Source organism: Pituophis catenifer, unplaced genomic scaffold, assembly GCF_029215685.1.
Source record: "Pituophis catenifer annectens isolate HBS135680 unplaced genomic scaffold, rPitCat1.0.hap2 SCAF_11, whole genome shotgun sequence".
NCBI classification, from domain to species: Eukaryota; Metazoa; Chordata; class Lepidosauria; order Squamata; family Colubridae; genus Pituophis; species Pituophis catenifer.
In genome coordinates this window covers 15318582-15388992 of record NW_027256891.1, presented here as the reverse complement: position 1 = coordinate 15388992, position 70411 = coordinate 15318582, and the positions used below count along the sequence as shown (strand labels likewise).

The 70411-nt window shown below is 43.2% G+C and overlaps 2 protein-coding genes across 2 annotated transcripts; one reads left to right on the top strand and one right to left on the bottom strand.

Moving 5' to 3' along the window:
- The first annotated feature begins 1408 nt into the window (after positions 1-1408).
- Positions 1409-6206, top strand: LOC139322818 (probable G-protein coupled receptor 34). The gene is made up of 2 exons (XM_070952064.1): positions 1409-1422; positions 5204-6206. The coding sequence occupies exons 1-2, from the start codon at positions 1409-1411 to the stop codon at positions 6204-6206; spliced, it is 1017 nt and encodes a 338-aa protein (XP_070808165.1).
- Positions 6207-13503: 7297 nt separating this feature from the next.
- TMLHE (trimethyllysine hydroxylase, epsilon) lies at positions 13504-57157 on the bottom strand. The gene is made up of 8 exons (XM_070951931.1): positions 57102-57157; positions 35456-35604; positions 32703-32879; positions 29619-29898; positions 24217-24336; positions 21537-21773; positions 18587-18725; positions 13504-17420 (listed from the first exon to the last, which is right to left on the bottom strand). Exons 2-8 carry the CDS (start codon positions 35601-35603, stop codon positions 17289-17291), a joined length of 1233 nt encoding a protein of 410 aa, XP_070808032.1. The 5' UTR covers position 35604; positions 57102-57157; the 3' UTR covers positions 13504-17288.
- Between the last annotated feature and the right edge of the window lie 13254 nt (positions 57158-70411).

Sequence of the window (70411 nt, the reverse complement as noted above, 5' to 3'; positions counted from 1 at the left end):
TTGCCCAACCTATGGTCAGTAGCCACTGTTATCCCTATCTTCAAAAAGGGTGAACCCAGCCTAGTTGAAAATTACAGACCAATCTCTTTATGTTGCGTCACCTGTAAAGTCATGGAATCAATCACAAACCAATCCATTACCCTCCACTTAGAGACAAATAACCTACTCTCTAACAAACAATTTGGTTTTGGGAAAAATTTGTCCTGTAATCTGCAACTCTTACACTGCAAAAACATATGGACTACACAACTTGACCAGGGCAAAGCAATAGATGCAATTTACATAGACTTCTGTAAAGCCTTTGATTCAGTGGTACATAACAAACTACTCCTAAAACTAAAATCTTATGGCATTTCTGGATCCCTGCATAAGTGGATAGCTGTGTTCCTATCAAACAGGCAACAAGTAGTCAAAATAGGGAGCACCCTATCAAACCCTGCACCTGTTAACAGTGGTGTCCCCCAAGGCAGCGTTTTAGGACCCACACTCTTTATACTTTACATAAATGACCTTTGCGATTATATTATAAGCAACTGCGTTCTCTTTGCAGATAATGTAAAACTATTCAACACCACCGACAGTGCTGCTACCCTACAAAGAGACCTTGACTATGTGTCAGAATGGTCAAACAATTGGCAACTCCAAATCTCAACCAACAAATGCTCTGTTTTACACATTGGCAAAAAAAATTAGAACACAAAATACAAGCTGATTGTATTTTGTATATACAAGATACAAACTTAAGGTAAACCGCTCCAAACTCGATTGCAGAAAATGCAACTTCAGCAACATAGTGGTCAATGCCTGGAATGCACTACCTGACTCTAGTTTCATCCCCAAATCCCCAAAACTTTAACCTTAGACTGTCTACTGTTGAGCTCACCCCATTCCTAAGAGGTCTTTAAGGGGCGTGCATAAGCGCCCCAACGTGCCTACTGTCCCTGTCCTACTGTCCCCATTTATCCGTATCCATTTCTTGTATTCATAATCGTGTTTATACTTACATCTGTCATCCTATAGATGTTTGACAAAATAAATAAAATAAATAAATAAGCATTTGATGGTGCTATTTTGACTTTGTGTCCTTGTCTAAGTACAAGGAAGGTAAGACTTAAGAATTCAAAGCCCTCCCACTACGAAACCAAAAACCTTAATTCCCCTCCACATCGCTTTTTATTCTTCCTATTTCTCTAAAAAGAAAGCAATCTCTTTCCCCTATGTTCTTTCTCAGCTGCTTCATCTAGTGGTAAAAAACTGAACAGATTTTCTGTTAAGCAGCCAACCACATCCATCTCTCTATCTCCGCTGACAAGAGTTTTAAAGCTCAGCTGGTTGAACATACATTTTAGGAAGTTCTCAGAAGAGAATCCGCGTGAAAGCTTCCATCCTCATCAGGGTGAATGTCTGAATGGAGATGTCAAGGTAGGTGATGACATGACCCCTTTAATTTTTTGGGTGCGTGGGTGTGTGTGATGATGATGGAGGATTGGAGCGAGTTCAAATGTGATTTTTGGGTCTGTGGGTTTTTAGTGATTAGCTTAGTGCTATTGTTTCAAACTCTACATAATGGAAAGCTAAGAAACCAGCAATCACATATGAAGAACGGTTGCAGGAACTGGCTATGTCTAGTTTAATGAAAAGAAAGATCAGGGGAGACATGATAGCAGTGTTCCAATATCTCAGGGGCTGCCACAAAGAAGAGGGAGTCAAGCTATTCTCCAAAGCACCTGAGGGCAGGACAAGATGTAATGGGTGGAAACTAATCAAGGAGAGAAGCAACTTAGAACTAAGGAGAAATTTCCTGACAGAACAATTAATCAGTGGAACAACTTGCCTGAAGAAATTGTGAATGCTCCAACACTGGAAGTTTTAAAGAAGATGTTGGACAACCATTTGTCTGAAGTAGTGTAGAGTTTCCTGCCTAAGCGGGGAGTTGGACTAGAAGACCTCCAAAATCTCTTCTAACTCTGTTGTTCTGTTCTGTTCTGTTCTGTTCTGTTCTGTTCTGTTCTGTTCTGTTCTGTTCTGTTCTGTTCTGTTCTACACACACTGCTCACTGACAGTTATCAGCATTTAAAGATCAAAAATAACACTTCCAAGAATGGGCAGTTTTAGGAACTACATTTAAAAAAAAATATTATTATTTTTCAGGCAAATAGGAACGTGTACAATGATGTGAGAGCCCATAAGTAGACAGGTTTTCTATTTTTTTTAATTTTTATTTTGTGCTCTTGATCTTTATCTGATGAAATAAGTATATGGCTTTGCTCGTGGGATTTACTAAATACAGTCCTCAACTTACAATGGTTCATCTAGTAACCATTCAAAGTTACAACGGCACTGAAAATAGTGACTTATGACCATTATTCACACTTATGACCATTGCAGCATCCCCGTGGTCTGTGATTTATATTCAGATGCTTGACAACTGACTCATATTTATGACGGTTGCAGTGTTCAGGAGTCATTTTGCGACCTTCTGACAAGTAAAGTCAATGGGGAAACTGGATCACTCAACAAGCCGTGTTACTAATTTAACCACTGCAGTGATTCACTTAACAAAGGGGGCAAGGCAAGTTGTTAAAATGGGACAAATTCATGTCACACGTTTTTTACTGAACAACATAAATTTTGGGCTCAATTGTGGTCGTAAATTGAGGATTATCTGTAGCTGTAATTGCTTCTGATATTGTCTGTTCCCAGTAGAATTTGCCCAGCCAATACATGCAAGCAGGCAGGAAGCATTGTGGAAAAAATTAAGAATCTCTTCTTGCTTTAGAAGAGTTCACTCCAGCAATCAACCTGGGATTTTTAAATATATATATTATCTCCATCTAGAGAGCACAAAAACAGCATTCTTCTTCAGAGTTTGCAAAGAGGAGAAGCTAATATATGACCGGCAGTAATATTTAAGACTGGCTTTAATGTTGGTCATGATTTATGCTGATTTTAGACTACAGTATTTTATTGGCTATCCTTGCAAGATGCTTAGAATCAATAGACGAGGTGGCCCACATATAGAATAGAATAACAGAGTAGGAAGGGACCTTGGAGGTCTTCTAGTCCAACCCTCTGCCTAGGCAGAAAACCCTACACCACTTCAGACAAATGGTTATCCAACCTCGTCTTAAAAACTTCCAGTGTTGGAGCATTCACAACTTCTGTAGGCAAATTGTTCCACTGATTAATTGTTCCAACTGTCAGGAAATTTCTCCTTAGTTCTAAGTTGCTTCTTTCCTTGATTAGTTTCCCCCCATTGCTTCTTGTCCTACCCTCAAGTGCTTTGGAGAATATCTTGACTCCCTCGTCTTTGTGGCAACCCCTGAGATATTGAAACACTGCTATCATGTCTCCCCTAGTCCTTCTTTTCATTAAACTAGACATACCCAGTTCCTGCCACCGTTCTTCATATGTTTTAGCCTCCAGTCCCCTAATCATCTTGGTTGCTATATAAATAATTTTTTGTTGTTGTAACCATTCAGTTGTGTCTGACTCTTAACAACTTTATAGGGCAAGTGCGACCTTGTGAAGCACAGCTTCTTTCAGTTGTTGGATGTTCATTTTTGTATCAGATTTGATATTATCAACCCAGTGAGTTCTTTGCTTGCCCCTTCTTTTTGTTCCACTAACCATTCCTGGCATCATTGCCTTCTCCAAAGAATTTGCACTCATGACCCGCCCAAAGTAAATCAGAGATCGCCTCGTGATTTTGGCTTCTAGTGATGTGTCTGTTTTTATACGATTCAGCACCTCTCTGATCTAAATAAACAGCAACATTATGTTTAACATATGTTTGCAGACAACAACATGCCTCCGTATATGGGGAACTTGCAAACTGAATGTGTGTTGGTATGCTACACTTTCATTATGTCTCTGTCACACCTCCGTCTCACAAAATTAGCTGGCAGTGAATTCTCCCATTTCTCAGTCAGGTTTAGGTTTTTCAAAGCAGTTCTCAACAATGCATCCTATTTGCACCTGCTGAAAAACAGATTCAATTGAACTCAATAAAAATCAAGGAAAACACAATAGCTTTTCTTCGACTTCTAAAGACAACTAAAGAACATTTGTATGATCCCTACCTCTACAGCAAACAAATGTTACTTTTGTTCTTTTTTGTTTTTTGGTTAAAATTATCTTTGAATATTTTTAAATGTTTTTTAAAAACCACCGAATTCAGCGCATGCAAATGTAGAAAGCACTATCAAGCTTATTTAAATCTATTGACAGTTCTTAGCAACGTACGTACCCTATCTAGATATTTGTCAAATGCATATGGCTACCCATCTACCACGGGGACAATAACAAAATAAAAACATAGCATAGAAATCAAAGAATGATATCAAGGACCAGATACAAATATGCTGTCAATCATGCTGGGCTTCATTTACATCCTACCCCAGTGCCTGCAAAGCTAATTATTCATGGCTATTTTTAAAAACATTGCTTTCAAGTCAGTTTTTGACTCTTGGTGATTGCCTGCACAAGACTCTGTGGTTTTCTTGGCAAGGTTTTTCAGGAGTGATTTCCTTTCCCTTCTTCCCAGGGCTGACAGAGAAGGACTAGCCTACAGTCACCCAACTGGTTTTGTGCCTAAGTTGGAACTAAAACTCATGGATCCCCAGTTTATAGCCTGGTGCCTTAATGACCACATCAGAGTGGTCTTCGTGGCCTTAAGTATAACTTCACAAAGCCAAGTGCCCTGTGAGAGCGGTAGCAATGGTTTACAGAGTAGAAACAAGTCTAGAGTTTCATTCTTGTTAAGTTAATTCGGGACGCGGTGGCTTGGTGGCTAAGACGCTGAGCTTGTCAATCGAAAGGTCGACAGTTCAGCAGTTCAAATCCCTAGTGCCACGTAATGGGGGAGCGCCTGTTACTTGTCCCAGCTTCTGCCAACCTAGCAGTTCGAAAGCACATAAAAAATTCAAGAAGAAAAATAGGGACCACTTTTGTTGGGAAGGTAACAGTGTTCCGTATGCCTTTGGCGTTGAGTCATGCTGGCCACATGATCACAGAGACGTCTTCGGACAGCACTGGCTCTTTGGCTTTGAAACGGAGATGAGCACCGCCCCCTAGAGTCGAGAACGACTAGTACATATGTGCGAGGGGGAACCTTTACCTTTACCTAAGTTAATTAGGAAATGATGAGCTACCAAGAAATTTATGGAATCGTCTAATGATTTCTGCCATTTTCCTTCCATAGCAGTATGGACAACCATTCCTCTCTCGGCGAGAACCTCCGTAATGGATCATCTAACCTATCTTATGAATCCACGTGTAGAATCCAGGATGGCTTTCTGATGGAGACCCTGCCTGTCATGTACTCCGTCATCTCCATCATCGGTTTCGTCAGCAACCTCCTGGCGCTTTGGGTGTTCACTTTTGGCAGTCTGAAAACCAACTCCATCACAGTATACTTGAAGCACCTTGCCATTGCCGATCTCTTGCTCTCCCTCTGTTTGCCCTTCCGGGTGGCTTACCAAAAACACAGCGGCCCGCCGGCTCTCTGCAAGATGGTAGGCATGATCTTCTACATCACCATGTACGTCAGCATTCTGCTTCTCAGCTTGATCAGCCTGGACCGCTACTTCAAAATCATCAAGCCCCTGAAACAGTTCCGAATCCACACGACGTCATTCAGCCTCGTCATGTCCATTGTGGTGTGGGTCTTTTGCTTCATCACAATGCTTTGCTTCCTTTTGGACACTAATAAAAGTGGGCCCTGTGACCACAAGTGCTTCCATTTCAAGTACAGGACCACCAGCGGGGGCATACTCAATATGTTGGTGGTGACTTTCTTCTTCCTTTTGCTCTTCTTTTTCCTTTATTCCTACGGTAAAATCTCGCTCAGGCTCCACGCAGTCTCTCTGAAGAAAACCCAGCAGCGCAGCAAAAGGATGAGCACCAGAATCGTAATAAAGACTTTTGTGGTTTTGGTAGTCTTCATCGTATGCTTTGTCCCCTACCATGTGGTCCGGATACCCTACATCCTTGCCCAAATGAGGATCATTTCTGAACAGAACTCTCAGGTCCTCCATCTTGCCAACGAACTGGTCCTTTGCATTTCAACCCTCAACTGTTGTTTTGACCCTGTGATTTTTTTCTTTCTGTCCAGCAGTTTCAAGAGATCCTTGCTGGACGCCACTCTCCGAAAGCTGAAGTGGGTTTCTCAAAAAAATAACCAGAGAGTATTGTACGTCAAATAATCCATCACAGACTTCAGGGTAGAGAAGGACTAAAAGTTGCATAACTAGGATAAACTTCTGGATACGAGTTCTTCTTCCTAGATCAGCCTTCTTCAAGATGGTGAAGGCCAGAAGTTGCAATGAATAAAAGCCCTAGTTAAGGATTTTTTTTTAATCCAACAAGTCCAGAAGACACTAGGACCCAGAAACCGTGACTTAGACATCACTTGGTGAAAATATCGATATATGTTAAGAGGAGACACAAGCTATGAATGGGATTTTTAGTCCCTACTGAGGATGTGCTATATTTGAATTTTTTTTTCTGAGAAAACCAAGAACAAAGCAAAAAAGAAGATGAATGTTAAAAATAATTCTTGAGTGCTGACAAATTTGGTATATCTAAGCAGAAAACTGAGCGTATTGCTTTTAAAAATTTGTCAAGCTGTTCTTACGGTCTTAAAGTTTTTGTTTATGCTTGGGCAATATCTTCTCTCATGATTCTACTTCTAAGGAAACAGGAAATACGCTGACCATTATCTTCTGCATAATTTTTCTAGCACCTTTTAGCAAAACAAGGAACCAAAGGTTTAGGAAGGCCCTGAGCTATTGAGATGCATAATTATTTTTGGCTTTTTTGTAAAATTCAATTTTCTACGTATTTATTTCTAGATTAAGGAATTGTTGCTTGAAAATGATTTCTTGCAAGTCCTTATTTGCTTACAGTAACCCTTTAAATGGGAACAATAATTCTTGGAAGACATTTCTCTTTACCTCTAGGAAGGAAACAAAATCTTCCAAGAATTATTGTGAGTTTGAATAGAATGGGGTATTTCTATATGTCAGATTTGGAGATTACTAAAAAAGGGGAAAAACTGCTGCTGCTGAATGTTAGATGTCCATCTAACATTGAGATGGTGAGATGAACGTTATCATTTCTAAAAAAAACCCCAATATTAAAATTGGTTAAAAATGATGTTTCATTTAAAGAATTTGGAGAAATTGATAATTTTTACTGGAGAGCAATTACATTGGATGCTTTGGCTTTTTCAAAACAAAGATCCGAATAGACTTGCAGTGATTCTTAAAAATTAAAAGAGCTAAAATCGAAGTATTAACATGCTTTGCGCTGAAGTAGCAAGTTCAAGAAATATGTGTGGTGACTCGTGAGGTCTATCAGATTGCAAAATCTCACTTATGCAACATACAATTATAACTGCAAAAAGCGGTCCTTTTTTTGCTCTGCACTCACGGGTGTTCAGAAAAAATATTTAACAAGAAAATTCTTGCCATGGTTTCGTGCAAGATTTTCTGCTTGTTATTTCTTTCATGTAGTTTAATCCAGTTTAGGTTACTTTTACTCTATTTTCATTTGGATTATGGGGTGGAATAGAATCCGGATTCCCAGAAAGGAGGGGCTGCACTCCAGAGGACCAAAAGACAACAAAGTTTAGATAGTTTGGGTGGGAGAAACAAAGTTAAAACAGCTCCTCCTTAGAAGTTCTCCAAGTGTACTTTTAATAATGCAAGTAGTTTGCTTTCAGTTTGGCCAGCCGTGTGCAGCAGCTGCCAAAAAAGCCCACACAGTTCTAGGCTGCGTAAACAGAGGGATAGAATCAAGATCACGTGAAGCGTGAATACCACTTTATAATGCCTTGGTAAAGCCACACTTGGAATACTGCATTCAGTTTTGGTCACCACGAGGTAAAAAAGATGTGGAGACTCAGTGCAGAGAAAGGCAACAAAAATGATTAGGGGACTGGAGGCTAAAACATATGATGAACGGTTGCAGGAACTGGGTATGTCTAGTTGAATGAAAAGAAGGACTAGGGGAGACATGATAGGAGTCTTCCAATATCTCAGGGGTTGCCACAAAGAAGAGGGAGTCAAACTATTTGTCAGGATTCGGTGTCGTCTCAAATAAACTGCATTTCAAACAAATAGTCTTTGATCAAAATCTTTCATTTATTAGGCACAACAATCGAAACTCCGACTCAGTTGCAGCCAACAATGACTTCCTGATCCAAACCCTCCCTTTCCTTTCCCCACTGCTCTGCTTCTCATTGGCCATCTTCCAAGTCACTCTGCTGTTATCTACTACTTTAGCTCAAAGGAATTTTCCCCCTCCCAACCCATCTCCTAGGGGATAGTATCTCCAGGGAAATTAAGTAGGTGAAAAGTCAAGCGTCCTCTTGCCAGATGTCCCCACCTTCTCCTTCTTATGTCAGCACTGGAGTGAATGCAGCTTGGGAGTGCTGACTCTATTCTCCAAAGCACCTGAGGGCAGGACAAGAAGCAATGGGTGGAAACTAATCAAGGAGAGAAGCAACTTAGAACTAAGAAGAAATTTCCTGACAGTTAGAACAATTGATCAGTGGAACAACTTGCCTCCAGGAGTTGTGAATGCTCCAACACTGGAAGTTTTTAAGAAGAGGTTGGATAACTATTTGTCTGAAGTGGTGTAGGGTTTCCTGCCTAAGCAGGGGGTTGGACTAGAAGACCTCCAAAGTCCCTTCCAACTCTGTTATTCTATTCTATTCTGAAAGCGACTGCCGGAGAATCTAGATAAGAGTTATATCAAACAAGCTATAGACACCAAGCTTGAAATGGGGGGGGGGAGGATTTAAGTCCAGATACAATCCAGAGGGCTTTTAGCGAACGAAGAAAATTGGCAGAGAGAGACTTGGTTGAAAAGAATGTACGTCCTTTAATACTCAAATGTATCAACAGCACACCCAGGTGCAAACCAGTTTCTCTTCTTCACCTGGGTGGTCATAGCTTCATTAGAAAAAGAAATAAAATATGCTTCTCAGGCTTATAGTTGGAAGTTCCTCCAACCCTGTCAGATGATGCTGATGCCCTTCGAAACTGTTTGGTCTGGCACCTGCAAGACATTCACACCAAGAATCAAAGTACAAGGAAATTTCTTGCTGCGTTGGAGGGTTTTGTGGTTTTTGGTGATTTGTTAAGAGCAAGCTGCTTGAAGTTGCTTCACTCTTCTTCTTCTTCTTCTTCTTTTTTTTGCAAAGAGTGGCCATATGATCAGGTCTAAATTGGCACACTTTTTTTTTCTTCTTTTTCCTTTCCACCTCAGCACCGCTTAAGAGGAATTAAGAGGAACTTACTCCATTCTTATTTTTAAAAAAATGCTGAATGAACGTTATTGCAAACAACTGCGGTTAAAGCTGGCCTCAAGCTAACCTTTGTCTTGGGGATTCATGGGTATTTCCAGCTTGGAACCATCTTTTCTTGGCAGGAATCCTGGGTACAGTTAGTCCTTGATTTAGGACCATTTGTTTAGTGACCGAAGTTAAAATGGCACTGAAAAAAGTGAGCTTTGGCTATTTTTCACACATACGACTGTTGTAGCACCTCCATTATCATGTGATCAAAATTTGGACACGTGGCAACTGGTTCATATTTATGACGGTTGCAAGAGTCCCCTCATGGTTGTGATCCCTTTTTGTGACCTTCTGACAAGCGAAGTCAATGGGGAAGCCAGATTCACTTAATAACCGTGTTACTAACTTAACCACTATAGCAGTTCACTTAACAACTGTGTCAAGAAAGATTATAAAATGGGGAAAAACTCACCTAACAACCATCTTGCTTAGTGTTCTGCCCCAGCTACGGACCCCAAAGAACGCAGCAGACACAAAGTCTGTTCAAACCTTAGTTTGCTAAATAAACCAGTCTTTTACAACAACGGCTGTTAATTAACTGCATTAACAGCCGCCAAGAATTCAAAGAATAATAACTGAAAGCTTACTATGGTTGGCAGAATGCCCAGAAGCAATTTGCAGGAAGCTGATAAGATAAGCAAGACAAGACACGAAGGTATGTGCACAAAGTTGTTCCCTGCAAATTGCTTCAATCGGCGTTCCTCCTTAAATAGGCTAAGGGAGTGGCCAATTAGCCCCAAGCCTTACTCTTGAGGAGACCTCCTCCTGAGGAGGAGCCACTCCTGCCTTTTTCCAGCTCTGCACGCCCATGCATTGAGAAGAGTCTCCTCCTCTTCGTCCTCTTCACTTAAGGGAGCTTCTGGAGGTTCTGAAGGCCCTGGCTGAATCCCTGCCTCTGGCACCACATCTTCTCCAGCCTTGTCCGACTCGAGTGCCAGCTGCACAGGCTGCTGGCGCAGCACCACATCAGCCTCCTCGCTGTCTGAATCAGCTACTAGCTGCACAGGCCACGTAAGGGCCACAACACTTAGCAACAGAACTTTTGGGCTCAATTGTGGTCGTAAGTCAATGACCTCCTGTATTGATAGAAGCCATCATTTTAAATAATTAGAGATTGCAGAGAAGAGCAAACAGGATGATTAGGGGACTGGAGACTAAAACATATGAAGAATGGTTACAGAAACTGGGCATGGCTAGTCTAATGAAGAAAAGGACCAGGGGAGACATGTTCCAATATTTGAGGGGCTGCCACAGAGAGGAGGGGGGTCAAGTTATTTTCCAAGGCACCTGAAGACCAGACAAGGAATAATGGATGGAAACTGATCAAGGAGAGATCAGAAATAAGGAGAAATTTTCTGACAGTGAGAAAAACCAACCAATGGAACAGAAGCTGCCTTTGGAAGTTTCATCACTGGAGGCTTTCAAGAAGAGACTGGCCTGCCATCTGTCAGAAATGGTGTAGGGTCTCCTGTTTGGGCAGTGGGTTGGATTAGATGACCTACAAGGTCCCTTCCAACTCTGTTAATTTGTTAGTTTATTAATCCAAAATATCTCTGCTGCAGTGCTGCATTAGGACATTGTGGAGAATTTAATTTGTTTTTAAATTATTGGGTGTTTTAAATTTGTCTTGGCCAAATTGTTTAATTCGGTTTTATTCTGTTTTTAAATTTTGTATTTATGTGTTTTATTCTGTGGCTGTTCACCGCCCTGAGTCCTTTGGGAATGAAATGAAATGAAATTGTGGAAAATTTAAAAGGAACGTATGATGTCAGTCTAAATATATTTTCCGAGATCATAAAAAGAAAGAAAAAAAAAACACCCCAAAACCCAGGAACACTAACATTGGGAAGAAGTAACTAAATGATAAACTGAGAATGATCCATGTCAGTTTAGGATCGGACTGAGGTGCGTGAAATAGTTAACTTTAATACGCTGTGGTTGTCTTGTGGGAATAATTCAAATAATTTTATTCATATACACACAGAAAAACTCTCCAAAGTTGAAGGTCTATTCAGATTTGCATTCTGTTTTCATGTTAACGAACTCGATGGCAACGGGGCCATCCAACTATCCATTCCAACCATCCATTCCTGGAGGCAGATTAACTATGCTAACTCCAAGAGCCAAGAGTTCGTCAATTCTTTTTTCCAAATTACCCACTTTAGGCACCACTTGTCCCAAATCCTGTCATTTTATCATTAAATTTGTAGAGAACTTAGTTTTGTTTTGTTTTTTAATCTGTTCAAGACCTCTCAGGTCCTAAAATCCACCAGTTGTGGAACTTTGCCAAAAGCCAATCCCTCTTCCTAGAGTCTTTAGCTAGGAATTTGCTACCAGTTCTAAAAAGGTAAAGGTAAAGGTTCCCCTCGCACATATGTGCTAGTCGTTTCCCAACGGTGCTCATCTCCGTTTCAAAGCCGAAGAGCCAGCGCTGTCTGAAGACGTCTCAATGATCATGAGGCCGGCATGACTAAACGCCAAAGGCGCACGGAATGCTGTTCCCTTCCCACCAAAGGTGGTCCCTATTTTTCTACTTGCATCTTTTACGTGCTTTTGAACTGCTAGGTTGGCAGAAGTTGGGAGTAAGTAACGGGAGTAAGTAACGGGAGTAAGTAACGGGAGCTCACCCCGTTACGTGGCGCTAGGGATTCGAACCGCTGAACTGCCGACCTTTTGATTTGCAAGCTCAGCATCTTAGCCACTGTGCCACCGCATCCACTAGTGGTCTCTTAAGGTAGCAGGTTTGTGTTGACTGATGTTCAATTCCCTTGGCTTTGATTTAAAGCAGGGGTATCCAACCTTAACAACTTTAAGATTTGTGGAGTTTTAACTTCCAGAATTCCCCAGCCAGCATGGGAAGTTAGTTCTGGGAGTTCAAGTCCAGAAGTCTTAAAATTGAATGAGTTTAGGGCCCTGGCAGGTTTCAAAATAAACAAGACAACGATATAGACTAAGAATATGTCCTTTCAGGACAGTGATATATTGAATCAGGAGAGGAGAGGAGAGAGGGTGAGGGGAGGAAAGGAGAGAGGGTGAGGAGAGGAGAGAGGGTGAGGAGAGAAGAGGGTAAAGGGAGGAGAGAGAGTGAGAAGAGAGAAAAGAGGAGAGAGGGTGAGGAGAGGAGAGAGAGTGAGGAGAGAAAGGAGAGAGGGTGAGGAGAGAAGAGAGGGTGAGGAGAGGAGAGAGGGTAAGGGGAGACGAGGGTAAAGGGAGGAGAGAGAGTGAGAAGAGAGAAAAGAGGAGAGAGGGTGAGGAGAGGAGAGAGAGTGAGGAGAGGAGAGGGTGAGGAAAGAGAGGAGAGAGGGTGAGGAGAGGAGAGGAGAGAGGGTGAGGAGAACAAAAAATAAAACTAATAACTAAATGTCACACAAACCTTTGTGGAATGTCAGCGAAGGAACCAGATCAGGTAAAAGGCATGAGAAAACGGAGCCCCATCTTTTCTGGTTAGATGAGGTTAACCACGAGGCTTCAACTCAAAGCATTTCAAAGAAAATATAAGAACAAATAAGAACATATAACTTTTCCAGATTTCCGTTGTCCCACTTTTTTCTTGACATGGTCCTAGGGTTCTAAAACTCACAAATTCTTCTAAACATAAGCCTCCCAGAGTCACCCATGGATGCGTTGAAAGGCTGCTACATAAATTGGTTTAATACATTTATGAATGTCAGTACAACAAAGGTGTATAAAATGATGGATATAATATGGAAAAATTTGTAAATAAACTAACGTAAGTAGAAACTTAGTTGAAGTTTTCTTTTATAATAAAATAAAATAAAATAAATAAAATAAACAAACAAAAAAAAAAACGGTCGTTAAGTGTGAAAAAAAGGCCGTAAATCGCTTTTTGAAATCCCGTTGTAACTTCAAACGGTCACTAAAAGAACGGTTGTAAGTCCAGGACTACCTGTAAACCTCAGGGACAAGAAGCAGAGTTTGATGCTGAAGTCATAATATTTGTACGGATGTACAAATTTGAAACCCACAATTTCTTTTTGAAGCCTAATCCAACCCCCTTACGCACAAACAACTCTTCTGGGCTTCCAATTTACAGTATGATTCAGTGTTTTTAATTTGTTGGCCGCACTTTACAAAATCCGTTTAGTTGAAACAAAGCTTTCTATTCCTCTCAGAAAAACTTATCGTTGCACTTTTTTTCCCGTTTTATTAAAAGCAGAGTAACAGGAAACAATTACAATTACAGTGACCATAACAATCTTGTTCTTAGAGTAACACATAAGTGGCCATGAAGAGATCTCAGCTACTTATAACAAAGCCACATCAGTACTTTTTTTTTGCAAAGACATTCTTAGAAATTAGTAAATATATTCCTGAAACTTAGTAGCTAATAAATACCAGACAGCTGTAGAAGTTGTCTTGATCCAAGGATCATATTTGCACCACCTCTACATCCGATGCATTCTACGGGGTCATGAAACTCATACAGTGTTAAGAAAATCAACTTAGAAATGGCCTCGAGTACCAAATGCCTTCCGCTACTAAAAATTGAATGTTGTTTAAAAGGAGTCCTTAAGGAGTGTTAAGAGCAAAAAAGTGCTACCGCATCAATCAAGTTAAGACGACATCCAAAACTACAGGTAAGAAAAGAGAGAAGCAGATACAGATCGTGCAAAGAACCATCAACTCAACGAGGTGTAGCCCAGTGGTGGGTTGCCCCTGGTTCAGACCGGTTCGCAAGAACCGGTAGTAAAACCGGCGGGAGGCCCCGCCCACCGCCCCGGATGTTGTCATTGGCAATTTGCACATGCGCAGAAGCAAGGTGCGAGCGAAGCGAGCGCGCGCGCGTGCGATCCCGTTCAAACCAGTAGTAAGGGTAAGTAGAACCTACCCCTGATGTAGCCAAACTATAGCTGGGCAAAATGGCTTCAGACAGCAGCTTGGAGCTCATGAGATACTGTAAATACTGCTTTCACTGAACAAGCAAACCTGAAATACATTCCTTAAAGAACACGAGCCATCTCAGGGAGAAAATTCAACTAAACCTAAATTGCTGGTGTTCGTGTCGGATTCGAGTCAGGGATGGGCTTCAAAAATGTTAGCAAGGGGTTCTCTGCCTGGTTGCTGGGTGGGCATGGCCATGGCGGGCGTGGCCTAGTCGGCCTCCTGCGCCACGGTGGGAGGGCATTTTTGCCCTCCCCGGCCTCCGGAGGCTTTCCTCGAGCCTCCAGGAGGGTGAAAATGGCCTCCCCAGGCTCTGGAAGCCCTCCGGAGGCTCTCTGGAGGCCAGAAACGGGCCCATTTCCTGAACTTCTGGTAGTTCCGGTAGTGCCCTCCTCGAGCCTCCGTGCATGCCTTGCACTAACCTGCATCCAAAACGGGCTGCATTGGGACTCGTGGGCAGGGCAGGGCCAACCAGGAGTGGGATTTGGGGGTTCTCCGAACTGCACAGAATCTTAGCTAGAGGTTCTCCTGAACCCCTGCGAACCCCCAGCAGCCCGTCCCTGATTCTAGTTCCTTGGAAAAACATTCTCTCTCCTGCTCCCCTATTTAAGTCGGGAAATGTTGCAGTTCAAAATATGACTTCTGCGTCTTAGCGAGAGTCAAAACTGCATCATTCTAGACTTCGAGGAATCTTGCCAGTTTCCCCGCTACTTTAATTCGAAAGCTGCAAAGAGCAGAACACCGTCCAAGGAAAACGGTAGCTGCTTCCTGATATCTATAAGAACTTGCAAAAATTCCTTTTCTGGAGTTTTTTCCTTAGCAGGTTTGCATGTTCAGTATAATTCTAGGAGGACAACAAAAATCATGTTTACCTGAAAGGGATCAGCTGTAAACATACTGGAGGAAAGAGGGTTGATTTTCCTTAATTAGCAGAAATTTTCCAACGAGAGCCAACGGGTTCAACCAAGGTTGGCCGAGCTTGGCAAGAACAACCATGAACAAAGATTTATTCTGTTGTTCATGAAGTCTACTTGGACCCTCTTGTAGGTAGAAACCCCCCCTTCTGCTCCTAAACTCATGCACAGATTAGTTTCGAAGTTTTGGCCCAGGAAGACCAAACTCAACCACAGAATTTGCATCTCAAATTGTGGTAAAGCGTTTCATCCTTCGTTATGAATCATGAAAATGTCGCTTCAAGTCCAAAGAAGGCAAGATATTTCTTATTTGGTTTGAAGGCAAAAAACTGGCTTTGGCTACTTCTCGTAGGTGCTGTTTCTTCCACGGAGTGGCAAATCTTGGCTTCCTATAGAAGTTCTGGGCATCCCTGTTGGATCTTGCTCAAAGAGATGCAGTAGGAACTGGAGTCTCTCTGGTGATGGCAGGGGGGCAAGCAATGATCATCATCCATCTCTAGAAGGAAGGATGATCTAGAACTTCTCGTTCCTAGACAAGGAGCTCAATCCTAAGGGTCTGGTGCAGGGGTGAAATGCTACTGGTTCGCACCGGTTCGGGAGAACCGGTAGTGATAAAAACTACCGGTTCGGGCAAACCGGTAGTAAAAAAAAAGCTACCGGTTTGTTTGAACCAGTATTTCCGACAATCAGCTGTGCCGTGCCGTTTATATTAGTTAGAAAGCAGGAAATCCTAAGGAATCTAAAGCACGCGGCACAGCTGTTATCCTCCCTCGCTGTTCTACTTACCTTGTTAAGCCTTCTTTTTCCACACGCGTTTAGTTTGCACTGTGCATGCACGCATGTGCAGCATGCTTTTGGTGTGCACTGTGCATGCATGCACACAGCGAGCGTTTGGCGCGTACCGCACATGCGTGGGCAGCAAAACGGTGGCCATCCGCGGAGGATTTCACCACTGGTCTGGTGATAAGAGCAGATAGCAGAAGCAATGCCTCCACTCAGATCTTTGATCCAATCATTTCAGTTTCGGCTAAAGGCCGCTCTTGCTTTTTTCTTGAAGAGCCTGAAAGAACCCAATGCTACCGAGAAGGCCAGTCAAAGCGAAAGGTGCAATTATTTTCACTTAACTAGCTAAGAGAAATAACCAAGTGTCTTCTTTCTTTCTATCTCTCTCTCTCTCTTCCGGATTGTTGGAGCTTTAGTTCAGAACAAGGGTTGGCGGCTTCCAGCTTCTGAGAGGTATCATGGCCTCTTGTTGTCCCTAAAGATAAAGTCCTTCAAAGGAAAGGAACAAAGGAAAGAAACAAAGCAAGGAAATTATGGGATTGTGCTTCCTCCCAACATAAGAATGGACAGCAAAGAAATGCTGGAGAAAGTTGAAGCAATGACCAAGATGAAGAATGGACAACAGAGTTAAGCTGGAAAGAAACACAGTGCTATAGTTATATTGTTATATTTTTTTTACAGTGCTGGGAAATCAGGACTTAATATTGTCTTCCCTCCCCAGATCTGTATGTTTTCTTCCTTCCTCCTGTTCTAAGGCTTTCTGAAGCCACTGTCCCATCATATGGCAAGCTTAACATCACCAGCAGGCAGGAAAGAGAAGAGACATGGAGAAGCAGAACCTTCAAACATTGGGTAGCCGTCTACTTTGGAGGTCTCAAAAGGCTGGCACGCCAACAAACACGTCTTGCCAATGAACTAGCTCAACTTTCCTTGAGACTCTACCAGTTTTCAACAACGGACGTCCAGTAAAAAACCTTGATGGTTTTGTACACAGGAGGTCTCCTCAAAAGGACAGGGCTGCTTTCAATAGCAAAAGGCACAAGAGGTAGCACCTTGGAGGTCAGAACTGGTATCTTACATGGTTGCCAAGTCCATCTGTCCTGAGTTGAGCCAATGGGCTGGCTTTGGAAACCAAGGAGAACCAATCAGGGAGCTTAGAATGGGGAGAATGAAGAAAAGGCAATAGACAATATTTGATGGACCTCAAGTAATGGTGAGAGGACCTCTCCTCTCTCTTGGGACAGGAGGCCAGGTCTGTGAGGTATACACTTTTTTCTCTCCATTCCTGAATCAGCAGCTCCCGACCATCAGAGGTCCAAGCCACCCTAGGCTTGAAGTCCAAGGAAACGGGCCGTGTTTAGCACATCATCTCTCGTGAGGTAGCAACCGCAGAGCTGGCGATATCCCGTGAAAGATTCTCGGCCATGCAGCACTCGCCAATTGTCCACGAAGAGGGCCTACAGAAGGAATGAAAAGAAGCAAAGTGAAGAAAGCTACGTAGAGAGTCCTTGGCTTACCACCGTTCATTTAGTGACGATTTGAAGTTACAACGGCCCTGAAAAAAGTGACTTATGGCCATTTTTCACATGGATGACCGTCGCTGCAGCATTCCAGTCCGCTCCCACAGAGAGGGTCTCCTCAGGGCGCCATCGGCCAAGTCATGTCGGCTGGCGACATCCGGGGGGGGCTTCTCTGTGGGAGCCCCACCCCTGTGGAATGAATTGCCCCCGGAAATTCATAAGATTTCTGACCTCCGGGTATTTCGCTGCGCACTCAAGACCCTGTTGTTCCGCCAGGCTGGGTTAGCAACATAATTTTAAATTGGATGTTTTAAATTTTTGGGGTTTTAAATTAAGCCAAATTTATTTAATATTTTTAAATTATTTTAAATTGATGTTGATTCTGTTTTTAAATAGGCTGTACACCGCCTTGGGTCCTTCGGGAGAAGGGCGGTATAGAAATAAAATTATTATTATTATTATTATTATTATTATTATTATTATTATTATTATTATTATTATTATTATTATTATTCCCCCAGGGTCATGTGATGTACATTCGGATGCTTGACAAGGTTTTTAGTGTTTTTTAATCTTTTAAATGTTTTATAATGTTTTTTTTTTTTTAAATGTATTGTGAGCTGCCCTGAATCTCCGGAGAGGGGCGGCATATAAATTTAATAAATAAATAATAAATAAATAAATTCACATTTATGACGGTTGCATTGTCCCAAAGTCACGTGATCCCCTTTCGCGATCTTCTGACAAAGTCAATATGGGGAAACCAGATTCCCTTCACAACTGTGTGACTAATTGAAGAATGGCAGTGATTCACTTAACAACTGTGGTGAGAAAGGTCATAAAATGGGGCAAAACTCACTTAGCAAATGTCTCACTGACGTAAATTGTGGGCTCAATTGTGCTCGTAAGTAACTTGCAGTAATTGCAGGCAGCTGGTGCTACTTAACAGCACTTTAGTTTGCTGCGCCACCAAGGCTCTTGGCACTCCAAAAGTAAGCAGGGGAGCAACTTTGGTGTTTTGAGGGAGGGAAGGGTATCAGGAGTTTTAAGGGCTCAAAGGGGCCTTGAGTCAGGTTCTCCCATCAAGCCACCTTCTAACTTACTTTGCCTGGTTTCAGTTTGACCCAGAGCTCGTTCTCGGGCCTCCGCAACTCAGTGGTGAGTGTGCGGTGTGCAATATACCAACGGTGCACAGTGTCATGGGGCACTGTGTTAATGACAGCTCGGTCGTAATTATTGTACCTAAAGAAGAAACAGAAGGTTAGTCAAATGCATTTGGCTGGAAGGGCCCTTAGTAGTGAGAACTACATGTTGCTGAACCCCCTTACACAGAAGTAGCTTTAATCACCATTGGCCAACCATGATCAAGCTGGTTTCATACACTATAGTCAGTCCCCTGGGGCTCTGGGATGGCTTAAGCCACTGTGAAGCAGGTTCATAGGTAGCAAGCCATAAGCCATGATTAACCATCTACAAGAGGTTGTTCTGCTGACCCAGCTCCCCAAACACGACAAACCCTCTGAAGTTAACTCAAAGATTCCTTTATTGGGAGCGTCAGCAGCCCTGGCAAAAAGTTTCTCTCGCAGGCTAACAAGTCTGTCCGTCCAGAAGATGAATAGCTGTCTTTGCCACATCTATTCCTCTCCGCCCCTTGTTTTTTATCCCCAGAGCTAGGGTAGGGCTTCGCTAGCAGCGGTGGCTCTTCCGTCCCAAGGACCGGCCCATAGATTTCCACTGCTCTCCTTTCCTCTGCTATCTGCACAGCCGTGTATCAGGCACTGGACCCAGCTGTTCCTCCTCCTCATCATCATCAGCCACCTTCAGACCTGTGGGCTGTTGACTCTCCATCTGGGGGCTGACGGACGGCCCAGGTTCTGCCTCTGTCTGTCTCTCTCTCTCTCTCTCTCTCTGCCCGCTCCATTCCCTCTTTTTTTTTTTTTTTTTTTTTAATTTGATTTATATGCCGCCCTTCTCCGGAGACTCAGGGCGGCTTACAATGCTTTAAGCAATAGCCTTCATTCTTTTGTATATTTTATACAAAGTCAGCTTATTGCCCCCACAAACTGGGTCCTCATTTCACCTACCTTAGAAAGGATGGAAGGCTGAGTCAACCTTGAGCCTTGGAGGGATTCGAACCAGCAGAAATTGCAGGCAGCTGTGTTAATAACAGGGTGCACTAAACCCTTGTACTATCAACGCTCTTTCCCCTCGGAGCTCCCAGGTTGCCTTGGTGCTGACCCTGACTCCCATATCTCCTCCTCCTCCTCCTCTGATTTGGCTGCTGGAGTAGCCAGCGGCTGACAGGCCACAACAGAGATAGAAGTCAGGTTTCGAGGTCGTCTCAAATAAATTGCATTTCAAACAAAGTCTTTGAAGTAAAACTCCCATTTATTAAGCACGACATTCTGAATCCGACTCCAATTGCGGCCAACACTGACTTCCAGACCCAAAACCCTCCCTTTCCGTTCCCACTCCCCTGCACTCATTGGCCATCTTCCAAGTCACTCTATCCCTAATCTACCGCCCCAGCTCAAGGAATTTCCCCCCTCCCATCCCATCTCCTAGGGGATATTATCTCCAGGGAAAATAAGTAGGTGAAAAGTCAAACGTCCCTTTCCAGATGCCTCTGCTTCTCCTTCTTATGTCAGCACTAGAGTAAATGCAGCTTGAAGCGCTGACAATAGATTCACATCATAGGCTGAGCCAGGAACAAGCAGATTCTTCTATGGCATAAAGCAGGGGCCCCCAACCCCCAACCCGTGGCCCGGTACTGGGTCATGGCCCATTCAGAACCAGGCCGCACAAGTGGCAGGCGTGTCAAGTATGAAACTTTGGCAGCTACTTGCCTCTTGGTTTCAACTTGCCATTAGAGTACGGAGGGGGAGTTGTTGCTTTAGAATGGGTTAAATGGAGAAACGAAACCTCCACGATTCCGCTGAAGACGATGAGAGCCTGAATCCTTTTCAAGGACATTATAGCAAGGTGTGGAGTTGAAGTAGATGGTTCCCAAAACAAAGTGAACTTGTTTACATGGACTATGTGAGAGGTTGGGGGTTTGGCTGGGGGAAATTATTGTTTAATTCTACGAACTGGTGTTTGGGAACCTCAGAGTTAGTTTTGCTTTGACACTGTTGTGGCCCACCAGTGGCCAGCAGAGCTGGCAGCAGAGTTGGACAATGAGGAGGTTGGGGAGGAACGTGGGCCAGTCCTGGAGTCTGGGGAAGGCTCGGACGAGGGCCCTGAGTCAGAGGCAGAGAGGGGGCCAGGGCCATCTGGTAGTTCTTTACTGCCTCTGGAGTCTCTGGAGTCTGATATCAGTGAGGCAGAAGAACAGCGAGAGCCTGTTCCCAGTGTGCGCATGCGCAGAGCTGCCAGAAGACAGGAACAATTAAGAAAACAGGGTCGACTTGGGAGTAAGGCTTGGAGATGATTGGCCCCTCCCATAAGACATAAAAGAGAAGCGAACGGGACGTGAGCTTTTGCAGGAAGCATTTAGTTCATCTGGTCAGTAAAAGCTGTGGAAAAGTTCTGTTTGACTCTGTGCTAAGTTTGGCCTTGCCCTGCGTTTGACAATTAGTTCTCTGGCAGCATTCCGAGGGAGATAAGGTGGGTGTTTATAAACATTCCCCTGAAAGACTGTTTGGGAAGCCTTTCAGACTGGGAATGACTATAATTCACAGCTGTATGAATAAAAAAGGTTTGCTGGGACTAAGATTGTGCTGTACACTTTCTAAGGAAGCCTAGGTCAGAACAGACATTACCATGCGGTGTATTCAATAAACAGTAAGTTTTTTGGAACAGAATGAGTTTGGATTCTCGAGCTGGATGTTGACAAGGTGAGCATGTGCACGCAGCTCCATTTGCAGTAGTGGCGGGCACTCTCGCGTTCACATGAAGCTTCATGCATGCATGCACCTGCTGCTCACACAGAACCATTTCCTCTCCCTCCCTCCCCCCAAGCAGATCCGCAAAGCCAGAAAGGTTGGGGACCATTGGCTTAAAGGGCGATGTCCCTATGAAGGCAAGTCTCAGCAGCAGGCCATTCCCCTTCACCTGATCAGGTAGAGCTCCTTGTTCCAGGGGTAGATATTCAAGACAGGCCCAACCCCAATCATGTGGTTGCGGCAGCTTCCCATGTTCTCGATGTATTCGTGCTTCAGTGGCACCTTCGTGAGAAGGTCGAAGTCCTCCGGGGCTTGCTGTAGCACTTGTTCTGCGGCATAGAAACCGTCCACCAGAAGCGTCCGTCCCCCCGTCCCTTCATGCCGGAGGCAATGGAATAACTGGATGCTGAGAAGAAACACTCAATTAGTTGCAGAAATGGAAGCCTGGAAGGGACAGAAACCAGAAATGGACTAAATTGCTCCAAAGAGCCTTTTTAAAAAATTATTCTAGCAATCTTGAAACACTAGGCTGATGATCTCTCTACTCTGGTATGTTATTCCACATTGGTATTAGAAGTTAGAGGGCTTAGCTTCCTTTGATGTATTGAACCTACCTGCCTGCCTATCATCCATCCATCCATCCATCCATCCATCCATCCATCCATCCATCCATCCATCCATCTACCTACCTACCTATCTATCATCCATTTATCTAATCCATCCATCCATCCATGCATCCATCCATCCATCCATCCATTATCTATCTATCTATCTATCTATCTATCTATCTATCTATCTATCTATCTATCCATCCATCCATCCATTTATCTAATCCATCCATCCATCTATCACCCATCCATCATCTATCTATCTATCTATCTATCTATCTATCTATCTATCTATCTATCATCTATCTATCTATCTATCTATCTATCTATCTATCTATCTATCATCTATCTATCTATCTATCTATCTATCTATCTATCTATCATCCATCCATCCATCCATCCATCCATTTATCTAATCCATCCATCCATCTATCACCCATCCATCATCTATCTATCTATCTATCTATCTATCTATCTATCTATCTATCTATCTATCATCTATCTATCTATCTATCTATCTATCTATCTATCTATCATCTATCTATCTATCTATCTATCTATCTATCTATCTATCTATCTATCTATCTATCTATCATCCATCCATCCATCCATCCATTCATTTATCTAATCCATCCTTCCGTCCATCCATCCGTCCGTCTGTCTGTCTATCTAATATTGACTATAACATCTATCCTATTGCGATTCTATGGTGCCATATTACGGCAAATTTTGTTTTTACTCTAATATGTCTGAAATTTGTCTGATTTCTAATTTGTCTGAAATGGGATAGGGTTTCCTGCCTGAGCAGTGGGTTGGACTAGAAGACCTCCAAGGTCCCTTCGAACTACCCTATCCTATCCTATCCTATCCTACCCTACCCTACCCTACCCTACCCTACCCTACCCTACCCTACCCTACCCTACCCTATCCTACCCTACCCTATCCTATTCTATCCTATCCTCGTCCATTGTATTGTCCACATGTACATGTACTTTAGGTACATGTATTTGCCTAAAATACATGTACATGTACATGTACATGTACATGTACATGTACATTTAAATTTATATTTGTGTTTGTACATCTAATGTGCTTTATTAGTGCTGTATATCAAGTGATTGCATGACCTCTGTAGATGCCATATGGGTAATCCTGGGCTCACAACCACAACTGAATCCAACATTTCTGTTGCTAAGGCGCTGTTGGTGGAAATGTCCTTGGTGGTTCCTTGATGAAGCTGTTGTTTACTATTTGATTGTTTGTCTGACTTGGTCTAGTTACTCTTGGTGTTAATCACCTGGGTCATTGAGCATGATCCACTCAGAGTCATTGACTTTAGTTCAGCATTCAACACCATCATTCCAGTAAAAAAATATTTACAGACCCCTCACATCCTGGACATAAACTGTTTCAACTCCTACCCTCAAAACGACGCTATAGAGCACTGCACACCAGAACAACTAGACACAAGAACAGCTTTTTCCAAAACGCCATCACAAATAATTCCCTCAACACTGTCGAACTAATTACTAAGTCTGCACTACTGTTAATCTTCTCATTGTTCCCACCACCCATCTCCTTCCACTTATGACTATATGACTGTAACCTTGTTGCTGGTATCCTTAAGATTTATATTGACTGTTTCCCTATGACTATCATTAAGTTTTGTGCCTTATGACTCTTGACGAATGTATCTTGTCTTTTATGTACACTGAGAGCGTATGCACCAAAGACAAGTTCCTTGTGCGTCCAATCACACTTGGCCAATAAAGAATTCTATTCTATTCTATTGACAGAGATGGGTGGCCGTAGAAATTGAATAAATAAAGAAATAACTAATCCCTGCTTATCTGGATGTTGATTAATACTAGATCAACAATACCAGACCAACAATCAGGCAGTAGACAAGACCCCCATCAAGGAACTACCAATGTCAGATCAAGCCACTTGTATGTGAACTGAAAGCAAACCTCACTCCGTTCTAGCACTGATGAGGTTATCTAGCTGGATAATGAAACATCTGCAAGGAAACCACCTAAGCTCAGAGGGCATCGAGGGCTCCACAAGATAAAGAGTATCCATATGATTCAGTCTGAGGTGTGCAAAACATTCTGAGGCTCCAGCGCCAAACCATGAGCGGTTTTCCTCAAGGTGGGAGAAGCTGCGTCAGAATGGCCCATACCGCCAGCTACAGTCATCTCATTCGTGGTGTTTCTGCCTCTTTGGCAAATTGGCTCATACCCACAAGGTTCCTGAAAGTAAGTGGTATCTGTATGACGGTCCAAAGCCAGTTTGGTGTAAGCGGTGTCTCCGCGGGAGAAGTCAGAGGTGAAATACCACATCCTGCCGTAGATAGTTTCTCTAGAGGAGGAGAGAAAAGAAAATGAGACAAGGAGGCAGAGAAACAGAGAGAAAACCAACACTGAGTTTAACAGATTACAGATGAACAGAGTTGGAAGGGACCTTGTAGGTCCGTGATGGTGAACCTATGCACAGGTGGCACACGCAGCCATATCTGTGGGCACGTGAGCGTTGCCCTAGCTCAGCTCCAGCACGCATGTGCGCGCCAGCCAGCTAATTTCCGGTCCCACCGGAAGTCGGGAAACAGGCCGTTTCTGGCCTCCGGAGGGCCTCCAGAGGGGTGGGGAAGGCTGTTTTCGCCCTCCCCAGGCTCCAAGAAAGCCTCTGGAGCCTGGGGAAGGCAAAAAATGGGCCTACCAAGCCCATCGTGCTATCACATGCCCAAAGCAGGGTGGGGTCATGAGTACATGCATGGGGGGGGAGGCGGGGCACATTGAATTATGGGTGTGGGCATGCACACCTGTGACCCCCACTTTTGGCACGCGATGGCAAAAAGGTTAGCCATCACTGTTCTAGGTCATCTAGTCCAACCTCCTGCCCAAGCAGGAGACCCAACATCATTTCTGACAGATGGCAGTCCAGTCTCTTCTTGAAAGCCTCCAGTGATGAAACTCCCACAACTTCTGAAGGCAACTTTTGTTCCATTGTTTGATTGTTCTCACTGTCAGAAAATTTCTCTTATTTCCAGGTTGAATCTCTCCTTGATCAGTTTCCATCCATTATTCCTTGTCTGGCCTTCAGATGCTTTGGAAAATAGGTTGACCCTCCTCCTCTCTGGGACAGCCCCTCAAATATTGGAATCCTGCTATCATGTCTCCCCTGGTCCTTCTCTTCACTAGACTAGCCATGCCCAGTTCCTGCAACCGTTTGTCATATGTTTTAGCCTCCAGTCCCCTAATTATCCTGGTTGCTCTTCTCTGCACTTTTTCTAGAATCTCAACATCTTTTTTATAGTGTGGATGCAGGATTCTAGGTGTGGTCTTACTAAGGCTTTATAGAGTGGTGTTAGTACCTCCCTTGAGCTTGATTGTATCCATCTGTTAATGCAATTTAGGATTGCACTGGCTTTTTTGGCTGCCGCTGCACACTATTAGCTCATATTTAACTGGTTGCCCACTAAGACTCCAAGATCCTTCTCACAGTTCCTGCTATTAAGCCTGGTTTCACCCAGACTATATACTGTATATACTTTTGGTTTTTCTTGCCTAAATGTAAGACTTTACTTTTCTCTACACTCAATTTCATTTTGTTGGATAGGGCCCAGTGTTCAAGTCCGTCAAGATCCATCTGGACATCAACTGTTCCTACAAAATGTGGATCTTCTGGGTAAAATCAAAAACATAATTGTCCATGACACTATTACAGTTTACAATTCCCAGTAACATCTGGAAAGGTGGAACTTTTGCTTGTTGGTCCAGGAATGATTCCAGCTGTTTCAATCCTTCAGGGTGGGGTAATTCATTACAGGTGGTCCTTGACTTACACTTAGTGACCGTTCAAAGTTACAACTGGAAAAAGTGACCATTTTTCACACTTATGACTGTTGCAGCATCCCCATGGTCATGTGTTCAAAATTCAGATGCTCGGCAACTGACTCTTATTTATGACGGTTACAGTGTCCCGGGGTCATGTGATCACCTTTGCGACTTTCTTATAAACAAAGTCAATGGGGAAACCAGATACACTTAACAGCTGCAGCAAGAAAGATTGTAAAATGAGGCAAATTCACTTAACAAACGTCTCGCTTAGCAACAGAAGTGCTAGACTCAATTATGGTCCTAAGTCGAGGACTGCCTGTACTGACCGAATTAAAAGATAAGTCCGATGAATATTTTTAATTGTGTTTATCAATGATCAGAGGTTCTTGCCACTGTTCTGAATGGCAAGTTACACACCCACAATGCAACGCCAGACCTTAAAACTGATTCTTGACCAATAGAATTGGGACAATAGATTGAGATACCTTGTTGTTATTATCCTTATTATGCAGAGATTTACCGTATTTTTCAGACTATAAGACACACCGGAGTATAAGGCGCACCTTAATTTTGGGGGAGGAAAATAAGAAAAAAGCTGATTGGCAGGTGGATCGGCCTCCCGGAATACCTCCAACCAGCTGTTCCCAGAGGTGAATTTTAGCAACAGGTTCGTTGGTTGTGAGCTCTGCGCCTTGCTTTTTTTTCAGCCTCTGAAACCTTTCTTTCAGAGGCTTTTTTTCCTGAAGCTCTGTTTCGGAGGCTTTTTTTTCTGACGCTTCGTTTCAGAGGCTTTTTTTCTGAAGCTTTGTTTCAGAGGCTTTTTTCTGAAGCTCCTTTTGTTTCAGAGACTTTTTTTTCTGAAGCTTCGTTTCAGAGACTTTTTTTTTCTGTAGCTTCGTTTCTGATGCTTTTTTCAGCCTCTGAAATCTCCGTTTGAGAGGCTGGGCGGGGCTACATTCAGAGTATAAGACACACCCTCTTTTTTGGAGGGAAAAAGGTGCGTCTTATACTGAAAAATATGGTAATTCATTGCTCTTTAAATGCTTTTTCCTTTTAAACTAATCCTCTTACATGTAAGTTGTTTGCAAATTAGAGTCATTGTTCATTTAAATGCAAGGGGCAATTTTTTTAAAAAAAAATCAGGTGTAAGCTCTACATCTCACAGAACTACTGAAATCTGCTGGAATCTGCTGGAGTCGATTTAAGATCTTTGACAAGAAAACGGTCACAAACTTGGAGAAGCGAAACATTTGCATTCAATGCCAGCGCAATGCATTTTGGAAATTCCCAGTTGTTGTTTTTTTTTAAAAAGCCTCTTTCCAAATAATTTAGGCTAAGGGTTAGCAATCTGGGCAGAGAAGGAGAAGGAAGGAAGGAAGGAAGGAAGGAAGGAGCAAGGAACCATTGCAAAATTCCTTTTTCTTCAGACGCCTGGTCAGTTCAAGGTCAACCTGGCAATTTAATTTTAATTAGATGTGTGAGATGTGTTGCTTTGCCCTTTCCTCCCGAGCAGAGAAAACTGTTTTGATCTTCAGATCTCCCAGGACTGAGGTTGCCCTTTTGGTCTGCTCTGTCAAAACAGGAAATCAGGGCTTGCCCCAACCACTAAAACATTCCCACCCTGCTACAAAATCTTGCTTCTTTTCTCTTTAGCTCAAGATCTTTCACTGCCTTTCAGAAAAACAAGATTCTTGCTAGAATCGGGCATTGCTAGCCTGCAAACAGTAGACCTTAATATCTTAGCAAAAAACCAAACAAACCTGCCAGGATATTTAAGCAGAGAAAGAAATAACATGGCTATAATTCAAGAAGAGACTCTAGAAGCAATTGATGGTACTATTGTACAAGGGACGTGGTGGCTCAGCGGCTATGACGCTGAGCTTGTCGATCAGAAAGGTTGGCGGTTCGGTGCTTCGAATCCCTAGCGCCGCGTAACAGGGTGAGCTCCCATTACTTGTCCCAGCTTCTGACAACCTAGCAGTTCGAAAGCAGGTAAAAAAGGCAAGTAGAAAAATAGGGACCACCTTTGGTGGGAAGATAACAGTGTTCCATGCACCTGTGGTGTTGAGTCATGCCAGCCACATGACCATGGAGATGTCTTTGGACAGCGCTGGCTCTTTGGTTTTGAAACGGAGATGAGCACCACCCTCTAGAGTCGGAAGCGACTAGCACATATGTGCGAGGGGAACCTTTACCTTTACCTTTATAATTCAAGAAGCGACTCTGGAGGCAATTGATGGTACAGATATATTACAGGAGGCGATCTGCATAGGTGAAAATTCAGAAAGGGAAAAGTATTTGCTTTCTAAAGAGAACCTTTTCAAGATAGGACAACCAGGAAAAAAGGGTGCAGTAAAATTATCTTGGGGAGGAATGCTCATATTTCTGCTCAGCAAGTTCAAGCAGAGAATTAAAAAAGTTCAGAGAAAAGCAACTAAAATGATCAAAGGCCTGGAGATTAAAGCATAGGAAGAACGGCTGCAGGTTTTGGGTCTGGCTAGTCTAAAGAAAAGAAGAATTAGGGGGTAACATGATAGCAGTATTCCAGTATTTGAGGGGCTGCCACAAAGAAGTGGGGGTCAAATTATTTTCCAAAGCATCAGAGGGCAGGATGAGGAACAATGGTTGGAAACTAATCAAAGAGAGAAGCAACCTGGAATTAAGGAGAAACTTCCTGACAGTAAGGATAGGGGAACAGTTTGCCTTCAGAAATCATAGGTGCTCCATCACCGGATGTTTTTAAGAAAAGATTGGACAGTCACTTGTGTGAAATGGTATAGGATCTCCTGCTTGAACGGGGCTGGACCAGAAGACCTCCAAGATCCCTTCCAGCTCTGTTCTAATTGAATTATGTTAGTAAATCAAGGACTACCCTTATTAGGGGACTAACTCACAACCCAATGTGCTTGACCTGCATGTGAACCCAAGTATTAAATATATCAACATTTAATACTTTAATCCCATTTTAATCCAAGGGGAAATGTCTCAAAAAGAAAAGAAAAGGGACAAAACGAAAGGAAAGGTGTTAGGAAATGATAATTACCTAACTTGTTGGGTTGGCAATATATAAAACCTCAATATATAAACGGGCTTGGTGGCTCAGCAGACTAATAGCATTGTGATTAACACCAGTTGCCTGCAATTACTGTAAGTTCGAATCCTACCAGGCTCAAGGTTGACTCAGCCTTCCATCCTTTCTAAGGTAGGAAAATTGAGGACCCAGTTTGTGGGGGCAATAAGCTGACTTTGTATAAATATACAAAAGTATGAAGGCTATTGCTTAGTGCACTGTAAGCCACCCTGAGTCTCCGGAGAAGGGCGGCATATAAATCAAATTAATATATATATATATATCTTTAAGACTGTATTGCTGTATTGCATCATACTGTGTCCTGATTGGTTAGCTCTGTAGCCAATGTCCTTAAGAGGGAGCTTGAAACAAGTTTGTTTCTCTCTGCTGATCTTTGCTGAACGTTACTGCTCGTTACTGCTTTTTGCTGTGTTCGCTACTGTTTGCAACTGTTTATTGTGTATGACTACAACGACTGGTAAGAAGACTTTGTTATTGGAATATCTCTGGACTATTGTTTTACTATCTACTGCTTTATCTGTGTATGACCTGGACTGAATATTGGACTGTGCCTTATTACTATTTCCTAAAAGTAAACACAACTCAGTGTATCTCTGTGTTGGCTGTGATTATTCGCAATTGCTCTCAGTCGTTTTCATGTGCACACCCTTGCTACTCAAGGGTTGCTCTGTGAATTCCTCAACAAAAGGCTTTCTCTGAGGTTCCGTAATTACCTGATCAAACTAATCCTCTCTGCTATGACCTCCGTGTCTTCTTTGGTTGGGGGAACGTTTTCCACGAATGCAATGCCGTACAGCAGGAAATTCTGCAGGAATTCTCTCAGTCCTTCATTGGTTTCCAAGAAACTATGGTAGTTGACCGAAGGCACTTGAGCTTCCTGGTAAATTTCGGCATTCCACAGGATCCGGGGTTGCATGACCTGATGCTTCTGTCCCTCGTAGCTGTTCATCAGCAGCCATTCCAGACCATACTTGGTCACGTGGCCATCTGGCCCTGGTGGCGAAGGGAGACAGACAAGTTTGAAAGCAAAAATTTTGCAGTCTACATTTACCGTATTTTTCAGAGTATAAGACGCACCTTAGTTTTTGGGGAGGAAAATAAAAAAGCTGATTGGTGGGTGGATCGGCCTCCTGGAATACCCCCAATCAGCTGTTCCCAGAGGTGAATCTTAGCAACAGGTTCCTTGGTTGTGAGCTCTCTGCTTTGCCTTTTTTTTCTGCTTTTTTTCCTGCCTCTGAAAGCCTCTGAAACAGAGCTTCAGAAAAAAAGCCTCTGAGGCTCTGTTTGGAGGCTATTTTTCTGAAGCTCTGTTCGGGAGCTTCTTTTCGGAAGCTTCATTTCTGATGCTTTTTTCAGCCTCTGAAACCTCTGTTTGAGAAGCTGGGCCGGGCTACATTCGGAGTATAAGACGCACCCAGATTTTCACCCTCTTCTTTGGGGGAAAAAGGTGCATCTTATACTCCGAAAAATACGGTAATAAAGATATTGGTCTATAATTTTTTATTTGTCAGATCAATCAATCAGTTTATGACAGTCTTTATTACAGCGCAAAAATGGAGCTCGGGGGGGGGGAGGCGCATGCAAGCTCTGTTTTGGATGGCAGAGGGAGGCAGGAGGCCATTGTGGCCAAAAACGGAGGACGGGAGGGCTGCATGCGGCTCCCCACCCCCGGGTCCGTTTTCGCTGGCAGAGAGCTGCAGGAGGCCCTCCCGGCTGAAAATGGAGCCCAGGAGGGCCGCACGTGCCCCCCACCTCCCCCGAGCCCTGTGTTCAGTGGCAGGGTTCTAGCAAAACAAACTACTAGCAAACTATTGGCCACCCTGGCCAGGCCCACCCAAGCCCCCGAGGTCGAAGACAACCCTGATGCAGCCCTCAATGAAATTGAGTTTGACACCCCTGCACTAAGCTCTCAAGTGGCTTGGTTTTGCTTCTTGTAAACTAGGTTAGCACACTTTAAAGGTAAAGGTTCCCCTGGCACATATGTGCTAGTCATTCCTGACTCTAGGGGGCGGTGCTCATCTCCGTTTCAAAGCCGGAAAGCCAGCGCTGTCCGAAGACGTCTCTGTGGTCATGTGGCCAGCATGAGTCAACGCCAAAGGCGTATGGAAAGCTATTACCGTTCCACCAAAGGTGGTCCCTATTTTTCTACTTGCATTTTTTTATGTGCTTTCGAATTGCTAGGAGTTGGGACAAGTAATGGGAGCTAACCCCATTACTTGGCACTACGGATTGAACCGCTGAACTGCCAACCTTTTGATCGAGAAGCTCAGCATCTTTAGCCACTGAGCCACTGCGTCCCTAGCGCACTTTGGGATTGTTAAAAAACCCCCACTACAGTTAAAACAAGCTATGGATTAGCACACAGCGTAAACCCAGCCAAAAATTCTGTGGGTCCTTTCTTCCAAGGGTAAGTATTTGTTAGCGATAGACAGGTAGTCCTCGAGTTATGACCACCACCGAGCCCAACATTGCTAAGTGAAACATTTGTTAATGGAGCTTCGCTCCCTTTGTTGACTTTCTGTGCCACCATTGTTAAGCAAATCACTGCATTTGTTACGTTGGTAACACGGTTGTTAAGTGAATCTGGATTCCCCATCGACGCTGCTTGTCAGGTCGCAAAAACAGATTACATGACCCCAGGACTTGAACAGAGTATCTGGCAAATATATTAAATTGGTAGACAACCTCTGGCTCTTCTGTTAACCATGACCTACAATACCCAGCATCTTTTAACATTGGACAGGATTCCTATCCTAAGGATGCTGGGAATTGTAGTTCAACCACATTTGAAATGTCACAAATATTTATGTTTGCTATACAAGAAAAAAAAAATTCAGTAAAGTACTGTTGAACTAAGAATAGGTAATTCCTGCAGTAAGCTTTGTTGTGCATGGCCTTCAAAAATGTGCAGGATGAGGTCTCAGCTCTTTACCTGGGAGATGGGGGTTAGTGGGTGCAATATGTCCCTGGCCTGAACTTCTCCAAAATCCTCCAAAACAACTACAATGCTTAGCCCTGTCCAATCAGGAGCTCTGAGATTGCAGAAGATCTGTTTTGTGGGTTCCGTGTGACCCTAAACAAACTACTGAGTTCAGGGTCAATTGAATGACCAAAGAAGGGAGGAAAGAACCCATGGGAACAGAAGAATTCCTTCTCTAAATTATTCACCAACTAGAATATTATTTTCCCTCCACTTTCATCTTGAACAAAATCTCCAAGCACATTTGAATGTTCCAACAGCTTTACTTTTACTATAAACACACAGTCAGCCACAGAGAGAGAGAGGAGAGAGAGAGAAGAGGGAGATGAGAAAGAGAGAGAAGAGAGAGGGAGAGAGAGAGGAGGGGAGAGAGGGAGAAAAGAGAGAGGGGGGAGAGGGAGGGAGAGGGAGAGAAAGAGAGGAGAGAGAGGGAAGAGGGTGTGAGAGAGAGGAAAGGAGAGAAGAGAGGAGAGAGAGAAAAGAGGAAGGAGAGGGAGAGGGAGAGAGAGAAGAGAGGAGAGAGAGAAAAGAGGGAGGAGAGGGAGAGGCAGGGAGGAAGAGGGAAAGAGAGGAGACGGAGGGAGAGAGTGTGAGAGAGGAGGAGAGAGAGAAGAGAGGAGAGGGAGAGAGAGAAGAGAGGAGAGGGAGACGAGAAAGAGAGGAGAGAGAGAGAGAGGAGAAACAGAGTAAAGAGAGAGGAGAGAGAGAGGAGAGGGAGACAGATAGACAGACATTTCCATCCCCATTTCAGAAAGAAGCAATCTCCAGAACCATCTCCCACTCTGCCTTTGGAGAACACAAAACTCCAGAAACTCACAGGTGAGAAAGAGAGTGGTCTCATCGACTCGTACCGCCTGGGGCTTGATCGTGAGATCCACACTGGCCGTATCCAGACTGCGTTGGTTGGTCTTGGTGTTGTAGCAAGATGGCGAGCGGCAGTGGTCACGCAGCCAAAAGTAATCGAAGCGCATCAGAGTGTCCCTGTATTTCAGCTCTAGGAAAAGAAGATAAAACAAGACCCTTCCCTTGGTTAAAACAAATGACTTTCTGTTGAACTATGAGCAACTTGCAGAATACACATAGAAAAAAAAAAAAGAGATATACAAATATGATCACCATAAAAAAAGTGAGATATACAAAAATTAACCCCATGTCAGTTAATACTTAGTTGGGTAACTTTGGAATGAATTACGGCCTTATAACGTCTTCCCATGGAGCGAACCAAGTCTTTTAGTTCTGCAGCTGTTCTAATGTGAAACCAAGATTGAATGATGGCTTCTATTAACTGGGTTTTATTGCTGGATCGCTTCTGACTAACAAGTTTCTTTAGTCAGCTCCATAGATTTTCAATTGGGTTAAGGTCTGGGCTATTCCCAGGCCATTCCAGAAGTGGAATAGGATTATCTTGAAACTCCCCCCAAAAGTGGTGTTATTAGTCAGCAAACCTCAAAAATACACTTTTCCCAAGAGGTTTCCACAATTTTGGCCACTACCGTATAAGCACTGTTAGACAGCCAATTTGAAGTAGCTATCAAAGGTCTTGGATTAGAAGCCAAAAGACCAAGATTGATGGCCCTGCCTTAGGGACAAAGTCCAGTTGCGTGACTCTGGTCCGGTCCCTCCCTCTCAGCCCTGCAAAGGAGAAGGCAAGGGCGAACCAACTTCTGAATTCCTTGCCAAGAAAACTGCAGGGATGCTATCCAAGCAGTGCCAGGAGTCCAGGCAAATTTGAAGGCATTAAAAAAACAACAACACCCTGTTAAAACCAGAATTAAAACACTATGAAAACATGCTAGAATTGGTCAAATAATTACTTAAGTCAATGAAAACCTGCTTGGGCAGCAATTGCGTGATTAAATAAAAAATGTTTTTGCCTGCTCTGAAAGGCTAACAGGCAGGAGAGCTGGTCTAATCCTGTCCTTGATGGGAAGATCCTTCAGAAACCCTGAAAAAAACAGTGGAGCTGCTCTGTGTGTATAACTTGTGACCCAGCCTAATGTCTTGTGTTAATTTCTTTCGTAAGCTTCCCCATTGTACTGAACAAGTTGCTTAAGCATCTAGCTCAGGGGTCAGCAACCTGCGGCTCTGGAGCCGCATGTGGCTCTTTCACCCCTCTGCTGCCGCTCCCTGTCACTCATAATATGCATCACAACCACCAATGTGTGACACCCGCTGGCACACAATTTATTGAGCTTTTCAACCCCCAGTAGGCCAACCATGGATAAATCCAAGAAAAGTTTCAGAAGAAAAGAGAATGTTTAATTCAACTACATATGCTAATTTTGTGGCCACTCAAGGAATAGTCAGGCACGGGAAGGGTTTTGAGGCTCCCGGTGTTTTTTTTTTTCTGTGGGAAACGGATCCAAATGGCTCTTTGAGTGTTTAAGGTTGCAGAGCCCTGATTTAGCTGTAACATAAGTGTGGGTATTTATGAAGCCAAGATAGTATCATTTGCATGAAAGGAATGTAATGAGAAAATTTGGAGAGAAGGTTTGCAGGGCCTTCCTTCCTTCCTTCCTTCCTTCCTTCCTTCCTTCCTTCCTTCCTTCCTTCCTTCCTTCCTTCCTCCCTCCCTCCCTCCCTCCCTCCCTCCCTCCCAATAGCACTTAGATTTATATACCACTTCATAGTCCTGTATATCCAGGGGTGGGTTTCAAAAATTTTAGCAAGGGGTTCTCTGCCCGGTTGCTGGGTGGGTGTGGCCATGGTGGGCGTGGCCTAGTCAGCCTCCTGCACCACAGCAGAAGGGGGTTTTTTTTGCCCTCCCCGGGCTCCAGAGGCTTTCCTTGAGCCGCCGGGAGGGCAAAAACGGCCTCCCCAGCTCCAGAGGCTCTCTGGAGGCCAGAAACGGTCCCCTTTCTGGCCTTCCCGAACTTCCGGTAGACCTGTTTTTCACCCTCCTCGAACCTATGCATGTGCCCTGCACTTACCTGCATCCAAAACAGGGAACTCCTGGGAGAGGAGGGGAGGGTGGGAGGGGCCTGTCAGGAGTGGGATTTGGGGGTTCTCTGAACTGCACAGAATCTTAGCTAGAGGTTCTCCCGAACCCCTGCGAACCCCCAGCATCCCACCCCTGTTTACAGCCCTCTCTAAGCGGTTTACAGAGTCAGCCTCTTGCCCCCAACAATCTGGGTCCTCATTTTACCGACCTCGGAAGGATGGAAGGCTGAGTCAACCGTGAGCCTGGTGAGATTCGATCTGCCAAACTGTTGGCAGCCAGCAGTCAGCAGAAGTCACCTGCAGTACTGCACTTTAACCACTGTGCCATCGCATCTTCCTTCCTTCCTTCCTTCCTTCCTTCCTTCCTTCCTTCCTTCCTTCCTTCCTTCCTTCTCCCCTCCCCTGATAATGCTGGAATGCACCAGAGGATGGACTGTGAGCATGGAATAATGTTCAAGAGTAGGACAAAGAATACTAGAAAGGAGAAGAACGTAGGCCTTTAGAAACGAGCATCACCAAGCAACTGGCATCTAGAGCAGGAACTTCTCCCCTCCCCCAGTGATGCCTAGAGGTGCTCCTACCTACCCCCATCTCTTTTGAACTCCCTTCCCTTCAATATCCAGTTCTTACCTAGGTGGCCATCTTTTAACTGCCAGGCACAGTCGGATGGGGTGGGGACCGTGTGATGCCAATGGGTCGAAGCTGGAAGGATCCTGAAACCTTTCTTCAGCTGGTGGTGGAAGCTGCAGAGCACCTGCCTCAGCTGACAGCCCCACATCCTGGAGAAGGAGGCCCCAAAGAGAAAACAGTCACTGACGTCTAGAATCAACTGAAAATGCAAAGCAACTGTTCAGTGTTCCAAATAACGCATCCAAAGAAATCAGAACTCCGAGGTAGGCAGGTCCCTCAATGAACATATTTATTGGCTACTACATCATATCAGCACAGCTAGTGAAAACCGACTCTGAAGTTTCCAGCGCGAATAGCATAATTAAAAGAGTAACTGTTTCCCTCCCCAATTGTCCCAAGTCACATTGTCCAATTAAAACAGTCGGCGGGCTCCTCGGTCACTCCTCTCCTCCTTCAACTGCCGCCTATTGGGACGACCTTGGTTCTCATGGGAAAGCTCATTGTTGTGTCTGCCTAACCTAACCCTAACCCTAACCCTATCCCCCCCATCCACCTCCCCCTTAGAGTATGTGGCAACTATGAAGCAACTATGAAGCAGCAAAAGATGGCTTCAGCCGGACTCGATTCAGAGTTGACAGCAACTCTGCAATCTGAGTTTAGCCCTGGAGGGTCAATGGAAGAGCAGAATGCGGGTTTTTATAACCAATGTTTCAGGGTTCCAACAGATGCCCTAATTAAAACATGAGTCGCGAGCTAAGCTTCAAAAGAAATTCAGTTATTTATTAGGAGCTTCATGTCGGCATGTTCCCAAGTGAAGCCAACTCTGACCTTACGTAGTTAAACACTCCAATTATTACTCTGTTTCCCCCCTCCCTGAGGGTATGTCATCAATCACATTTGCCAACGGAGCTGTAGAGGTCACTCCCCTTGGCTGCTGTAGGTAACCCTGGCATACAGCCTTGAGAGAGATAAGCGTGGAACGTGCATCTGTCTTTGGCTGCTGTGCCATTTTGCAGGTTTCACTTCCCTCTTGGCCTATGGCAACTCGAGAACAGACCAGTTTGCGAGTTGACACAAAGATTGCTACCCAATTTTGTAGCAGTAGCAAGCTAATGAGATGGGGACTCTGAAAAAAACCAAACTTGAATTAAAGCGAGAGCATCTTTGAAGCATCCAACCCACCCCTAAAGCACCAAAGAATAACAGGGAGCACATCTGCCTTCTTCCACATGTAGACAAACCTGCAAGAGACGGTCTCAAACAGAAGAGCATGTCAGGTTTCTAAGTAATACGGAGTCAATAAGAATTCCGAGGCAGGCAAATTCCTCAAAGAACATTTTACTGGGACATATCAAATTGGCACATTCCTTGTGAAAAACCAGAAAAATTGCCGGTTTTACACCCAATTAAAAGTAAAACTTTGTCACTTCCCCTCCCCACAGAGTCTCCAAGTCCCACAGTCCAATCAGCATACAGTCCAGTTGCTAGGTAACCTCAGTCCCCACCTTTTGAGCACCTGCACCAATGTCCTTGATTCCCAGGGAAAAGAATTTTATTTAGGCTACAACACCGCAGCTGTCTCTACACTCCCACCTCCCTGGCCCCTTCGCTCCAGGCTGTGTCGGTCCTGAAGCCGTGAAGAAGAAAAAAATCTCCCTAGAGAAAAACTACCAAAAAGAAAATGGCCACCGTTCGGCTAGGTTCAGAGTTGATTCATCTCACAGAGGGTGCTGTTGTGGGGTAAAATAGGAGGAGGAAGGAGTATTAGGTACGTTTGCTACCTTAAAGTATGAATGACTGAATGAATGACTAATGAATGAATGAATGAATGAATGAATGAATGAATGAATGAATGAATGAATGAATAAGTTTTTTTTTAACCTTACAGCTCATCAAGAAAGCTGGGAAACTTTAAATGAATGGATGGATGGATGGATGGATGGATGGATGAATGAATGAATGAATAAGTTTTTTTTTAACCCTACAGCTCATCAAGAAAGCTGGGAAACTTTAAATGAATGAATGGATGGATGGATGGATGGATGGATGAATAAATAAATAGGCTTTTTTTTTAGTGCTACAGCTCATCAGGAAAGCTGGGAAACTTTAAATAGATGGATGAATGGATGGATGAATAAATAAATAAATAAATAAATAAATAGGTTTTTTTTTAGCGCTCATCAGGAAAGCTGGGAAACTTTAAATGAATGAATGAATAAATAGGCTTTTTTTTTTTTTTAACCCTACAGCTCATCAGGAAAGCTGGGAAACTTTGAATGAATGAATGAATGAATGAATGAATGAATGAATGAATGAATGAATGAATGAATAAGCTTTTTTTTTTAACCCTACAGCTCATCAGGAAAGCTGGGAAACTTTAAATGAATGAATGAATGGATGGATGGATGAATAAATAAATAAATAGGCTTTTTTTTTAACCCTACAGCTCATCAGGAAAGCTGGGAAACTTTAAATGAATGAATGAATTCATGGATGGATGGATGGATGAATAAATAAATAAATAGGCTTTTTTTTTTAGCGCTACAGCTCATCAGGAAAGCTGAATGAATGAATGAATGAATGAATAGGCTTTTTTTTTAACCCTATAGCTCATCAGGAAAGCTGGGAAACTTTAAATAAATGAATGGATGGATGGATGGATGGATGAATAAATAAATAAATAAATAGGCTTTTTTTTTTTTTTTTTTAGCCCTACAGCTCATCAGGAAAGCTGGGAAACTTTATAGGAAACTCACTTGTAGGGAAGATGGGTGGCATAAAAAATAATAATAATAAAAAATGTGTTAAAATAAATAAACTGTCACCAATGCCAGCTCTGTTGATCCTAAGAGTATAGTTACAGTAATGGCCAAAATTGTGGAAACCTTTTGGGAAAAATGTATTTTCTAAAACTAGCTAATAACTAGCTTTTATTTGGAGTAGTAGTATCGTAAAATGATATATCAATGGAAAGTTCATTTAATCAAGAATGTAATGCAATAACTTTTATGAACGGCTTTCTATTAGAATAGCAGTTACAGTACAAAGAAGAAAAGTGAAACACATACAAAAAAACGAGATATACAAAAATGATCACCATGTCAGTTAATACTTAGTTGGGTAACCTTTAGCATGAATTATGGCCTTACAATGTCTTCCCATGGAGTGAACCAAGCCTTTTAGTTCTGCAGCTGTTATAATGTTATAATAACAAGATTGAAGGATTACTTCTATTAACTGGGTTTTATTGCTGGGTCGCTTCTGACTAACAAGTTTCTTTAGTCGGCTCCATAGATTTTCAATTGGGTTAAGGGCTGGGCTATTCCCAGGCCATTCCAGCAGTGGAATAGGATTATCTTGAAACTCCAAAAAAAAAAAAAAAAAAGAAAAGAAAAGTGGTGTTATTAGCCATCAAACCTCAAAAATACACTTTTCCCGAAAGGTTTCCACAATTTTGGCCACTACTGTAGCTCAGGGAGTCCCTGGTGCTCTCTGAGCTTGGCTGTTTGCTTGCAAGATGTTTCATTACCCAACCAGATAACATCTTCAGTGTTCAATCAGTGCTTATCAAACATCATGGTTTCATATAGATTTGAACACAGCGCTTCTCAGCATGCTTACCCACTATATCCGCTGCATTTTTCCAGATGTTTGACCTGTAGAAACCCTTATTATCTGCCCTATAATTCTTCAAATTGGAGATGAAATAAGGAAAATGTAGCAGTGTCTGCATAAAAACACCTATGTTGTACCTCTGACGCCTCTTTATAGATTAAATCACAAACCGAAAGTCAGAGAAGTGGGTTTATACATGCATGTGTCGTAATTAAGCATCAAATGAAGTATTTGAAGTTTATTTGATGTTGAAACTCTAGAAAGAATGCAGAGAAGAGCAACAAAGATGATTAGTGGATGGGAGGCAAAAATAAATGAAGAACAGTTGCAGGAATTGGGCAAAAGGTAAAGGTAAAGATTCCTCTTGCACATATGTGCTAGTCGTTCCAGACTTTAGGGGGCGTTGCTCATCTCCGTTTCAAAGTCGAAGAGCCAGCGCTGTCCGAAGACGTCTCCGTGGTCATGTGGCCGGCATGAGTCAATGCCAAAGGCGCACGGAACGCTGTTACCTTCCCACTAAAGGTGGTCCCTATTTTTCTACTTGCATTTTTTACGTGCTTTCGAACTGCTAGGTTGGCAGAAGCTGGGACAAGTAACGGGAGCTCACCCCATTACGCGGCGCTAGGGATTCGAAGCGCTGAACTACCGACCTTTCGATTGACAAGCTCAGCGTCTTAGCCCCTGAGCCACCGCGTCCCTTAGGAATTGGGTATGTCTAGCTTAATGAAAAGAAGGACTAGAGTTGATATGGTAGCTGTCTTCCAATATTTGAAGAGGGGATCAACCTATTCTCCAAAGCACCTGAAGGCAGGTCAAGAAGCAATATGGAAAAGAACCAACACAGGAAAAAAAGAGAAATTTCCAGACAGTGAGATCAGTTAATCAGAGGAACGCTTTCGGAAATCGAGGGTGCTCCAACACTGGAGGTTTTTAAGAAGAGATTAAACAACCATTTGTCTGAAATGGTAAGGGGTTAGATTAGAAGACCTCCAAGGTCCCTCCCAACTCTGTTATTCTGTTATCTGGGTAGGTGGCTCAGTGGCTAAGACACTGAGCTTGTCAATCATAAAGGTCAGTAGTCGGCGGTTTGAATCCCTAGTATAGGTTTCCTATTTGGAGGTAATTAACTCACATTTCAATACAGATTTACAATAAAGCCAACCCTTGGAAACTTTAAATGAGCTTTCAGAATAATACTTCCAGGCAAGAATTGCCAGATATATATCGCAATTGAGCATTTTAAAACCTAAAACATACTTCTTGATTTTTACAGGACACGCCTTCAAAAATAATCCGTATCGGATGACCATCTACTCCTACCTCATGGATATTATTACAGATGAGCAGTTTCCCCAATTAAGGAGCAGAGTTGCACCCCAAACCTACATCTTCTAGATGGAAGTGCAAGATAACCTAGATATGGTTCTGTTTCTTTGATAGTTGGAAATGATGACATTTGGACTCCAGAAACTTTATCTGGAGATCTATGGTTTGAAGCCTTCTTATATAGAGAAGCAAAACCACAAAAACAATCTAAGGTTAGAGGAAGGAAGAATGCCATTATGAAAAGGAATGAAATAGCATTTTTCTAGCTGTCCTATTTTTAAACTTTTAAGATATCTGCACATGCAATTTCTCTCAATTGCAGGCCTTTTGCTGCACGCTCTTGAGAAACAAACTGCATTGCAAAGTTCTGGAAAAACAGGCACTCCAGAAAGTCATTCCAGTTCATATACTTAAGATAAATGTAGAAAAACTCAGATCTGAATATATTTCTCCAACATCCCTGCATTTGAAATTTATTTTTGAATGGAATGGAACGGAACAGAACAGAATATTAGTGGAGTGGAGAGGAGTGGAGTGGAGTGGAGTGGAGTGGAGTGGAGTGGAGTGGAGTGGAGTGGAGTGGAGTAGAGTAGAGTAGAGTAGAGTAGAGTAGAGTAGAATAGAATAGAATAGAATAGAATAGAATAGAATAGAATAGAATAGAATAGAATATTGGGAGTAGAGTAGAGTAGAGTAGAGTAGAGTAGAGTAGAGTAGAATAGAATAGAATAGAATAGAATAGAATAGAATAGAATAGAATAGAATAGAATAGAATAGAATAGAATAGAATATTGGGAGTAGAGTAGAGTAGAGTAGAGTAGAGTAGAGTAGAGTAGAGTAGAGTAGAGTAGAGTTGAATAGAATAGAATTCTTTATTGGCCAAGTGTGATTGGACACACAAGGAATTTGTCTAAGCTCTCAGTGTACATACAAACAACAAGGTGATAGGTCATAGATCATAAATCATAGTTACAATAATTAATCGTCAGATGCAAACAACAAATCATAGATGATAAGATACCAAGAGGAGAAGGTAGTGGGAAAAATGAGAAGAAGAAAAGATGACAAGAGAGAGATGAGCAGATGAGAAGGATAACAGCAATACTCACCTTGAATATCCTTAGGCCTAAAACTGTGCTGTGAGAATTAAGTGTTCAGCAAAGTGATGGCACAGGGGGAAAAAAACTCTCTTTGTGTCTAGTTGTTTTGGTGTGCAATGCCCTATAGCAGCATCCTGAGGGAAGTAGAAATATGCCCCAGATTCAGTGCTGCAAGAACCCTCTGTTCATTTGCCCAGAAATTCAATTATAAAACAGTGGGGATTTCTTAATCCCAAAGACACCAAACAGAGATTAATTTACAACAAATCATTCATGCTGTCAAGAAATCATTTTAATCAGGGGATTGGTCTTATTTTCAAACGACTCAGAGGGCAGGAAGAGAACCAAAGGAGACCGGACTGCAAGGAACAAGGTTCAGGTTAGATGCCAGGAGAAACCTGTTGACTGTACAAGCTGTCAGCCAGTGGAACAGCCTGCCACATGATGTGGTAAGGTCTCCTTCGCTGGGCTTTTTGAGTCATTCAGAGACTAAATGAATGACCCGGCCAGATGAAAGTCATTACAGGAAGTCATTGTCTTACAACAATTCATATAGTCACCGTTCGAAGTTACTGAAAAAAGTGACTTCTGACCATTTTTCACACTTATGACCATTGCAGCATCTCCATGGTCATGTGATTTAGATTTGGATGTTTGACAGCTGGCTCATATTTATGACGGTCACAGTGTCCCCTTTTGCGACCCACTGACAAGCAAAGTCAACGGGAAAGCCAGATTCGCTTAACAACGGTGTTACTAATTTAACAACTGCAGTGATCCACATAACAGTAGTGGCAAGAAAAGTCGTAAAATGGGGCAAAACTCACTTAACCAAACTTCTCACTTAACGACATGAACTTTGGGCTCAGTTGTCGTCGTAAATCAAGGATGACCTGTATGCTACTTTCAAAGAACAAGATGCACAAATCAATGATGATTTTTGTTAGATCAAATTAGGTTGCATTAGGGAACATACATTTTATAAGATAAATACCCAGTTGGCTGGCCCGAAAGAAGTAATTTTCAATCACGTGCTTTTTTTTATTGCAGATATTTTATTTTGGTGGTTCTTTGGTTATTTTTTTTTTTTTTTTTAGAAATTCTGTAACATCTCAGAAGGTGAAATCCTCCTAAAACCCTTAAAAAAAAGGCAGAATTGAACATAGCCATAAAGGTAATTGAATTCCAATTCTTTCCCGATACAGGAAATTAGCTGAAATCACCTCTCAAATCCACTATAATTTTTAAAACTCACAGACAAAAGAATTTGGCAATAATTCTTCTTAATAATTAGCAAAAAAAAATAATATTTGGATTGAAATGTAAACTTGTTGGTTCAGGTTTTATCCTTTGGGGGAACATGAAATATATTTGCTCCATCCTCTGTCTGGAAGCCTGTTAAAGGCATTCAAACTCTCAGATTTTTGGCTAAACACTAACCAATCTTCCTTATGACGGAATCGCCAAACCCTTAATCATCTTTTTCACTCTTCCGGTATTTAACTTGCCAATTCCAACTTCTTTATTAAGATGCTCTAATAACATTCTTAAAGGGGATGTGGTGGCTCAGTGGCTAAGATGCTGAGCTTCTCGATTGACAGTTCGGCAGTTCAGCGGTTCGAATCCCTAGTGCCGCGTAATGGGGTGAGCTCCCGTTACTTGTCCCGGCTTCTGTCAACCTAGCAGTTCGAAAGCACGTAAAAAAATGCAAGTAGAAAAATAGGGACCACCTTTGGTGGGAAGTTAACAGTGTTCCGTGCGCCTTTGGCGTTGAGTCATGCCAGCCACATGACCACGGAGATGTCTTCGGAGAGCGCTGGCTCTTCGGCTTTGAAACGGAGATGAGCACTGCCCCCTAGAGTCGGGAACGACTAGCACATATGTGCAAGGGGAATCTTTACCTTTACCTTAATAATATTCTTGCATTTTCTCCCTTTTTAAAAGTACTTTTATGCATTGTTTTTTCCTTGGGAATGTATCTTTCCCTCATCATTTTCTTTTGTGTTTTGTCCTTTCTCAGTTACTGTTTAATTAAACATTAATTTAAAAAGATGCTCTTGCTAAGAAGTTGTCCTAACGCCCTTGCTTTCAAACGATTTGCAAAAGCAAAAAGGAAACATTGCCTTGAATCGTTCCTAAGCAATGATTTCTAAGACTCTACAACGATTTCTATGATTCTAGGATAATGATTTCTACGATTAAGAGTCACTTTGGGCAGTGAGGTAACCGGCAATCTGAATTTAACAAATAAATAAAATGTATTTACTCTTCATGCCTTTTTTGTTTTTTAACACCTTAAATGTCCTAAGGCCAGAAAAGCAAGAGAATAAAAGGGATATTAAGGATAGCCAGAGTCACAAAAGCAGCAATAATTAATGACGAAAGATTAATTTGAACATTTGGATTAAAAAAAAGAGGGTGAGGAAAGGAAGAAACAAGAACATCTGACGTTCATTAGGATTAGCTCAGACTGCCTGTTTCTTGGGAAAGTCAGCTTAGAAACAAATGACTTGTTCGTTCAAAGGTCTTTCCGAGACTTCTCCAAACCCTTCAGACTGTGGTAATTCCCGGTTATTAAAACGCAAACCTGCTCAGACAAAGCTGGTGAGTGATTTCTTATTTGGTAAGAGCCTTCCAGGAAAAAGCCCTTATCTCCTTCTCAAGACACGGCCATCAGCCTTCTCTGTTCCACTATCTTTGTCCACCAGAAACCAACACCAAGCACCATCCATGGTCAGGAAAACCTTGTCTTCTGCTTACTCGATTTCCTGAGTTCCTGGCTCTCATCCAGCCCCTTAACTCAATTCAGAACTTTGAAGCTACCCAAAGAGACACCTGAATGGGATTGAAGGGTTTCCATTTTTATTAGAACTTTTGAGAGTTCCTGAACCTGGCTAGGTGGCTCAGTGGCTAAGACACTGAGTTTGTCGATCAGAAAAGTCGGCAGTTCGGCGGTTCGAATCCCTAGGACAGGTCTCCTGCGTGAGCAAAGGGGGTTGGACTAAATGACCTCCAAGGTCCCTTCGTACTCTACTGTTACTGAAGACCCCTTCTTTCCATTCCTCTTCCTCCTTTTCTCTGGCTCCCCATATTTTTCTCTTCTTCAAATTCAAATTCAAATTTCAAACCTTTATTGTCAGTGTACAACATATGTACAATGAGATACAATAAGGGCATCTAGTGTTACACATATTAACAGCAGCAAGATTGGCCTTTGCACAAAAATGGAAAAATAAAGAGACGCCCATAGAAGAAGAAATAGCTAAAATCTTAACTTGTCCGGAAATGGACAATGGAAATTGATGCTGGAACTCAAGGATAAGAGCGAATCAGAGTATTATGAAATCTGGAACAAATTTTATTATTGCATGGAGAGGAGGAAGAATGCTGTGATAAAGGATTATTGATGAGTTCAATGTTTAGAAACCTTTACGCTAGTCGTCTGTGATAGATAGGAATGAACTGGGTAGTGATGTAACATTCACCGATGAAAGAACTCACGTGTTTGAAATGTGATGAATAATATAAGTATGTATAGCGATCAGGAATTGTATTTGTTGCAAGGTAATAATTGATGAAAATGTCTAAATTGGAAAAATCAAACCCTGTCCAATGTTTTTAAATTTGTATTATTAATAAAAAACTTTAAAAAGAAAGAGATTGGTTGAGCTCCCACAGTGCATATCCCCCAGCACAAAACAACTCACAGTGAAGACAGAAAACCCCTAACCCAATAAATCATACTAACAAAACACTCAGTCCTATTGTACCCGTGTTAACATGTTACATGTTGCGCCCGGCCCTGCAAGTCCATTGTACTATGTAGTCATGATGTTATTTCTCTCTATATGGGGCTTCCCCTTGGGGTGCACCCGGAGGCTCCAGCTGGTCCAGAATGCGGCCGTGCGGGGGATTATGGGAGCGACGGGGCGCTCCCATGTGACACCTCTCCTGCGCGAGCTGCACTGGCTCCCGGTGATCTTCCGGGTGCGCTTCAAGGTGTTGGTGACCACCTTTAAAGCGCTCCATGGCTTAGGGCCGGGGTATTTACGAGACCGCCTTCTGCCACCAATAGCCTCCCACCGGCCAGTACGCTCGCACAGAGAGGGCCTCCTCAGGGTGCCGTCCGCCAGACAGTGTTGGCTGGCAACCCCCAGGGGGAGAGCCTTTTCTGTGGCGGCGCCCACCCTCTGGAACAACCTCCCCCCAGAGATACATACAATACCAGACCTCCGGACTTTTCGTCGGGCCCTGAAAACTTATTTATTTCACCTAGCTGGGATGGCTTGATCCCACTGTTTTGGTTAAATTTAATTGATTTTAATTGGGTTGTTTTAAATTGCGGCCAAAAATATTTTTAACCATTAAAATTTTTAATTTTTAATTTTTAAACTGTTTTTAAATTTTGTATGTTCTGTTTTATTCTGGCTGTTCACCGCCCTGAGTCCTGCTGGAGAAGGGCGGTATACAAATTGAAACAATAAAAATAAATAAATAAATTTCGCATTCAGGAGTCTGACAGCCCACGGATAAAAACTGTTCTTCAGCCTGTTTGTGCGGCTGGCTATGCTTCTATATCTCCTTCCCGAATGCAAATTTCTAGCTTTCCCATCCTTCCCTTCCTCCTTCCCTTCCCTGCCCCTTCTCTCTTCCTCTCGCTTAATGCAGGAACAGAATTGCAAGCTTACCCGATATTCTCAATCCTTCAAGTGCTCTCTAGCCGAGGGAAGGTGGACTTAGGACCAAGCAGCTGGATTTTTCTTTTAAATCCAGCGAAGTGCCACATTGCCTTCCATCTGCTTCATTGCAAACAGCCGATGAAAAGAACAGCTCCGGTAGGCGTCACTGTTCAATATTTGGAGGTTTTTTTTTGTTTTTTTTTTATAAAAAGTCTGAAAGTTTGGCTTTCTTAATTCCGCGGGTGTTTCGACAGAGACGCTGAGCACGTTGTCCTCTCTCTGGGGAAACTGAAATGAGAATTACTTCTAGGATTTGGTGGGTGGCAGGCAGGCAAAGGAGTTTGCCAAGGAGGTTTTTTTTTTTGCAGCTTCAACAGCTTTTCCCAGCCGTGCCTGAGTGAGTCACTGGGAAGAGGCACCCTCGGCTATATTTCGCTTAAACTTGCCAAATTTAAGGCGAACAGAATTTTTTAAAAATCTTCAACCAGTTCTTCAGCAGAGGTTAACAGCAGGGAGGGCCCACGCGCCAGCAAAACAGACACGTCCACGAAAGGATAGAGTTTGGGGGGGGGGAAGCAAAAATGCAATTTTTGAAGGCTTACTAGGTGGCTCAGTGGCTAAGACGCTGAGCTTGTCGATCAGAAAGGTCGGCAGTGGTGAAATGTAAAATTGGTTACTACCGGTTCTGTGGGCGTGGCTTGGTGGGTAGTGTGACTGGGTGGGCGTGGCTAACTTCTCTCTCTTTTTTTTTTTTACTTTTAAAAGCATTTTTTCAGCCGAAGAGGTTGTAGAAAAAATGTTTTTAAAAATAATTTTTTTAAAAAAAGCCTCTGATGATTGCGGGGCTCAGCTGGGCATGGAGAGTGGGGGGGGGGGGCAGGGGTTTTTGCTACCAGTTCTCCGAACCATCCACCGCCATCACTACCGGATCGGGCGATCCGGTCCGAACCAGGAGCATTTTACCCCTGTTGGTATCCCTAGTACAGGTCTCCTGCGTGACTAGATGACTTCCAAAGTCCCTTCCAGCTGTTACTGTTACATGTTACAATAAAACGGGAGTCCGTGTGGACTGCTGCCCGTCAACCACGAAAGCGCATCTTTTTGGTTCCTGGTCGAGCCCTTCCCCAACGCTGCACGGGGGAGTCGAGAGAGCTCCGTGGTGCTTCGGCTGTGGGCTGGCTTTTTAGCTGCTCTCTGTGTGTGTGTGTATTTAAGGAGGGGAAGGGGGAGAAAAGCAGACAGTCTTCCAATGAGAGAGAAAAGCCACGTTGATGCAGCTGTTAGCTTTGGGCACAGACACACAGAGAGAAAGACAGATAGACAGACACACACACACACACAAGCTTGAAAAATCTTCTGGTTCCCTCAAAATGTCATGAATGAATTCTGGGATCTGCTGGGAAGCCCCTTTATTGTCAAATTCAAGGAGAATGTTTTTCTTCCTTCCGGTGAGATCCCAGAGGAAGCAAATTAAAGAAAGGAAAGGGGGGGAAAAGGTTAATTTTGTGAGCCTAAATTTTACTGTCCCCAGGAACAGACTATTTATAACACATAAAGTAACGGTAAAGGTTCCCCTCGCACATATGGGGGGCAATAGGTGACTCTGTAAATCACTTAGAAAGGGCTGTAAACACTGCAAAGCGGTATATAAGTCTAAGTGCTATAGCTACTCCTTCCTTCCTTCTTTCCTTCCTTCCTTCCTTCCTTCCCTTCCTTCTCTCCCTCCCTCCCTCCCTCCTTCCTAGTGGTTAGAATGCAGTATTGCAGGATAATTCTGCCCACTGCCAGCAGTTCGATCCTGACCAGCTCAAGGTTGACTCAGCCTTCCATCCTTCCGAGGTCGGTCAAATGGGGACCCAGATTGTTGGGGACAAAAGGCTGACTCTGTAAACGGCTTAGAGAGGGCCATAAAGCACTATAAAGCAGTATATAAGTCTAAATGCTATTCACTCTTGGATGATTAAAAGGCAAGCAAGAGATTGCACTAACTTTGCAACCGATATTTGTCAAGGGTATAAGAGCGTCCCTGACTGGTTCCTTTGTCACCCTTTAGCGATTTTTCTAAGTCATCCCAGGTCTTCTAATTGGAAACGAGTGTATTAATTGGTCCATTAACTCAGCTCATCCTTTGAAGCTCCTCTGAAGACTTTTCATCTGTTCATTTGGCACGTAGCTGGGCAGAACAAAGATCACCCTTGTAGAAAAAAATTGGCCAATTGGCTTTTATTTTCAAACGTTCAGGAGAAGCTGAGACTGCCTTGCTGACTGCAGGATGGGAACAGCAAGAGCCACCTGTAGTTACAAGAACCATCAGCCACTTCCCAGCTCCTTTGTTCTCCAGCTTTCTCCAACCTGGAGCTCTTCAGAAACAGAATAACAGAGTTGGAAGGGACCTTGGAGGTCTTCTAGTCCAGGGGTCTGCAACCTTAAACACTCAAAGAGCCATTTGGACCCGTTTCCCACAGAAAAGAAAACACCGGGAGCCACAAAACCCTTCCCGTGCCTGACTTATTTCTTGAGCGGCCACAAAACTAGCCTATGTAGTTGAATTAAATGTTCTGTTTTCTTCTGAAACTTTTCTTTTCTTGGATTTATCCATGGTTGGCCTACCAGGGGTTGAAAAGCTCAATAAATCGCGTGCCGGAGGGTGTCGCACATTGGAGGTTGTGATGCATATTTTGAGTGACAGGGAGCCACAGCAGAGGGGTGAAAGAGCCACATGCGGCTCCAGAGCCGCAGGTTGCTGACCTCTGTTCTAGTCCAACCTCCTGCTTATGAGTTTCTACCCATCGCTTCTTGTCCTGCCCTCAGGTGCTTTGGAGAATAGCTTGACTCCCTCTTCATTGTGGCAGCCCCCGAGATACCGGAACACTGCTATCATGTTTCTGGTAAAGTAAGGACGGCAGCTTTTCAATATAACATCCAGAAGAGCTCCAGGTTTGGGAAAAAAGCTGCACCAATTTCAGTAAAGCAGGGCTGAGAGAATGAGAAGTTTGGGAAGGCCGGAAACGGGCCTGTTTCCAGCCTCCAGAGGGCCTCTGGAGCCTGGGGAGGCCGTTTTAGCCCTCCCGGAGGCTCCAGGAAAAACTCCAGAGCCTGGGAAGGGCAACCCCCCCCCCCACACACAGTGGTGCAGGAGGCTGGCTAGGCCACGCCCACCATGGCCACACCCGGGCAGAGGACCCCTTGCTAAAATTTTTGAAGCCCACCTCTGCCCTCAAGTACTGGAAGACTATCATATGAAGAGCCTTGATGATGCAGCGGACTAAAGTGCTGTTAAGTAGCACTTAGTTGCCAGCTGCCTGCAATTACTGCGAGTTCAAATCTCACCAGGCTCAAGGTTGACTCAGCCTTCCATCCTTCCGAGGTAGGTAAAATGAGGACCTGGATTGTGGGGGCAATAAGATGACTTTGTATAAAAAAAGAACACCGCTTGGGGGGGCCCCCAAAAGCCCTACTAAGCAGGTATATAAAAAAGTATGAAGACTATTGCTTAACGCATTGTAAGCCGCCCTGAATCTCCGGAGAAGGGCGGCATATAAATCAAACCAATAAATATCACCCCTAGTCCTTATCTTCGTTAGACTTGACCTACCCAGTTCCCCATTGATGGCACGGTTTAGCCTCCAGACCCCTTGATCGTTTTACAATAAAAGACTACACTGAGCAATAAGAAACACTTTGTTCCTTTTTTTGCCAAAAGCACTTATTGGCTTACCTTCCCAGATACATAAGCATCCAGCTCTAACGCACACGCATGCACTGTTTATCCAGGCTGCAATAATGGAAAGAAACTCAGATATTAGGTTACTTAACCTTCCACCCCATGTTTTCCTCTGAGTCCCTGAACATTTGAAAATGATTCATGAGGACAAACCTCAGTTGGGAAAAGTCAGATCAGGTTCAGATTGCATCGAGAGATGTCAAAAGAGGAGAGTAATTCCTAGGGATTCAGGAAAAACAAACAGAGAGCAATTCGGTTGTGTTGTAAAAGGTTCCTTTCAGGGTGGATAAAAATCAATGATTTTTTTTTTAAAAAAAAAATAAAAATCAGATTTTTTTAAATTTAAATCGGATTTTTTTGATTTTTATCAAATTTATTTTAATAAAAAACTTTTGGGGTAAAATCGATCGTAAGATAGTTTTCTATTTAAGATACATAAATAATTTAGTTTATTCAGCATGAAATGGAGCTTAGTTATGTAGCATGAGGCTGTAAATTCTGCAACACTGGGACTATCGGTGAGTCAGCAGTGGGTCAAAGGAGTAGCAGAGATGACAGTTGCTCTTTAAAAATTATGATTTAAATCGAGTTGATTTAAATCAAGCCTTTTTACCAGTGATTTAAATCATGATTTAAATTGTGATTTAAATCGACTCGATTTAAATCAAATCCACCCTGGTTCCTTTGGATAAACACCACTGGGCCCAAACCCAGGAGATCCCAAACTCCAATTTTCTCCCAGTAAAACGCCCTACAACTGGCCAACTCAGAAATCCTGCTTCCTTTATTCTTTGAAGCAAGGACACCCATAAACCACACCCGGGGTGGGATTGAAAAATTTCAGCAACCAGCACTGCCCGGTTGATGGGTGGGCGTGGCCATGGGAGCATGGCCTAATTGGCCTCCTGCACCTCTATCAGGAGGGGACCGTTTTCACCCTCCCCAGGCTCCAGGGCCTTTCCTCGAGCCTCCAGGTGGCGAAAACAGCCTCCACTGGACTCTGGAGGCCCTCCGGAGCCTGGAAACAGGCCCATTTCCGGACTTCTGTTAGGCCCATTTTTCGCCCTCCCAGAGCCTCCAAAATAGGCCGCATGGAGACTCCTTGGAGAGGGAGGGTGGGCAGGGTCAGCTACTCCTTGGAACAACCGGTTCGGTGAACCAGATTAAAATTACCCACCTCTGAACCATACCCATTAGATATGCTAAATGGGGGTCTATGGAAGTGTAGAATAGAATAACAGAATTGGAAGGGACTTTGGAGGTCTTCTAGTCCAACCCCCTGCCCAGGCAGGAAACTCTACACCACTTCAGACAAATGGTTATCCAACATCTTCTTAAAAACTTCCAGTGGTGGAGCATTCACAACTTCTGGAGGCAAGTTGTTCCACCGATTAATTGTTCTCATTGCCAGGAAATTTCTCCTTAGTTCTAAGTTGCTTCTCTCCTTGATTAGTTTCCACTTATTGATTAGTAGTCCAAGACATTTCAAGGGCACCAGGTTACAAGCTACCAAAGGAAGAGAATATTGGTCTGAGTTGTCTATTTGAGAGTTGGTCTGAAACCAACAATCAAGCAATAAACCATATACCCCCCCCCATCAAAGAACTACCAACTCAAAACAATTAGGAACAGTTGCACCAACACTGACAGGGCAAGGCCCTAGTTTATAAACAGAATCACTCCATCCGAGCACTGATGATGTTACCTGGTTGGGTAATGAAATGTCTGCAAGAAAACCTCCAATCTCAGGGAACAGCAAGGTCTCCACAGGTTACAAGCTCATGCCTTTCATAATTCTTCAGTCTATTGCAATGGATCGACCCTGAACCCACAATACTGGAAAATCTAAATAGTATGATTTAGAGATAAGCACTTAATTACTCCAAGATGTTGTGTTTGCATATGTGCCAAAAATCTCTACTTTAGCTCTGCAATTTATGAATGGAAGTAGCAATAGCACTTAGACTTATATACTGCTTTACAGCCCTCTCAGAGCGGTTTACAGAGTCAGAATTTTGCCCCCAACAATCTGGGATCTCATTTGACCCACCTTGGAAAGATGGAAGGCTGAGTCAACTTTGAGCTGGTCAGGATCGAACTGCTGGCAGTGGGCAGAATTATCCTGCAATACTGCATTCTAACCACTGGGAGGGAGGGAGGGAGGGAGGAAGGAAGGGAGAGAAGGAAGGAAGGAAGGGAGAGAAGGAAGGAAGGAAGGAAGGAAGGAAGGAAGGAAGGAGGGAGGGAGGGAGGGAGGAAGGAAGGAAGGAAAGTAGCTATAGCATTTAGACTTATATACTGCTTTACAGTGCTTTACAGCTCTCTCTGAGCGGTTTACAGAGTCAGAATTTTGCCCCCAACAATCTGGGATCTCATTTGACCCACCTTGGAAAGATGGAAGGCTGAGTCAACTTTGAGCTGATTAGGATCGAACTGCTGGCAGTGGGCAGAGTTAGCCTGCAATACTGCATTCTAAACACTGTGCCATCAGGCTCCTAATAGCAATAGCACTTAGACTTATATTCCATTTCATTTCATTTATTCGAATTTCTATACCGCCCTTCTCCTTTCGGACTCAGGGCGGTGAACAGCCAGATAAAAAACATCTATACAAACATCACAGTTAAAAATAAAGTTAAAATAATTTATAAATTTGGCCCATAATTTAAAACTTGTCAATTAAAATAAATATTAAAATTATATACCACTTCACAGGGCTTTACAGTCCTCTCTAAACGGTTTACAGCGTCAGCACATTGCCCCCAAGAATCTGGGTCCTCATTTTACCGACCTCGGAAGGATGGAAGGCTGAGTCAACCAAGTAAACAGCATTTCAACCCAATCAAATCCCAAAGGTGTTTTTTGCAAAAAAGGCAACTGGATTTTCTTGTTGTTTTGTTTTCTTGGAAAACATTTCACTTCTCATCCAAGAAGCTTCTCCCTATTCAGTTCTTCAGAACTGAAGAAGCCTCTGAGATGAGAGGCGAAACCTTTTCCAAGAAAAACAAAACAAAACAAGAAATTCTAGTTGCCTTTTGTAAAACCACATTTGGGACAATCCATGAGATGATTGAGAATCTCCAAAGAGAATTCTAATCAAGTAACACCCCAGCCTCGATTCAAATCAGAAGAGGAAAGAGCTGAGTTGAAGTCCATCTACAACTATAGAAGCTCCTTCCCACCTCCCAGGGTTGTTGTTTGGAAGAAACAAATGAACGAGGGAGTGCTAAATCTGCCATCCCTTGGCTGGAGGAAAGGCAGGAGGCCAGGGTGGATAAAAATCAACGATTTTTTTAAAAAAATTAAAAAAAAATCAGTTTTTTTTTATTTAAATCGGATTTTAATTTAATTTAATTTATTTTAATAAAAAACTTTTGGGGTAAAATCGATCGTAAGATAGTTTTCTATTTAAGATACATAAATAATTTAGTTTATTCAGCATGAAATGGAGCTTAGTTATGTAGCATGAGGCTGTATATTCTGCAACGCTGGGACTATCGGTGAGTCAACAGTGGGTCAAAGGAGTAGCAGAGATGACAGTTGCTCTTTAAAAATTATGATTTAAATCGAGTTGATTTAAATCAAGCCTTTTTACTAGTGATTTAAATCATGATTTAAATTGTGATTTAAATCAACTCGATTTAAATCAAATCCACCCTGCAGGAGGCCAGTCTAACCAATAAATGAGAAATAAACTAACCTGCTTACCTCTAGTGGCATTAAATGTCTGAAATGCCCCACCAGCAAAAATCACGACTGGTAGATTAGCAATTGGTAGATTAGATGCCATCCAGTTGTTTTTCAACTCCTAGCAGCCACACAGATAGATTGGACTGGCAAATATGGCAATTAAATTCCCAGCACATCTGCAGGGCACTGGGTCATAAAAGGTTGAAGAAATAACACTGCTAAAAAGTCTCAATTGTTGATACTGAGCTCATTCAGGGACTCTTAAGAGATCTGTATTTCCACTTTGCTGTCTCTCTCTCTCTGTCTCTCTGTTTCTCTCTGTCTCTCTCTCTCTATCTAAAAACAGATGTTTTTGCCCCTGTCCCTGGTCTGTTCCATCCCTTGAAGGAATGTAAACCATCAGGAAAAGTGACCCAACAGCCTCACCTGCCAGCAAAGGTCACCCCCCAGGTATTTTTCAGAATCCGAAGAATTATTAGAATCAGAGTAGTGCTGGAAGGGACCTTGGAGGTCTTCTAGTCCAGCCCTCTGCTCAAACAGGAGATCCTATCATTTCAGAAAAGTGACTGTCTAGTCTCCTCTTAAAAAACCTCCACTGATGAAGCACCCACGACTTCTTGGAGGGTTCCGCTGTTCCGCTGGTTAATTGTCCTCACTGTTAGGAAGTTTCCCCTTAGTTCCAGGTTGCTTCTCTCCTTGGTTAGTTTCCATCCATTGTTTCTTGTCCTACCTTCTGATGCTTTGGAAAATAAATTTGACACCCCCCTATCATAACTGCTATCATTTCCAAAGCACCTGAAGGCCAGACAAGGAATAATGAATGGATGGAAAGGGGAGATCAAGGGGAGATTCAACCTGGAAATAAGGAGGAACTTTCTGACAGTGAGAGCAATCAACCCATGGAACAGAAGTTGCCTTCGGAAGTTGTGGGAGCTTCATCACTTGAGACTTTCAAGAAAAGATTGGACTGCCATTTGTCAGAAATGGTGTAGGGTCTGCTTGGGCAGGGGGTTGGACTAGATGACCTACAAGGTCCCTGCCAACTCTGTTAATCTGTTAAATGTCCCCCCTAGTCCTTCTTTTCTCTAGACTAGCCAAATCCTACAACCGTTGTTTTGATCTCCAGGGGAGATCTCAAATATTTAAAAAGAGACGGCTGGTTTTCGCCAGTCAAGGCTTCCTTCTTCCACCACTAGAATTCTTTCTCAGACCCTTCCTGTCATATTGGGTTAAGAGCTGCTTTTTTGGGGCCTTGCCGGGTCAAAATAATGTGAACTATTCCAATCCTGCATATTTCAGAATTACTAGCTCGGAGCTGCTAATCTATTGGTGCTCCTTAGATGGCAGGAAAGAGTTCAGATTCCTCTGCCTCTCTTTGGTGCCATCTAATGGCCAGTGGCATCCATGCAGTCTGGATTTTCCACCACCAGTGTGTGTGTGTGTGTGTGTGTGTGTGTGTGTGTGTATGTATATAGTTAAAACGTACCACCATATTCATTATTTATATCTATTCTTACTTTAATACTAATACTTAATACTTAACATATCTATTTTTTTTTAATTGAAAAGTTTTAAAATATTTTACAAACAAATTCCCCCCTTCCCCCACCTCTTCCCCTCTCCCCCCCCCCCCCCCGACTTCCCAGAGCAAAATACAGGGTATTGCATTTAACAAACATAATCTAACATAAGCAAACTAACTATAAACTCTTAACTTCCCCTTACTCTTTAACTCCGCCATAGATACTAAGATATCAAAATAGAAGAAAAAAAAAAAAAGAAATCATCTGAATATTTCATTCATAAGCTATTTGCAACTTTTTAGTCCCATATTTGTTTTGTATATAGTCAATCCATCTTCTTCATTCCAGTACATATCTTTCATTCGAACGGTCCTTCAAATATGCAGAAATTTTAGCTTAACATATCTATTGTTACATTTCCCTTCTTAACTTACTTAACTTTATAATACATTGCTTTCAAATTTATTCTCTAACCATTGGTAAAATAAATCCCATATATTATAGTAATCAGATTCTTCCTTTCCTTTAATTGCAAGTGTTAATCTATTCGTTTCTGCACATTCTAATATTTTCTTAATCACATTTTCATCTGTAGGGATCTCTTCACCCTTCCAATTTTGTGCAAATACAATTCTAGCTGCAATTATTACATGAATAATCAAATATACATTTTCTTTACTATACATTTCTGGTAAAATCCCCAACAGGAATATCTCAGGTTTTAAATCAATTTGCTGCTGCGTCATCTTCTCCAACCACATACGAATTCTTGCCCAATATTTTTTTGCTTCTACACATGTCCACCACATATGATACCCACAAGCATATCTTGAAGGACACTTATACAAGTAGTCCTTGACTTAACGATCACAATTGGGATGGGACCTTTCATTGCTAAGAGATGTGTTTGTTAGATGAGTTGCACTCGGTTTTATCCCTTTTACCATGGTTGTTAAGCAAATCACTCAGGAATGGAAGGGAAGGGAAAGAAGAAAAAGGAAAGGGAAGGGAAGGGAAGTATAGGAAGGAAAGGAAGAAAAAGGAAGGGAAAGGAAGGGAAGGGAAGGAAAGGAAAGGAAAGGAAGAAAAAGGAAGGGAAGGGAAAGGAAGGGAAGGGAAGGGAAGGGAAGGGAAGGGAAGGAAAGGAAAGGAAAGGAAAGGAAGGAAAGGAAGAGAAAGGAAAGGAAGGGAAGGGAAGGGAAGGGAAGGGAAGGAAAAGAAAAGAAAGGAAAGGAAGGGAAGGGAAGGGAAGGGAAGGAAAGGAAGGAAAGGAAGAAAAAGGAAGGAAAGGAAAGGAAAGGAAGAAAAAGGAAAGAAAGGAAAGGAAGGGAAGGGAAGGAAAGGAAAGGAAAAGAAGGAAGAAAAAGGGAAGGAAAGGAAAGGACAAGAAAAAAAGAAGGAAGAAAAAGGGAAGGGAAGGGAAGGAAACGAAAGGAAAGGAAGAAAAGGAAGAAAAAGGGAAGGAAGGGAAGGGAAGGGAAGAAAAGGAAAGGAAGGGAAGGGAAGGGAAGGAAAAGAAAGGAAGGAAGAAAAAGGGAAGGAAAGGAAAGGAAAGGAAGGGAAGGGAAGAAAAAGGAAAGGAAAGGAAAGGAAAGGAAAGGAAAGGAAAGGAAAGGAAAGGAAAGGAAAGGAAAAACAAAACAAAACAACAACAACAACAACAACAACAACAACAACAACAACAACAACAAAAATAGCCTCTAGGATCTCCTTGGGGAACCAATGGCTTCATTCCTTTCAAACGCTTTCATGCATCTTCCAACCCCCAGACCCTATGCAGAGCAAATGCACTCTGAACATGTTCAGAAACACTCTTTCTTGAGCTTCCCTCTCAATGAAATGCAGTTAAGTAAGAGACCCCCTCCAGGAACCCCAAAAGTTCTCCAGCCTCCCCACCCCCACCCCCCTCCCCCAATCTCCCCTATTTCTTTTCTCTCCCTACATTTTTTTTCCCCATTCCTGCAGCCCCCGAGGCAGGGACTCGCTTACCTGGCGGGGTCTCGGGACGGCAGAGGGACTCCTACCCAGCCCCGCCCCTCCGGGAGGAGAAGGGCAGCAGCCAACCATAGAGCGTCGGAGCAGAGCGGACCCGAGAAGCACCCCGCCCCTACCGAAAGAAAGGGAAAGAGAAGAGCGCAAAGGGGAAGAGATGCATGCGCCAAGACACTTCCGGATCCCAATCGATCATGTGGCTAAAAAAAATAAAAATAAAAATGCCCCTTTCCTTCTTTTCCACCTTTTGCCTTGTAGGAAAGGGAATAATTGCGCGGTTATTCGCGAGATCCTGAGTTGTAGTCTTGTATGGTCATCTATTGCTTTATTTATTTATCTATTTATCTATCTATCTATTTATTTATTTATTTATTTATTTATTTATTTATTTGTTTATTGCTTTATTTATTTATTTATTTATTACTTTATTTTTTGCTTTATTTTTTGCTTTATTTATTTATTTTTATTTATTAGTAAAAAATATGATAGTAAAAATTTTTTGAAACCCAACACTAAACTGCTCAAAGCCAACACTTCTATGATCTTTTATTGTACTGTACTCAACTCGTGTATTTTTTTAAAAAAATTTGATTTATATGCCGCCCTTCTCCGGAGACTCAGGGCGGCTTACAGTGCGTTAAGCAATAGCCTTCATCCTTTTGTATATTTATACAAAGTCAGCTTATTGCCCCCACAAACTGGGTCCTCAATTTACCTACCTTAGAAAGGATGGAAGGCTGAGTCGACCTTGAGCCTGGCAAGATTCGAACCTGCAGTAATTTCAGGCAGCTGGTCTTAATAACAGGGTGCTTTAAACCACTGTACTACCAAGGCTCCTTATTTATTGCTTTATTTATTGCTTTATTTATTGCTTTATTTATTTATTTTTATTTATTAGTAAAAAATATGATAGTAAAATTTTTTTGAAACCCACCACTAAACTGCCCAAAGCCAACACTTCTATGTTCTTTTATTTTATTCTTTTATTATTATTAATAAATACATGTAATAAATATTGTACTGTACTCAACTCGTGTATTTGAGATGTTCTGCGAGTTATTTTTTTTTTTTTATAAAAAAATGGTGCCATACCAAAAATACCTAGAAAAACATGGAACCCAATAGAAACGGACAGAATCTCAGTAGGTTAATCACAAAAGTTGCATTATTTGAAACATATAATGATTTGAAACATATAATGATTTATAAAGATACCTTTAGCTACCCTAGTTCCTGGCAAGGATACAATAGTTAAAAAGTATCAAGCCCAGTCGGATTTATCTGGTAGGCAGGCTGTGGGGTGAAAATGCTAATAGTATTATTAATAATAAACACAACAACCTGCAAATAGAAGTAGAATGATTGTGGTAAAAGAAAGCAAAGGTAGTATTAATACCATAGTGGTGCCTTAGTGCAATTCAGTGGTGAAATCCAATTTTTTTTACTACTGTGGGCGTGGCTTGGTGGGCGTGGTGTGGCTTGGTGGGCGTGGCAGGGGAAGGATACTGCAAAATCTCCACTCCCATCCCACTCCAGGGGAAGGATACTGAAAAATCCCCATTCCCACCCCACTCTGGGGTCAGCCAGAGGTGGTATTTGCCGGTTCTCTCAACTACTCAAAATTTCCACTACTGGTTCTCCGAACTGATCAAAATTTCCGCTACCGGATCTCCAGAACCTATCAGAACCTGCTGGATTTCATCCCTGTTGCACAATGAACATTGCTGGGGTTTGTGCTAAAATCACATTCATGGGTAGCATCTCCAAATGTCCATTCACCCTAAGACAAACAGCTAATGTTGCTTCCTTCCACCTTTTATTCCCTACCCCTGGAGAATTTCCACTTTGAGCAGCTGAGCATACTTCCAAACAAAGCATGAAGCAAATATCTCAACTGCTCTTTAATTTCTAAACATAAGGGAAGGGAGAGTTACAGCACGATGAGACCTACAAGATTGTTGTCATCCCCACACCCCCGGTAGGCGAGATTAGGAATCTTAGCTCCATAGGAAGGCTAAAGATATTTCTATTAAAGTGGGCTTTAATAATATAATTTTCCAAGTCTAATTATGTAGGACATTATCCTTCTGGCTTGGTGGGTGTGGCAGGGGAAGGGTATTACAAAATCTCCATTCCCACCCCACTCTGGGGCCAGCCAGAGGTGGTATTTGCCGGTTCTCTGAACTACTCAAAATTTCCGCTACCGGTTCTCCAGAACCTGTCAGAACCTGCTGGATTTCACCCCTGCCCCAATGGATAATGTGACTTTCATCCGTCTATGACAGACCTGGGTATTTTACAGATTCTGGAGTCACATCTGGCCCTTTGGCTGTCCCTGTCCAGCCCACATGGATGCTTTTATTTTGAAAGTATCTCCTTTTGTTTTCAGTTTACATGTGTCTGTGCATGCGTGCATGCATACACACCTTAAAAGCCCTATTGATTTGATCCTCTGCAACAATTCCAGTTTCTCATCTGGCCTCTTGGGAAAAGTAATTGTCTGAAAAGGTATAGGATTTTCTGCTTGAGCCATTACTCATAATTTCCACTACCGGTTCTCCAGAACCTGTCAGAACCTACTGGATGCAATCCCAACACATCTGGAGCACCAGTTGAATATCATTGGCATTGGCAAAATCACCATCAAGTCCAGCCAGGCCATTCCAAGCACCAGGAGATCTCATACCCTGACCTCATGTAATTATTCTTTGGTTACTTTTTTGTAATTTTCCTTGATTAATTTCATTCTAACTTACTGTTTGAATGTTGCTTTTACGCTTCGTAAACTGGCCAGAGTTGGTTGGCACCAACATCGAATAAATGGAATTAAGCTAAGCCTGCGTGAAAGCCCTTGTCTTACCACTAGAGGCCGCCCTACTCCACGATTGAAAGAGGTTTGGGTCATTTCTTCCCCAAAGGTGCTTTTTTTCAAGAGGCAACTGGACTTCCTTGGTTTAAAAAAAAAAAAAAAAAACCAGATTAACAGAGTTGGAAGGGACCTTGTAGGTCATCTAGTCCAACCCCCTGCCCAAGCAGACCCTACACCATTTCTGACAGATGGCAGTCCAGTCTCTTCTGGAAAGCTTCCAGTGATGAAGCTCCCACAACTTCTGAAGGCAACTTCTGTTCCATGGGTTGATTGCTCTCACTGTCAGAAAATGTCTCCTTATTTCTAAGTTGAATCTCTCCTTGGTCAGTTTCCATCCATTATTTCTTGTCTGGCCTTTGGGTGCTTTGTAAAATAGCTTGACCCCTTCCTCTCTGTGGCAGCCCCTCAAATATTGTAGACTGCTATCATGTCTACTCTTGTCCTTCTTCTCTTCTCTTCTCTTCTCTTCTCTTCTCTTCTCTTCTCTTCTCTTCTCTTCTCTTCTCTTCTCTTCTCTTCTCTTCTCTTCTCTTCTCTTCTCTCCTCTTCTCTCCTCTCCTCTCCTCTCCTCTCCTCTCCTCTCCTCTCCTCTCCTCTCTCCTCTTTTCTCTTCTCTTCTCTTCACTAGACTAGCCATGCCCAGTTCCTGCAACCGTTCATCGTATGTTTTAATCTCCAGTCCCCTCATCATCCTGGTTGCTCTTCTCTGCACCCTTTCTAGAGTCCCAACATCTATTTTCTACTGTGGTGACCAAAACTGGACGCAGTATTCTAGGTGTGGTCTTACTAGGGCTTTACAGAATGGTATTAGTTCCTCCCTTGATCTTGATAGTATCCCTCTGTTAATGCAATTTAGGACTGCAGGATTCTACGTGTGGTCTTACTAAGCACGAGCTGAAGAAGCTTCTTGGATGAGAAGCGAAACGTCTTCAAAGAAAAACCAAGAAATTCCAGTTGCCTCTTGAAAAAGCACCTTTGGGACAACCAGGACCTGGATGACTGAGACTCTCCATAGACATTGTTTCTTCCCCTTTCTAGCTTAATCAAGGCATACCGAATAGAGCCATCAACAACAGGTGGCTCATTGAAAAAGTTTGCCTGCCTTCCAGCTTTGTAGTGCTGTCCTTACTTTTCTGTCAGTGACCAGAATGGGGTTTGCCAAAGTTGAAGAACAGCAGACCAACATTGGCATACACAACGAGAAAAAGGTTAGCCATCATTGACGTAGAGCCAGGGCACGGGGGGAGGGCAGGCCCACCTATGATTTCCACTACCGATTCGCCCGAACTGGCTGAATACCACATCTGCGCATCACCCGTGCCTCCAACCGCTTTTAAATTTGCCATAATTAACAGTGCCAGCTTTTCAGAACGCATTAAGAAGAATCCAAAATCTCAAAGGCCACCTGAATTTAACAAGTTATAAATTGAGGAATCCTGAACGTAAATGTGAACCCAGTCCCCTTCCCTCACTGCATTGGTGGGGTTTTCTTCCGACAACCCTCCCAAAATTGAGAATTTCACTTGTGTCCCTTTCACTTCCTGATTCTGGCATTTGAACCCTAATTTCAGAAAAGCAGCTAGAGCAACACATTCATCCCAACAACAGTCAAATTTAAAAGGATTGCTAGATGGAGAATCTCCATCATCGAGTTGTCCCAAAGATACTTTTTTCCGGGGGTGAAATGATCCCGGTTCGGACCGGACCACCCGATCCGGTAGCGATGGAGGCAGGTGGTTCGGAGAGCTGTAGCAAAAATCCCTGTCCCCCACCCCTATGCCCAGCTGAGCCGCGCGATCATCAGAGGCTTTTTTTCTTTTAAATGCCTCTGACGATCCAAGCTGAGTTGCCTGATCGTCAGAGGCATTTAAAAGAAAAAAAGCCTCTGCTGATCAGGCAACTCAGCTGGGATCATCAGAGCCTTTTGAAAGCATTTTTTTTTACAACCTAAGAGGTTGTAGAAAAAATGGTTTTAAAAGTAAAAAAAAAAAATGGCCATGCCCTCCCAGTCACATTACACCCCCCCCCCGCCACCAAGCCACGCCCACAGAACCGGTAGTAACAAATTTTAGATTTCACCACTGCTTTTTTCCCAAAAGGCAAATGGACTTTCTTTGTTTTTTTCTGGAAGATGAACTTCTTCGGTTCATATTGCAGGCATCTGACTGGTTGTGTTCCCCCACCCCCACCCCACCCTCTGCTCCACCTAGTAAGGAGCTTACAACAAACTTTAAGACCTAGAGGGACATGTTTTTATCACTGTCTTGCTCTGGGGGTAGGAATGGAAGAGGTTTGCAGGAGCTCTCATGCCGAGCAGTTCCCAGAGGAAACAAGATGGTGACTCACACTCCATGAGCTCAAAGTTTAAGCATTTCTGGCCTCCCTGAGAACATTTCACAGGCCCTGCTTGGGATTCCTGAGGGCTGCTGGCACCCCTCTGGGGGGGAGGGTTCGTGGGAGGGATCCGTTCCAGCCCACGACGGGTGGTGGCCAGGCCTGATGTCCATGGGAATGACCTCCGTCTCTTGAATGGAATCTTGTTTCTTCTGGATGTACACACCAACGTCTCCTTCGCTTCCCTCCTGCATTGACCCCCCTCCAAAAAAACCAGCACAGTCCTCGGGCTCTGTTTTCAATTTCCCTGTTCGGGAACCAGGGAATAACAGACAAAATAATAAAGAGTAACAAGAGTTGGAAGGGAGTTTGGAGGTCTTCTCTATAAAGCGTGAATACCACTTGATAATGCCTTGGTAAGGCCACACTTAGAATGCTGCATTCAGTTTTGGTCGCCACGATGTAAAAAAAGACGTTGAGACTCTAGAAAGAGTGCAGAGAAGAGCAACAAAGATGATTAGGGGACTGGAGGCTAAAACATATGAAGAACGATTGCAGGATTTGGGTATGTCTAGTTTAATGAAAAGAAGGACTAGGGGAGACATGATAGCAATCTTCCAATATCTCAGGGGCTGCCCCAAAGAAGCGGGAGTCAAGCTATTCTCCAAAGCACCTGAAGGCAGGACAAGAAGCAACGGGTGGAAACTAATCAAGGAGAGAAGCAACTTAGAACTAAGGAGAAATTTCCTGACAGTGAGAACAATTAACCGTTCATTGTTAACAATTCTTCCTCCGTTGGTACATTTTCATTTTTCCAGGCCTGTGCGTAGACTATCCTTGCAGCTGTAATTATATGCAAAATCAAATATCGGGTTTCTTTACCGTAGGTTCTGTTTAATATCCCTAGTAAAGTCCACATAGTAGCCAATTATCTCTTCTAGCTAACTTCTAATTTTAGCCCAATATTTTTTTCGCCTTTGGAAATTTCATTAGGTGGCAACGATGAACCTATTATCGCTGAGATCTCTAAAACGCTGTTGAAATGGAATTTGGGAAAAAAGGAAAAACAAAGAAACTCCAATTGCCTCTTGAAAAGGAAACCCAGCTTTGTGACATCAATGTTCTCTTTCAAAGAGCTTGAATCCCCATCTCTCCGAGATCTTTTGCACTGGGCATATTTATTTGTGTTACATTTTTTCACAGGCAACTCGGTTTCCTCTCCTTGCTGAAAAAGAGGGGGAAAAAGATTTGATCTAGTAGGAGGAAGGAAGTCATCGCTCAGATGTCTATCCATTCTGTCCTTGTTCTCTTGGTCTTGTTCTAACCACCAATAATTGGGAATTGGTGTGACGAGAACAACAAAGTCTGGGAAAAAACAGGCCTCCCAGCCTCAACTTAGCACGACAATTGAGCCCAAAATTTCTGTGGCTAAATGAAACATTAGTTTACAGATTAACAAGAGTTGGAAGGGACCTTGTAGGTCATCTAGTCCAACCCCCCACCCCCACCCCCAGCCCAAGAGACCCGTCCCTACACCATTTAAGGGAGGTTTACCTCATCGTATGGCCTTTCTGGCCACGGTTTGTTCAGTGAATCACTGCAGTTGCGAAGTTCGTCACACGCTGGTTAAGTGACTCTGACACGTCTCCATTGACTTTGCTTGTCAGAAGGGGATCACGCATGACCCCGGGACACTGCAACCGTCATAAATATGAGTCAGTTGCCAAGCATCATGTCATTTTGATCATGTAACCATGAGGATGCTGCGATGGTTGTTACGTGTGAAAAATGGTCAAAAGTCACCTTTTCCAGGGCTGTTGTAACTTCAGTCAATAAACAAACTGTTGCATGACTCCCTGTACCCTCTGATCCATTTCTGTCTGGGGTGCAATTTCCTTTCAAAATTGTGAAGGGTGGGTACCCCCCCTCCACCCCCCCCGCCCCCGCTCTCCTCACCCCCTCTCCCTACCCATTCTCTCTCGCTTGCATTCTCTCTTGCATTCTCTCTCTCATTCTCTTGCCTGCTCGCTCATTCTCTTTCTGTCTCTCTTTCATTATCTCTCTCATTCTCTTTCTCTCATTCTCTCTCTCATTCTCTCATTCACTCTCTCTCATTCTCTCATTCACTCTCTCTCACTCTCTCTCATTCTCTCTCTCATTCTCTCATTCTCTCTCTCATTTTCTCTCTCATTCTCTCTCTCTCATTCTCTTTCTCATTCTCTTGCCTGCTCACTCATTCTCTTTCTGTCTCTCTTTCATTCTCTCTCTCATTCTCTCTATCTCATTCTCTCTCTCATTCTCTCTAATTCTCTCTCTCTCATTTCTCTTTTTCTCTCTCATTCTCTCTCTCATTCTCTTGCTTGCTCGCTCATTCTTTTTCTGTCTCTCTTTCTGTCTCTCTCTCATTCTCTCTCTCATTTTATTTTTTATTTATTTATTTTTAAATTTATATATCACTCTTCCCCCGAAGGACTCAGGGCGGTGAACAGCCAAAGGTAAAAACATAAAATTCAAAATTTAAAAGCAATTTAAAATAAATTAAATAATTTGGCCCAACAGTTTAAAAACCCCATTAAAATTCAGATTAAAATTAAACAATTTAAAAAATTTAAAAATTAGGCCAGCCCGGCTTGGTGAAATAAGAAAGTCTTTAGGGCCCGGCGAAAAGTTCGTAAGTACGGGATCGTCCGTATCGCCGGGGGGAGCTTGTTCCAGAGGGCGTTCATTCTCTCTCATTCTCTCTCATTCTCTCTCTCTCATTTCTCTTTCTCTCTTTCTCTCTTTCTCTCATTCTTTCTCATTCTCTCATTCTCTCTCTCTCGTTCTCTCTCTCATTCTCATTCGCTCTCTCTCATTCTCTCATTCTCATTCTCTTGCTTGCTTGCTCATTCTCTCTCTCTCTCTCTCTCTCTCTTTCATTCCCTCTCTCTCTCTCTCTCTCTCTCTCTCTCTCTCTCTCTCCCTTTCTCTTTTCTCTGCTGACTTGTGTCTGGTGCTTGAGCTGTCATGCTGGAGCAGATGGGAAGGGCTTCCGGTGACAACCATCTATCTTGCACTGTGGGAATTCCAGAAAAGGAAAATGCCTTGAAGGAGAGCCAAACAAACAATCTGTTAGCAGTGTGGTGAAAGCGAGACAGAGAGAGGGGGCAGGGGGGGGGAAGGAGGGAGGGAGAGGGAGAGGGAGGGAGGGAGAGAGAGAGAGGGAGAGAGAGAGAGAGAGAGAGAGAGAGAGAGAGAGAGAGAGATGAACTATTGAATGGATTTGAAAGCCATGGTAGATTTGAAGATGGAAGAGGTCAGTTTTCAGTTCTAGGTCCTGGAGTAGAACTGGGTTAGCCTAGAGCAGCACAACTTCAGGAGAAGTTTCGGAACACTTTTCAGAAGGATCCCATTTTATTTCTATCGAATGAAGTGAGCTATAATTCACAGTCCACCATTGTAGGCATTGTGCGCTGTATGAATGGATAAACCTTGCAGTAATTTTGAGCTCTTGTTCCTGGCTAATTGCGCCCAACGGCGATGGCTTTAGTAACAGGTGGATTACGGAAGTTATGGAAACAATATGCAACTGTTACATGGGACCAGATGCTTTGTGATTTGGAAGGTTTTGAGCAAATGTCCAGATTTTCAACGCTTTATTTCCAATATTTAGACAGCGGGGGGGAAAATGCCATCTGCCTCACGCCTTATAAGCACTTTGTTCGCCAATTAATTAATGATGGTTGCATTTTAAATGAATGAACTATCATTCCTCTACAATCATTCCTTTCCTTCCCCGTTCTACCCCCCACCCATCCTTCTCAGGGTGCTTCGTTTCCGGCATTTGGACATTGGGAAAAATGCAAACCGCTTTGTTCCCCTGGGTTTAACATTTCTGTCCTCTGTCTAGATGGCCTAGACATTTGGTATTTGAACTTAGATCTTTTTAAGATTCATATTTTGTAATCTAGCTGGAATGTTAATGCAGCTAGTCCTTGACTTACAACAGGGACTTTCAGGGACCGTTCGAAGTTACAACAGAACTGGAAAAAAGTGACTTGCGGCTGTTTTTCACGCTTAACGTCCATTGTAAGCATCCCCATGGTCATGTGATCGAAATTCAGACCGCTTGGCAACGGATTCACATTTACGACGGTTGCAGCATCCCAAGGTCATTGATCCCCCTTTTGCGACCTTCTGACAAGCGAAGTCAACGGAGAGGCCACTTAAGAGCCGTGTTACTGAGTTAATCGCTGCAGTGATTCAGTTAACAACCGTGGCAAGAAAGGTCGTAAAATGGGGCAAAGCTCACTTAATAATTGTCTCGGTTAGCAGCAGAAACTTTGGGCTGAATTGTGGTCATACGTTGAGGACTACCTGCATATATTGTTAGTCCATGTATGATATGCCATACGCAAAGAAAGAAAGAAAGAAAGGAAGAAAGAAAGAAAGAAAGAAAGAGAGAGAGAGAGCGAGAGAAGGAAAGAGAGAGAGAGAGAGAGAGAAAGGAAGGAAGGAAGAAAAAAGAGAAAGAAAGAAAGAAAGAGACAGAGAGAGAGAAGGAAAGAAAAGAAAGAAAGAAAGGGAGAGAGAGAGAGTAGGAAAGAAAGAAAGAGAGAGAGAGAGAGAGAGAAAGAAAGAAAGAAAAAAGAGAAGGAAAGAAAGAAAGGGTCAGAGAGAGGGAAGGAAAGAAAAGAAAGAAAGAAAGGGAGAGAGAGAGAAGGAAAGAAAGAAAGAGAGAAAGAGAGAGAAGGAAGGAAAGAAAGGGAGAAAGAGAAGGAAAGAGAGAGAGAAGGGCGGTATAGAAATAAAATTATTATTATTATTATTATTATTATTATTATTATTATTAGAAAGAGGAAGGAAGGAAGGAAGAAAAAAGAGAAAGAAAGAAAGAAAGGGAGAGAGAGTAGGAAAGAAAGAGAGAGAGAGAGAGAAAGAAAGAAAGAAAGAAAGAAAGAAAGAAAGAAAGAAAGAAAAAAGAAGGAAAGAAAGAAAGGGTCAGAGAGAGAGAAGGAAAGAAAAGAAAGAAAGGGAGAGAGAGAGAAGGAAAGAAAGAAAGAGAGAAAGAGAGAGAAGGAAGGAAAGAAAGGGAGAAAGAAAAGGAAAGAGAGAGAGAGAGAGGAAGGAAGGAAGGAAGAAAAAAGAGAAAGAAAGAAAGAAAGGGAGAGAGAGAGTAGGAAAGAAAGAGAGAGAGAGTAGGAAAGAAAGAAAGAGAGAGAGAGAGAGAAAGAAAGAAAAAAGAAGGAAAGAAAGAAAGAGGGAGAGAGAAAGAAGGAAAGAAAAGAAAGAAAGAAAGGGAGAGAGAGAGAAGGAAAGAAAGAAAGAAAAGAAACAAAGAGAGATAAGGAAAGAAGAAAAAGAAAGAAAGAAAGAAAGAAAGAAAGAAAGAAAGAAAGAAAGAAAGAAAGAAAGAGAAGGAAGGAAGGAAAGAAGGAAGGAAGGAAGGTAGGAAGGAAGGAAGGAAGGAAGGAAGGAAGGAAGGAAGGAAGGAAGATTGGAGTTCTAGTCCAGTATTCCTGCTGGGATCAGATTATGAAAAGGAGCTTAGTGCCTTGGCTGGCGTGTTGTTTAAGATCACCCTACCGGGCCAACTGGCTGGGAATGATGGGAACCGAGTCACACGCTTTCTGAAAGGCGCCGGGATGGGAAAAGTGACGTAGCTGGATCTCTTGTGCTTCCAACGGCTACATCAAAGCAGCCAGGTGGCTCTTAGCATCTGCAGGGGAAGAAAATCCATCAGGACCCCCTGCAGCTTTTAACTCAAGCCATTAGGTTGCAAACGCTCCACTTCCTTACACAACGTAATATATGTTCGACATGGTCCATAATGGCCAAATATTTATGGAGTATTGAATATATGCCGTGCGGGGATGGATGAGGAGAAGACGGCTCGCTGATAGATGCACTGGGCTGGGCATTCCCTCGCTGCAGCCCAGGGTAAAAAGGTAGGTCTTGCTAAGTTCACAGGGCAAGCGACGGAGTTGCCCTGAGCCTTTCATGGGCACAAAATTCACGTGCAGCCCGACTAGGTGGCTCAGTGGCTAAGACCCTGAGCTTGTCGATCCGAAAGGTCGGCTGTTTGGTGGTTCGAATCCCTAGTAGAGGTCTCCTGAGTGAGCAGGGGGCTGGACTAGATGACCTCCAAGGGTCTTTTCCAACTCTTGTTTTTCTGTTATACCAGGGGTGAAATGCTCCCGGTTCGGACCGGATCGTCCGATCCGGTAGCGATGGAGGCGGGTGGTTCGGAGAACCGGTAGCAAAGATCCCTACCCCCCCCACATGCCCAGCTGAGCCGCAAAAATTAAAAGCATTTTTTCTACAACCTCTTCGCCTGAAAAAATGATTTTAAAAGTAAAAAAGAAAAAGCATCTGATGATCGCGCAGCTCAGCTGGGATCGTCAAAGGCTTTTAAAAACATTTTTTCTACAACTTCTTCAGAGGTTGTAGAAAAAAATACTTTTAAAAGCCTCTGATGATTCCAGCTGAGTTGCCTGATCGGCAGAGGCTTTTTTTTCTTTTAAAAGCCTCTGACGATCCAAGTTGAGTTGCCTGATCGGCAGAGGCTTTTTTTTTCTTTTAAAAGCCTCTGACGATCCAAGCTGAGTTGCCTGATCGGCAGAGGCTTTTTTTTTCTTTTAAAAGCCTCTGACGATCCAAGCTGAGTTGCCTGATCGGCAGAGGCTTTTTTTTTCTTTTAAAAGCCTCTGACGATCCAAGCTGAGTTGCCTGATCGGCAGAGGCTTTTTTTTTTCTTTTAAAAGCCTCTGACGATCCAAGCTGAGTTGCCTGATCGGCAGAGGCTTTTTTTTTTCTTTTAAAAGCCTCTGACGATCCAAGCTGAGTTGCCTGATCGGCAGAGGCTTTTTTTTTCTTTTAAAAGCCTCTGACGATCCAAGTTGAGTTGCCTGATCGGCAGAGGCTTTTAAAAGAAAAAGAGCCTCTGCCGATCAGGCAACTCAGCTGGGATCGTCAGAGCCTTTTGAAAGCATTTTTTTACAACCTCTTCGCCGAAGAGTAGAAGTAAAATAGGGACCACCTTTGGTGGGAAGGCAACAGCGTTCCGTGCGCCTTTGGCATTGAGTCATGCCGGCCACATGACCACGGAGACGTCTTCGGACAGCGCTGGCTCTTTGGCTTTGAAACGGAGATGAGCAGCGCCCCCTAGAGTCGGGAACGACTAGCACATGTGTGCGAGGGGAACCTTTACCGTTATCCTTTAGCCTTTTCTTAACCTGGCCATTCCACATGGGTTGCCTTCATTCACACAGCAGAGATAATGGTGAGAAACCTTAGAGCCGTGATGGTGAACCTATGGCACGCGGAGCCATATCTCTGGGCATGCGAACGTCGCCCTAGGTAAACTCCAGCGCGCATGCACAGACCGGCCAGCTGATTTTCAGGCCTTCCGGGCCCACCGGAAATCGGGAAACAAGTCGTTTCTGGCCTCCAGAGGGCCTCTGGAGGGGGGGGAGACAGTTTTCGCCCTCCCCAGGCTCCTAGAAAGACTCTGGTGCCTGGGGAGGGCAAAAAACAGGCCTACTGGGCCCACTGGTAACCTTTTTGCCATCATGTGTCAAAAGTGGGGGGAACACAGGGGGGAGTCACATGCCCATTGAATTACCCCTGTGCTCCCGCCGCTTTTGGCACGCGTCGGCAAAAAGGTTAGCCATCACTGCCTTAGAAGGTCTCACCTGGGGGAAACAGTAGTGCCCAAGCAGCTGGAAGAGGCTGCCTTCCGATAACATTGCTGATACAGGGACGCCCCTCGCTTCCTGCGGACTCAAACCCTCAGCCATCTGCTCAGCTGGCTGTAACTCTAGCCTTGGCCTCTCCCTGCTCCCCAACCCCTCAAGCTGCTGACTCGAGAGCTGCTAATTGAAATGGCAGAGCAGGGAAGATTGGCAGGCGGGCGGAAACAGGTCTGATGGGAACTAAATGTGCTGTTAAAAACCAATTAAATTAAGACATTTTGCCCCGTCTGGCTGTCTTTTCTCTCCACTTGGGTCCATGTGCCGGATAATGCTCAGAGCACTCTGGTCTTAGGAGGAGAAGGGCCCTATGACAATCACACTGCTTTCATCTCCCCTTAAGGGGTGTAACTTCTATGATGGCAGTGACGCAG

Coding starts and splice junctions, on each gene's coding strand:
- TMLHE (XM_070951931.1), bottom strand. CDS start 35,603: ATGTGGGGCTGTCAGCTGAGGCAGGTGCTCTGCAGCTTCCACCACCAG. Junction 29,899..32,702: donor GACCACTCTCTTTCTCACCT/GTGAGTTTCTGG, acceptor CTTCGCCACCAG/GGCCAGATGGCCACGTGACC. Junction 17,421..18,586: donor TCAAACTGAAACCAGGCAAA/GTAAGTTAGAAG, acceptor TTCCTTCTGTAG/GCCCTCTTCGTGGACAATTG.